The sequence below is a fragment of the Phyllostomus hastatus genome, unplaced genomic scaffold, assembly GCF_019186645.2.
Source record: "Phyllostomus hastatus isolate PE091 unplaced genomic scaffold, TTU_PhHast_1.1 phas_contig_90, whole genome shotgun sequence".
NCBI classification, from domain to species: Eukaryota; Metazoa; Chordata; class Mammalia; order Chiroptera; family Phyllostomidae; genus Phyllostomus; species Phyllostomus hastatus.
The window spans coordinates 3,423,316-3,495,404 of record NW_025333984.1 but is presented as its reverse complement, the minus strand read 5'-3'; the positions used below and the strand labels follow the sequence as shown (position 1 = coordinate 3,495,404).

General features: G+C 38.8%; 1 protein-coding gene across 1 annotated transcript; it reads right to left on the bottom strand.

Annotated features, from left to right (window-relative positions):
• Positions 1 to 41,422: 41,422 nt before the first annotated feature.
• IGSF1 (immunoglobulin superfamily member 1) lies at positions 41,423 to 56,999 on the bottom strand. The gene is given in 20 exon segments (XM_045852278.1): positions 41,423 to 41,555; positions 41,710 to 41,833; positions 42,218 to 42,496; positions 42,617 to 42,904; positions 43,095 to 43,382; positions 43,577 to 43,864; positions 44,648 to 44,935; positions 45,597 to 45,875; positions 46,153 to 46,443; positions 46,819 to 46,851; positions 46,948 to 47,018; positions 48,876 to 48,996; positions 49,327 to 49,596; positions 50,286 to 50,576; positions 50,791 to 51,075; positions 53,013 to 53,300; positions 53,646 to 53,927; positions 54,322 to 54,348; positions 54,498 to 54,634; positions 56,980 to 56,999. Coding segments are annotated over 19 exon segments (3,996 nt in total). The 5' UTR covers positions 54,568 to 54,634; positions 56,980 to 56,999.
• Between the last annotated feature and the right edge of the window lie 15,090 nt (positions 57,000 to 72,089).

Sequence of the window (72,089 nt, the reverse complement as noted above, 5' to 3'; positions counted from 1 at the left end):
AGGGTAGGAGTTCCATCTTTCTTTCTGCTGTGTAGTATTGCATTTTGTAAATGTACCAGTTTTTTGATCCACTTATTTTTATAAATGTATTCCTAAATTTCACAAGTAGTATGTGGGTCTTTTTTCATTGTAAAAATGTTAAATAGTAGCAAAGTCCCTCTTTAACCCTCTATTTACTTCATATATCTTCCAAGATAGAAATTATATTTGTAGTGCAATGTTTCCAGGGGTGTCCAACCCCCAGTCCTCGGGTGGTGTACAGCCCAGAATGGCTATGAATGTATCCCAACACAAAATTGTAAATTTACTTAACACATTATGAGGTTTCTTTTTGATTATGTGTCACAATATATTTAATGTGTGACCCAAGTCAACTCTTCTTCTTCCAGTGTGGCTCACACATGCCAAAAGTTTGGACACCCCTTAGACCACTGTGAGATTATATATATGTATAATAACAGAAGTTATCCAGCCATGTAATATGAAAAACAGGGACATTTACTGAAGAAGATATAAGATACAAGAAATATTGTGCATAGGGTGATAACAGCTCAGTCCCCTTTAAAGTAGGCACCTTTGGACCTCACACAGTTCTCCTGATCACCATCAGCTGCCCCATCATATTTTCCTGACTCTCATCAATGGTCTGAAATCTCTTCCTTTCCATAGGTGATTTTAGGTGTGGGAAAATCCAGAAGTCACAAGGTGCCAAATCTGGGCTGTAGGGGGTCTGAGTCACCTGGGTGATTTGATGTTTCACCAAAAAACTGCATGAGACATGATGATTGAGCAGGTGCATTGTCATGATAAAGCTGCCAATCACCATTTGCCCATAGCTGTGGCCTTCCAAATCATCTGAATAGTTTCTATGGAAGAATGTTGAACCTTAATGCAAAATTTGATGCATTCGTTGCTCTACATGCCCAGTCATTTTGAATGCAATGATCATGCTGTACACATGCTCATTCAATGGAGTCTATCATCCTCACTGATGAGTACAGTGAAGTCATTATTGTTCATGCATGGGTATTCCAGTCCACTCTCCTTGGCTGTCAGGTTATATCCATGTTGAGCAAATCATTCTCATATTAACAATGGTTCAACTTTTCTGGACAGACTTTGTAAATATATAATTTATAAATTCTATATACTATATATAGAATTTATTTATAATATATATTTATATAGTTTGTCATTTATAAATTCTATATAATATATATGTAGTTTAAAATAAACTTTAAGCTACATATATATTACTTTAAAATAAATGGTATTGAACTGTATGTCTTGTTCTGCAAGTTGACTTTTTTCATTCAACAATGTGTCTTGGTAATATTTTCATGTCATTACATATAAAACTATCTCATTTTTCAATAAATGATGGGTAGTGTGTATACAATCATCATTTATTTAGCTATTTTATACTGATAAATATATATATTATTTATGAATGATTACAGTTAAAATTCTGAGATGGACAACCTTAGACATCCTCTTGTATACATACTTCCTTAGCATATATTCTCTGATGTGGAATTGGTAGGTCTGAATCTTTTACTTTTATTAAAATAGTGACAAATTGGTCTCTAAACCAATTTACACACAAGCCTACCAGTTTTATTGCAATTTTTTCAATATGTTTTCATTTGCCAACCTTATGAGTGAAAATTGCATCTTCAGTTAGCAGTAAGTTTGAACAGTTTTTCCATGCTAATTATTCATTTGAATTTATTTATTTTTGGTAAGGTTCTCATTCATATCCCTTGCCCATTTATTCTAATTGTTCACATTTTGGGCATTGACATATAGGGTAATTTTTTTAAGGTTTTATTTATTTTTAGAGTGAAGGGAAAGGAGGGAGAAAGAGAGAGAAACATGAATGTGTGGTTGCTTCTTGTGTACCCCCTACTGGGGACCTGGCCAGGAACTCAGGCATGTGCCCTGACTGGGATTCGAAACAGTGACCGTTTGGTTCACAGTTCAGCACTCAATCTACTAAGCCACACCATCCAGGGCAAGGATAAATTTTCTTAAGTACATTATATTGATTATACAATTTCAGTTGCCTCAATTTTCCCTCCTTGCTCTCTTCTACCCTGTATCCCTCTCCCATCCAGCAATCCCCCCCCCCGCCCTTATTTCATGTCTATGGGTCATGCATGTAAGTTCTTTGACTTCTCCATTTCCTATACTGTTCTTAACCTCCTCCTGTCTGTTTTATGCCTACCAATTATACTTCTTATTCCCTGTATCTTCTCCCTATTCTCCCCCTTCCTCTCTCCACTGATAACCCTCCATGTGGTTTCCTTTTCTGCTATTCTGTACCTGTTCTAGTTGTCTGTTTAGGTTTTGTTTTTTAGGTTCAGTTGTTGGTAGTTGTGAGTTTGTTGTCATTTTAATGTTCACAGTTTTGATCTTCTTCTATTTCTTAGATAAGTCCCTTTAACATTTCATATAATAAGGGCTTGGTGATGATGAACTCCTTTAACTTTAACTTTTCTGGGAAGCATTTTGTCTGCCCTTCCATTCTAAATGATTGCTTTGCTGGATAGAGTAGTCTTGGCTATAGAACCTTGCTTTTCCTCACTTTGAATACTTCTTGTCAGTCCCTTCTTGCCTGCAAAGTGTCTTTTGAGAAATCATCTGATAGTCTTATGGAAACTCCTTTGTATGTAAGTCTCTGCTTTTCTCTTGCTGCTTTTAAGATTCTCTCTTTATCTTTAACCTTTGGCATTTTAATTGATGTGTCTTTCTTTCTGTGGTCTTCTTTGGGTCCAACTTGTTTGGGACTCTCTGTTTCCTGGACATGTATGTTTATTTTCTTCACCAAACTAGGGAAGTATTCCTTCATTATTTTTTCAAATAAGTTTTCAATATCTTGTTCTTCCTCTTCTCCTAACATCCCTATGATTTGGATGTTGGCACTTTTGGAGATGTCCCAGAGTCTTCTTATTCTCTCCCCATTTTTTTTGAATTCTTGTTCCTTTATTTTGTTCCAGTTGATTGTTTATTTCTTCCTTATGTTCCAAATTGTTTGATTCCTCACTTCCTTCCCTTCAGTGTTGGTTCCCTATGGATTTTTTTCATTTCACTTAGTGTAGCCTTCATTTTTTCCCCTTGTGTTTTTGTCATATTTGATGAGTTTTCTGAGCATCCTGATTGCCAGTGTTTTGAACTCTGCATCTGATAGGTTGGCTATTTCAATTTTACTTACTTTTTCTGGTGTTTTGTTCTGTTATTTCATTTGGGGAATATTTCTCTGTCTCCTTGATTTGGCAACCTCTCCTTTTTTTTTTGTATTAGGTAGAACTGCTTTGACTCCCTGTCTTAGCACACATGTTAGGTTGCATGGGGCAGAGCCTTAGAGTTCAACAGGGTGGGGCAACCTGCTTAACTGCTTTGTGGCTCTGCATGTGGGAAAGGGGTCAGAGAGGATCAATGCCACTGAGGCTTTCTCAGGACTTGCCCTATTTACAATCACTTCAGCCCCTTCCTGAATGTGACTGGTGTCCCTCTAACTGCTGCCCTAGCGGTGGTTACCAGAGTGGGTGGTTTTGTGTTTATTCTAGGATGGTGCAAGCCCTATAAATAGCTTCTCCCAAGAGACCAGCAGTTTCTTCTGATACTTCAACCCCCACTGGTGTTTACAGCCAGAAGTTATGAGGCTGTTTTAGCTGACACTGCAAGCCTGAGCTGAGTGGTCTGGCCAGGGGCTGGGATTCCTTGCTTCCAAGGTATCCTTCTTGATTTTATCCACCACACATGGATGTGGGACCACCCATTCCATCAACCACCTTGCCACTGCCTTCTTGCCATCACCACACCGTGTCCTCTATACCACGGCTCCCTGTCTCTGCCCCTCCTACCCATCTGGTTTTACATGGTTTCTTGAAAGCCTTGGTTATTGGATTTCCATACAGTTTGATTCTCTGGCATTTCTTGGTGTTTTTTGTTCTGAGGTTAGTTGTGATACTTCTTATGGTTTTGCAAAGAGGCAAAGAATGCCCACCTATGCCTCCATCTTGACTGGAAGCCCTGAGGATAACTTTTTATATTAATATAAATGAATATGTCTATAAATGTAAAATCATATCTGAATTCTTGTTAAGTAAAAATAGCCTGGTATCTCATTTTTAAACTTTGCTTATAATGAGTATTGTTCTATAGAAGTTAAATCTTCTTGATCATGCTAAATTCATTTATTTTTTAATTTATTATTTCTAGGGTTTAACTCTTGTTTTAAAATACTTTCTCCTCTAACACATACAAACAAAAAAACCATCAGAAATTAAGAGTACCTAGGGAGTAGATGGTGGCAAGGTAGATGTGAGCTAAACCCACTTGCTTGTGTACCCAGCTGGGACACCTAGCTGATCTTCTGAAGAACAGAGTGAACAGCTAACAGAATCCCAGCTTATATGGAGTTTAGAGGCCAAAGATTGCAAAGGAAGTTGAAAGGCAGATGGTAATGGGATTGTGTAGTTCTATGGGAAGATCCCTGTGACCTGTGCCAAAATCATGGCTGCTATGGTCCCCTGGCCAGGCACCAGGGACTGTGGCTTCCACAGGAGCTTTAGAGGTGAGCCATATTAGCGATAGTAACTTCACAGTTCCCTTTCCTCCCAGAGCAGGGAAGCCAGTCCTGCACCAGGAGAGACCTGGATGCTTGAGTCACTGTGGGGATAAAGATGTAGTGGGAGACCCACAGAGGTGGTGTTCTCTGGCTGGGACTATTGTTGTCAGCTGGGATAATACCAAAGAAATTGGGGATCCAGGTGACACCTGGGGATGGGAGAAGAGTTGGGCCATGACTGACCCTGACCCAGATAGTTTCAGGACTGGCCAGAGAGATGGGCAGTGTGAAAAGCTGTGTGCTTATTAAGAGTGGCTGGCCACAACCAAGGGGAATTGGCTAAAAAAAAAGGCCTCTCAGCTTCTGTACAAAGAACTCTTATGCACCACCACTGGACCAGCAAAGAGGGAGGTGGAGGGGAGCAGTTTGCTCTAAATCAGGGCACCTCATGGACTGATCAAATTGGGGCAGCATGGGTTCCGAGGGGTAGCAATCCCCAGAGAGACTTAATTTAATAGGGGAACTAAACTGCCCTGAGGGGACTTTGCGTGGGCAATCCCTAGGCCAGCAAAGAGGGAGGAGGGGTATGAGATCCTCTCATGGTATACCTCATGTACTGATCAAAGGGTGGCACAACAAGGTGGATTAAAGGAGCCAGCAGGCGCATGTGGACAGTGGGGACCCTGCAGTGCTCTTGGGGCTTGGGCTGGAGGCTGGACACCTCTAAATATTGTAGCCCAGACTGAGCTTCCAATTCAGAACCACAGGAAAGGTAAAAATGGGGCCTAGGCCTCCTCTGCCTGCAGCATCCAGGAAGACCAGCAGAACCCACATGGTGGATTTACAGTCTGCAGGAGGATTTTGTTCCCTTTCTTCCAAGTATAAGACAATAAGACCTGGAACTGTGAAAGGACCAAAGACAGACCCAGAGAGAGATCAGAAGGCTAATGTCAATAACTGAGACAAAATCCACTTTGCTATCTTACAGAACTTGCATTTTATTTTCCTTTTTATTTTTTGTTATTATTTTATTTTTTATTTCTCTTTCTTCCACTTAGTTTTCTTTGTTTTGCTTGTTTGATTTCAATGTTTGACTGGTTTTCTTTGTTCTCCCTTTCATATTGTATTTTAGTTTTTCTTCCTTCACTTCACTTGTATTCCAATAACACCACTCTTGGTCTTTTGATTTTTATTCTTTTTATTCAGATCATATCTTTCTTGTCATATTATTGTTGTTCCAGTTCCCACACACCACCTTTCCCTGGTCTTTATCCATTTCATTATCTTCCTGAGATTTATTACTGTTGTGGTTAACTTTATTCTCTTGAACACTACACCAAGTCTCTAACCCTACTTTCACTATTTCTTACCATTGAATTACTCATAAGTACACAGACTTCTGGAGTCAGTTCACATTCTTTTCCCCCTCTAATAAGAATCTTATCTCTTTTTCACCTTTTATAAAAAGTGGATATTTGGGTGAAATGTCATGGCTAGTGCTGTATTTCTCCAAAGGATCTCCTATCTGTTCCCTACTTGTTGGTACTTTAAATCCCATAAAAAGTGTCCCTCTGTATTGATCCATTTTACCCTTGCCCAGCCCCTGACTACATTTGAGATAAGGTGGGGTTTGTGAAAACCAGTAAGCTTGCTAGAGGAGAGAACCCACCAACAAAGGAGCCACCAGCAGCTAAAGCCCAAGTGCAACAACACAGCCCACACAAACAGAAGAAAGGGCAACCCTGGAGCATCCAGACAAGGAGATTGAAGGGACCACACCACTGAGACCCACAGAACACTTACCATGGAAGCTCACCCTACAAAAGCAGCTAGCAAAACAGAGCATTGAGAATCACAAAAACAAACAAAAAGACTCACCTAAAATGGGGAGACAAAGAAAGAACCTGAAATTGAAAGGAATGGAAGACTCCCCAATAAAAGAGCTAAATGAAATGGGGGCAAGTAAACTATCAGATATAGAATTCAAAAGAATGGTTATAGGGATGCTCAAGGAACTCAGACAACTACAAGGAACTGAGTGAGAACAACAACAGTATGAAAAAAGAAATAGAAACTATAAACAAAAACCAGGAAGAAATGAAGAATACAATTTCTGAAATTAAAAAAAAACACACTAGAAGAAATTACAAGAAGGCTGGATAAAGCAGAGGACCAAATTAGTGAGCTGGATGATAAAGTAGAAAGAAATGCCCAGGTAGAGCAACTGCACTGGGAAAAGACTAAAAAAATATGAAGCTAGAATAAGGGAACTGCAAGGCAACATTAAACACAAATGGTATATGGATCATAGGAACACCAGAAGGAGAAGAAAAGGAGCAAGGGATAGAAACCTTGTTTGAAAATATGATGGAAAACTTTCTGAATTCGGAAGGGGAAAAATCACCCAAGTGTAGGAAGTACAGAGGGCCCCAATCAAGATGAACCAAAAGAAGCCTACTCCAAGACAAATTGTAACTAAAATGCCAAGTTTTAAAGACAAATAGAAAACCTTAAAAACAGTAAAGGAGAAACAAGAAGTAACATAGAAGGGAGCTCCAATAAGGCTAGCAGCTGATTTTTCAATAGAAACTCTAGAAGCCAGAAGATATTGGCAAGAAATATTTTAAGCAAAGAAAAGTAAAGGTCTACAGCTAAGACTACGCTACCCAGCAAGGCTCTCAATGAAAATGGAAGGCAAAATAAGGAGTTCCCTAGACAAAAGTAGACTCAAAGAATACACCTCTACCAAACCCACACCGCAAGATATGCAAAAGGGACTGCTATAAGAAGAGATATAAAAAGAGTGAGAGAGAAGAACACAGGTGTGCAAGGGGAAAATGAGTAAGTAGCTATCAATAATAACCTTAAATGCTAATGGATTAAATGCTCCAATCAAAAGACATACTGTAGCTAAATGGAAAAGAAAACATGACCTGCACAAATACTACCTACACGATACCCACCTCAAAACAAAAGACCTACAGAGACTGAAAATGAAGGGTTGGGAAAAAATATTCCAAACAAATGGGCCAGAAAAAAGCTGGGGTAGCAATATCAAACAAAATAGACTCCAAAACAAAAGCCATAAAAAGAGACACTGAAAGACACTTTGTAATACTCAAGGAAAGAATCTATCAAGGAGATATAAACATTGTAAAAATATATGCACCCAACATAGGAGCACCGAAATATATAAGGAAAATCTTTGATGACTTCAAGAAAGTTATAGACAGCAACACTCTTGTACGAGAGAATTTTAACACCCTACTGTCAAAAATGGATACATCTTCCAAACCAAACATCAAGGGTATTGCAGCACTGAACAGTGTCTTAAATCAAATGGATTTAACTGATATATATATAAAAGCTTTTATCCCAAAAAAGCAAAATACACAATCTTTTCAAGTGAACATGGAACATTTTCAATGAAAGGCTACATCATAGAACACAAAACAAGCCTCAGAAAATTCAAGAAAATTGAAATCATGTCAATCATTTTCTCAGATCACAAGGGCCTGGAACTAGAAATCAATCTCAGAAAAACCAAAACAAAACAAAAACAAAAACAAAAATACAATAACAAAACCAATCTTGAAAACACTCAAATTCATGGAGATTAATAGCATGCTATTAAACAATGAATAAGTTTAGAATGAGGTCAAGGAAGAAATCAAAAAGTTTCTGGAAACAAATGAAAATGAACACATAACAGTCCAAAACTTATTGGACACAGCAAAGGCAATCCTGAGAGGGAAGTTCATAGTGATACAGGCCTACCTAAAAAAATATATAGAAGCATTTCAAATAAACAACCTAACCCTACAGCTACAAGAACTGGAGGAACAACAATAAACAAAGCCTAGAGCAAGGAGAAGGATGAAAACAACCAAGATCAGAGCAGAATTAAATGACATGGGGACTAAAAGAAGAATTCTAAGGATCAATGAATCCAGAAGCTCGTTCTTTGAAAAGATAAACAAAACTGACAAGCCTTTTAGCAGATTCCTCAAGAAAAAAAGAGAAAGAACTCAAATAAACAAAATAAAAATGAAAGAGGAGAGATTACAACTTATATTACAGAAATATAAAAGATTGTAAGAAATTACTATGAACTACTATATTCCAAGAAATTTGAAAATCTGGGTGAAATAGACAAATTTCTAGAAAAATATAATCTTCTGAAGCTTAATGAAGAAGCAGAAAGCCTGAGCAGACCAATAACAGCAGATGAAATCCAAGCAGTAATCAAGAAACTTATGAAGTGCAAATGCCTTGGACCAGGGGGTTTCACAGGAGAATTTTACAAAAACATTTAAGGAAGAGCTAACCCCTATCCTTCTCAGACTATTGCAAAAAAAATCCTAGAAGAAGGAAGAGTCTCAAACTCTTTTTATCAAGCCAGCATCACCTTAATCCAAAAACTAGATAAAGGCACAAGAAAGAAAGAAAACTATAGGCCAATATCACTGATTAACATAGAACAATATTGTTGATTCTAAAATCCTCAACAAAATATTGGCAAACTGCATCCAGCAATACATCAAAAAGATCATACACCACAATCAAGTGGGATTAATCTCAGGGATGCAAAGATGTTTAAATATCCACAAATCAATAATTGAGATACATCACATAAATAAATGGAAAGACAAAAATCACATGATCATATCAATAGATGCAGAAAAAGGATTTGATAATGTACAATACCCACTTATGATAAAAGCACTCAGCAAAGTGAGAGTAGAGGGAGGATACATCAACATAATAAAGGCTACATAGGAGAGACCTAAGCCAACATTATACTCAATGGGCAAAACCTAAAATCTTTCCCACTAAGATCAAGAACAAGTTAAGGATGTCCGCTTTCACCACTTCTATTCAACATAGTATTGGAAGTCCTGACCACAGTGATCAGACAAGAAAATGAAATAAAGGGCATCTGAATTGGAAAGGAGGAAATAAAACTCTCACTGCTTGCAGATGACATGACAGTTTATATAGAAAACTCTATAGACTCCATCATAAAACTACTCAACCTATTAAGTGAATTTGGCAAAACAGCAGGATTTAAAGTCAATACTCACAAATTGAAGGCATTTTTATATACCAACAATGAAATATCAGAATCAGAAATAAAAAAAAATCCTATTTGCTATAGCAACAAGAAAAATAAAGTACCTAGGAATAAACCTTACCAAGAAAGTAAACAACCCGTACTCAGATAACTATACAACACTGAAGAAAGAAATTAAGGAAGACACAAATAAAGGGAAACATATACCATCTCATGGATTGGAAGAACTAACATCATCAAAATGTACATATTACCCAATGTAATTTGTGGATTCAAGGCAATCCCTATTAAAATACCAATGACATTTTTCACAGATATAGAACAAACATTTCAAAATTTTACATGGAATCTTAAATGACCCTGAGTAGCTGCGGCAATTTTGAGAAAGAAGAACAAAGTAGGAGGGATCACAATACCTGATACTAAACTATATTGCAAGGCCACTGTCATCAAAACAGTCTGTTACTGGCATAAGAACAGGCATATAGACAAATGGAACAGAATAGAGAGCCTAGAAATAAACCCAAGTCTATGTAATCAATTAATATTTTAAAAAAGAGGCAGAAGCATAAAATGAAGTAAAAATAACCTCTTCAACAAATGGTTTAGGAGATCTGGACAGCTACATGCAAAAAATAAGTGAAACTCAATCACCAACTTAAACCATAACCAAAAATTAATTCAGAGTTGGATAGAAGACTTAAATACAAGTTGTGAAATCATAAAAGTCCTAGAGAACATAGGCAGGCAAATGTCAGATATTCCAATGTTTTCACTGATATATCCCATGGAGGAAGGGACATAAAAGGAAGAATAAACAACTGAGAGCTAATCAAAATTAAAAGCTTCTGTACAGCTAAAGAAAACAGCAGTAAAATGAAAAGGGAACCAACTGTATGGGAAAATATATTTGCAAATGTTTCCTTGGAGAAGGGTTTGATCTCCCAAACATATAAGAACTCAAATGACTCCAATCCTGGAAGACAAACAACCCAATTGAAAAGTGGGCAAAGGACCTGAACATACGCTTCTCCAAGGAGAACATACAGAAGGCCCATAGACATATGAAAAGATGCTCAGCATCACTAACCATCAGAGAGATGTGAATTAAAATCACAATGAGATACCACTTCACACTGGTGAGAATGACCATCATAACCCAATCAACAATCAGCAAGTGCTGGAGAGGTTGTGGAGGAAAGTGTACTCTAGTGTACTGTTGGTAGAAGTGCAGACTGGTGCAGCCACTGTGGAAAACAGTATGGAATTTCCTCAGAACACTAAGAATGGAACTGCCTTCTGACCCAGTAATTCCACTGCTGGGACTATACCCTAAGACTCCTGAATCACCAATTCAAAAGAACCTATGCATCCCAATGTTCATAGCAGAAGAATTCACAATAGCCACACACTGGAAACAACCTAAATGCTCACCAGTATGTGAATGAATAAAAACAATCTATGGTACATTTACACAATGGAATACTATGCAGCACAAAGAAAGGAGGATCTCCTACCATTTGCAGCAGCATGGATGGAACTAGAGAGCATTATACTAAGTGAAATAAGCCAGGCAGGGAAAGAGAAATACCATTTGATCTCACCTATATGTGGAACCTAAGCAACAAAAGAAAGGAGCAAGCACAATATAATCAGAGACATTGAAATAAAGAACAAACTAACAGTAATCAGAGGGGAGAGGGAAGAGGGATAATGAGGGAAATTACAGGAAAACCTGTGAAGAAACATGTATAAAGGGCATATGGACAAAGCTAAAGTTGGTAGATTCAATGTGGTAGGCAGTGTGGGTGGGGCAGGGGGACATGGGAGTTGAAAATGGAGTCACCTGTACTTGAACAGCAGTAAAAAATTTAAAAAATTAAAAAATATAAAATAAAGTTTAAACAAATAAGGAAATTAAGAGTACAATATCTAAAATGAAGAATACACTAGAAGGAATCAACAATAAGTTAAATGAAGCAGAGGACTGAATCAGTTATTTGAAAGACAAGATGTTAGAGAACACCCAATCAGAACAGAAAAAAAAATAAAAATGAGGTTAATCTAAGAGACCTCTGGATAACATGAAGTATAACAACATCCACATCATAAGAATCCTGAAGGAGAAGAAACAAAGAAAAGGATTTATAATCTATTTGAAGAAATAATGACTGAAAACTTCCTTAACTTGGTGAAAAGAAAGAAGCACAATTCCAGGAAGTGCAGAGTCCCAAACAAGATGAACCCAAAGAGGCCCACACCAAGACACATCATATTTAAATTGGCAAAATTTAAAGACAAAGAGAGACTCTTAAAAGCAGCAAGGGAAAAGCTGTTAGAGACCTACAAGGGAGCTCACATAAGATTATCAGCAGATTTCTCAACAGGAACACTTCTGGCCAGAAGGTACTGACATGATATATTCAAAGTGATGAAGACCAAGGACCTACAATCAAGACTAATTTACCCAGAAAGTCTATCATTTAAAACTGAAGGAGTCGAGACTTCTGGCAAGATGGAGGAATAGGTGGATGCACCATACCTCCTCGCACAACCAAGAATAGAACAACAATAATTTACAAATATAATATCACTCAGAACTGTCAGAGGATTTATCTGAATGGAAGTCGGACAGCCAAGAAGTTGAAGTAGACCCGTACATCCAGACAGGTAGGGGACGACAAGCCGGGAGGGCGCGGGGCTGGCGCGGGTCGGTGGCGCGCAGAGGTCGGGGGAAATTTGGCGCAAAATCAGCGCGACAGCCATCCAGGGCACAAGAACGCAGTGGTGATCCCTGAGTACGCAAGCTGCAGCTGGGGGAACCAGTGAGGCAGCGATTGTGGACCAGGGCAGAGCTCGCAGCCCTGGATCCCTGAGAAGGGTCTGAGCCCAGGAGAACCGAACTGCCGCCATTGTTCCCACCCGTCCCCGATCCCACCCCCGCCCCCACATATAACTTCACAATCTAGCGACTGGGGTGCCCAGCCCCGGTAAACAACTAAGGCTCCGCACCCCACCGTAACAAGAGCGACCAGACCGGAAAATAAATACATACATACATACATACATACATACATATATACATACATACATACATACATAAATAAATAGGAGAGACAGGGAAAGACAAGACATGTTTCCAGCAGAACAGATCAGTCCCCCAGGACTCATCCTTTTGAGCGACCAAGAAATAGCCAATCTATCAGATGTACAGTTCAAAACACTGATGATCAGAAAGCTCATGGAATTGGTTGACTTTGGGTGCAATTTAGATGAAAGGATGCAGGTTACCATAAAAGAGATGCAGGAAGATACGCGGAGGAGAGCCAACAGTGAAAGGAAGGAATCTGAGTCTCAAAACAATACAGTGGACCAGAAGGAAGATAGAATCAACCAAGCAGGAAAGCATGATGAAATAAGAATTCAAAAAATCGAGGAAAAACTTAAGAGCATCCAGAACACCTTTAAACGTTCCAACATCCGAATTATAGGGGTACCAGAAGGGAAGGATCAACAAGTGGAAAAGTTATTTGAACAAATAATAAAGGAGAACTTCCCCAATCTGGCAAAGGGAACAGTCTTCCAAGAAATCCAAGAAACTCAGAGAGCCCCAAAGAAGCTGGACCCAAGAAGAAACACACCAAGGCACATCATAATTACATTAGCAAAGGTAAAAATGAAGGAGAGAATCCTAGAAGCAGCAAGAGATAAGGGGACAGTAACCTACAAAGGAGTTCCCATCAGACTGTCAGCTGATTTCTCCAAAGAGATCTTACAGGCAAGAAGGGGCTGGAAAGAAATATTCCAAGTCATGAAAGACAAGGACCTACATCCCAGATTGCTCTATCCAGCAAAGCTTTCATTTAGAATGGAAGGGAAGATAAAGTGCTTTTCAGATAAGCTCAAATTAAAGGAGTTCATCATCACCAAGCCCTTATTTTATGAAATGCTAAAGGGACTTATCTAAGAAAAGAAGATAAAGAAAAGACATGTATAGTAAAAGGACAGCAAACTCACAATTATTAACAACCACACCTAAAGCAAAACCAAAAGAAACTAAGTAAACAACTAGAACAGGAACAGAGCCACAGAAATGGAGGGCACATGGAGGGCTAGCAGCAGGGGGGTGGGAGGAGGAGAGAGGGGGAAAAGGTATAGAGAATAAGTAGCAAAGAATGTAGGTTGAAAATAGGGGGAGGGCAAGAATAGTACGGGAAATGTAGAAGCTAAAGAACTCACAAGTATGACACATGGACATGAACTAAAGGGGGGGAACGTGGGTGGGAGAGGGGGTACAGGGTGGAGGGGAGTGAAGGGGGAAATGGGACAACTGTAATAGCATAATCAATAAAATATATTAAAAAATGAAAAAAAAAACTGAAGGAGTCATAGACATCTTCCCAGATAAAAAAAAGTGAAAGACATTTATCATCATTGGACCAATATTATAAGAAATGTTAAAAGTTCTTCTTTAAGAAGAAAGAAAAAAAGAACATAGTTATAAAGAATAAAATGGCAATAAATACATGCCTATCAATGATCACTTTAAATGTAAATGGCTTACATGCTCCAATAAAAATATATAGGGTATTTGAATGGACAAGAAAAACAAACAAACAAAAAACAAAAAACAAAACAAGATCATCATAATAATTCCTTACAATCCTTTGTATTTCTTTGGTATCAATTGTAATCTCTCCTCTTTCATTTCTGATTGTGTTTATTTGGGTCATCTCTCTTTTTTTCTTAATGAATCTGCTTAAAGACTTGTTGATTTTGTTTATCTTTTCAAAGAACCAGCTCCTGGATTTATTGATCCCTGTAATTGTGCTTTTAGTCTCTATGTCCTTTTAAAAAAGAAAAAAATATATATCCATATCTAAGATGCATCATGGTTAAATGTCAAAATTCTGAGAAAAGTAAGAACAAGATCTGGGAAAAGTTCCAAAGCAATAAATATCCTCTCTACATAAGAATGACAATCAAGCTAGCATCAGATTGCTGATCATCAATATTCAATGTTAGAAAGTAGTAGTGGCTTAGCTTCAGATTAATGAGAAAATAATTTGGAAATAAGGATGTAATGCTCAGGAAAAATTTTTATTTAAATTGGATGATTGCAGGCTGTGCAAAATGAAGGTATTTTTCATTGGGCATGCAAAAACACATATTTCACCAATAGCAATTTATCTTTGAATTACTGGAAGATGTACTCTAGCAAAATGAAAAATGAACTCAAGGGAATGATGTTCAGTAAAAGAAACAATGGTGATCAAAGAAGCCAATACAAATATAATGAAGTCTAAATACTTATTGATTGAAAAATAACAATATTGAACTAATTCTCAGGTGACCTGCACATGGAAAATGATGGTATTTAGAAGAAAAGAGAAAAGAAAGATAATTTATTGCTATGGTTGTCTTTTTAAGGATGAGAATATAGAGAATTATAATTGTAGAGATGTATGAAAAATAAATGTTTAAATAATTTTAAGTGGTTAAGGTTAACAAGTAGACTCTGATATAAAAGCTCAAAAAAAAACCCCACTAGAGAACAAAAATAAAAATTCAGAAAATAGTGTCTTCCAGCAAGTTGCTGGAAAGAAAAAGCCAAGAAATTATGATTATTTAAAAAAGTAAAACAAAATGGCAATGATAATCACAGATATCAGCAATCATATTAAATCTGAATGAGTTAAGTGATCTTATTAAAAGACATACTTTCAGGTTGGGCAAATAAATAAATCTAGAAATATCTTGTTTAAAACATACATTTTCAACAAAACGATATATGAAACAAAAATAAGTTGAAAAAGACACATACAGAAAATCCTAACATAAATAAGGCAGGTGTAATGTCAGGCAAAATAAAACAGACAAAAATTAAAAAGGTCAAGAGGAAAAACATCAATTTAGATTCTTTGCTCATTTTCAACTGGGGTGTTGTTGTGTGACTTCTTTATATGTTTTGGATATTAACCCCCTACAAGAAATATAATTTGCAAATCTCTTCTCCCATTCTAATTGCCTTTTTGTTTTGTTGATGATTTCCTTTACTGTGCAGAAGCTTTTTAATTTGATGAAGAGGACCTGTATAGAAAAATTTCCAGAGAAGATATAGAAATGGCCAGCATACATAGGAAAAATGTTCATCACTAATTATTAGTGAAATGCAAATAGAAACCACAGTGAGATATCACCTCATACCTGTTAGCATGGCTATTATAAATATATAATAAGTAAGTATTGGAGAGGATTTGAAGAAAAAGGGAACACTTGTACACTATTAGTGGTATTATAAATTGGTGTAGCCACTATGGAAAATAGTATGGAGGTTCCTCAAAAAATTTAGAATAGAGCAACCATATAATACAGCAATTACTCTTCTGAGTATCTAAAACAATATAAAAACACTAATTCAATAAGATAGATATATTTCTATGTTCATTGCTATATTATTTATCATAGCCAAGATATGGAAAAAACCTAAGTGTTTACCAACAAATGAAAGGATAAAAAAATTGTGGCATATACATAATGGAACACTACTCAGCCATTAAAAAGACAGAATATTGCCAATTGCAACAACATGGATGAATCTTGAGGATAATATGCCAAGTGAAACAGAAAAGGACATAAGTCAAACAGAAAAGGACAAAATCTGTATGGTTTCACTCATATGTGGAGTATGACACAAAAAATAAAAAGTCATCAAAGAAAAAAAAAACAAAAACAAACCCATAGACACAGACAGCAGATTGGTGGTTACCAGAGGGGAAGTGGGGCAGCGAAGGGTGAAATGGGTAACGGGGATGAAATATATGATGGTAGTTGGAAACCAGACTTTTGGTGGTAAACACACAATAGAGGATACAGATATCGAATTATAATGTTGTACAATAGAAACTTATATAGCATTATTAACTAATGTTATCTGAATACAAAAGGTACAAGAGGGATATTTAATATTGTTATAATTCACTAGGAGGACATACCAATTATTAGAATTCATAAATACTAACTTTGAAATGAATATGAATAAAAAACAAGAAACTGTGAGTCCACAAAATTAATGGGAAACTGATATTTGTGATATTTAGTGTCTTTTGCATACATCTTTCTCAGATATCCAGCAACAGATAAAGTAGAAACATGAGTGAAATAAAGTGAATTTGGAAAATACAAATATTAAATTTGCTGTAATAGATATGTACATGAATATATCCAACAGAGAATTGACATCCCTTAAACACATATGGAGCATATTTACAAAAATCTCAACAAATAAATACTATTGTAAATATTCTAATACCTGCAGTGTACTTTGTAGTTGTGAAGTGACATTAAATAAAAAATGTTATTTAATCTCTTGGTGTTCAACTTTTATACTGTTTGGAATTCCAAAACATAAAAATGCTGCCTTGAACATTTATGATTTGAATCTTCCTGTGCTTCTCTGATTATTTTCTTAACATGTAATGTGCACAAGTGATTCTGATATGTGTATTTCTTCTTTAAAAGTTAGATGTCATGGTAATGGAATTTTAAATAGGAGACTAAGTTTTTGACAAGCCTGGGGAAAAAAAGATACATTCCTATAAGTGGATTTATTTGATTTTTTTGTTTTGTTTTTAATTTTGATATATTTTATTGATTATGCTATTACAATTGTCCCATTTTTTTCTCCCTTTTATTCCCCTCTGCCCTGCACCCTCCCACTCACCATCATTTCTCCAAATTAGTTCAAGTCCATTGGTCATACATACAAGTTCTTTGGCTTTTCCATTTCCCATACTATTCTTAATCTTCCCCTGTCTATTTTGTACCTACCATTTATGCTTCTTATTCCCTGTATCTTTCCCACAATTCTTCCTCCTACTCCTCAATAATGAAAAGCCTCTATGTGATCTCTACTTCTTTGCTCTAGTTGTTTGCTTAGTTCATTTTTGTTTCTGTTTTTTGGGGGGTTTGGTTGTTGATAATTGTGAGTCTATCATTTTACTCTTGGTATTTTTGATTATCTTCTTTTTCTTAGATAAGTCCCTTAACATTTCACATAATAAGGGCTTGGTGATGATGAACTCTTTCAATCTGACCTTATCTGGGAAGCACTTGATCGGCCCTTCCATTCCAAATGATAGCTTTGCTGGATAGAGTCCTCTTAGATGTAGGTCCTTCCCTTTCATGACTTAGAATACTTCTTTCCAGACCCTCCTTGCTTGCAAGGTCTCTTTTGAAATAATCAGCTGACAGTATTAAGGGCACTCCTTTGTAGGTAACTGTCTCCTTTTCTCTTGCTGCCTTTAAGACTCCTTATTTTTAATCTTGGCTAATATAATTATGGTGTGCATTAGTGTGTGCTTTCTTGGGTCCAACTTCTTTGGGACTCTGAGCTTCCTGGACTTCCTGGAAGTCTTTTTCCTTTGCCAGATTAGGGAAGTTCCGCTCATTATGTTTTCAACTTCTTACTCTTCTGCTTCTGACACCCCATATGACTTGGATGTTGGAACATTTAAAGTTGTCCCAGAGGCTCCTAAGCCTCTCCTCATTTTTTTGAGTTCTTGTTTTTTCATTATGTTCTGGTTGAATGTTTATTTCTTCCTTCTCTAAACAACTGATCTGAATCCTGTTTTCCTTCCTTCACTGTTGGTTCCCTGTACATTTTCCTTTATTTCACATTGCATAGCCTTCACTTTTTTCTCTATTTTGTGACCATACTCAACCATTTCTGTGAGCATCCTGATTACCCATGTTTTGAACTCTGTATCTGATAAGTCAGCTATCTTTTTGTCATTTAGTTGTATTTTTTCCTGGAGCTTTGATCTGTTCTTTCATTTGGGCCATATTTTTTGTCTCAGTGTGCCTGTTACATAGTAAAGGTTGGAGCCTTAAGTATTCACCAGGAAGGGGCAACCCAAGTAGTTGCATTGTGGTGCTGTATGTGGGGGAGCAGTCCAAGGGGGTACAATGTGGCTTGCTCAGTTCTCAACTGGCTTTCAGTCACTTCCTCTGCTACTCACAAGCAAATTGGGCCCTTTTGGTGCTGATTCTCAGGCGGGTGGTTTTGTGTACGTTCTCAGACCACATGGGTCTCTCCAATGAAGTCTCCTGTGAGGCTGGAAGTTTCTCCTGCCACCTCAACCCCTACAGGTTTTCTCAGCCAAAGGCTTTAAAATGTTACTTCCCCAGGCTGGAACATTGGGCTGTGCGGTCTGTCTTGCTTCCCGGTAGTTCTTCCCAGTTTATCTGCACATGAATGTGGGACTGACAGCCTCTGCCTCACTTACTCTGGGCCTCCAGCCACCACCTTGCTGAGAGTCCTCTCTACCCTGGCTGCCCATTTCTGCCCCTCCTGCCCAACTGAATGAATGTTTCTTCTTTAACTCCTTGGTTGTTGGACTTCCATACAGTTAGATTTTCTGTCAGTGCTGGTTGTTTTTTGTTTTTAAATTTGTTGTTGCCCTTCTTTTGGTTGTATGAGGAGGCAAAGTCAATCTATTTATGCCTCCATCTTGGCCAGAAATCCTAGATGTGGATATATTTTTATTAAACCAGCTTTCCCAGTGTTTGTTGCATGGTTTTTATTTGTAGATTTTTGTCATTCCTCAACTCTGAGAAATCTTATACTTTTGTTCGTTAGGTAAATTTTCTCTTTTATTTTCTTTGTTTTTCTTAATTCTTATTTACACTGTTTCCTTAGGTATTAGTGATGGTTCTTAAATTTGGTGACTGTATTTTGTGGTCCTTGTTTTCCTCAAATATTTGTTTTTGGATTTTTGGTTATTGCTCACCCTGGGTTTTGAGAACCCATGTTTATCTCTAGATGGCATTTCTTTTTCTCACAGCCTGCATACTTATCAAGAGTTTGAGAAGGGATGGGGCATGCTGCTGAAAGGAATGTATAAACAGTTTATTTTCTGTGCACAGGGGCTTCCTGTTTCTCCTGGGTGTGGCCAACCACTTGATCCCTGCCTGCTTTCCAGCCCAAGCATGCACAACTGTTCCAGCCTGGGACAAACACCTATGCTATATACTACCTGATACAATTGGGCAGAGGAGACCTAAGGATCTAACCATTAAGCTGCTCAAAATGGAGTAGTTTAACAAATAATAATTTTCTCAAGGATTCCATATATTACTTGTATCTCTTATCTCTGGGCTTGGATATCATCCTGAGTTATACCCAGCCTCTGCTTCTTATGTTATTATGCCATCCTCTGCTTCTTATATTTTATGCTACACTTTTTTCCATTAATCTCATTCTCTCATCTTAAGACTGAAAGATTCCTCAAAATGTGATATGCAAATAAATTATGCTTCTTATTTTTAAATTCTGTTTTAGAGATACTTGTATCAAACATGTATTTTTTTCCATTTATGGGACCTGGGCTAGAGGATAAAACAGATATATGAACCTGGTATAACTTTAGTCACTTTATATAAGGATAGGCTAGCTATAAGCATATTTTCCTCTCTCTCAACTACATCCAATCTCCTATACAAAAACAACTTTTTAGGAAGTGCTTCATGCAAACTATGAAGTTTTGAGCAAAGCTGAGAAACCCATAAGATAATGGTTTCTGAGAAATGTCCTGAGCCCAAAGGGAGTGATTCAAATAGACTACAAAAAATGACCTGCAATCTCTTTTAAGATAGGCTGAAACCAGATACAATGCAGAATATGTGAAATTCTCAGACAACTTTGTAGGCTGATTGTCCTCACAAAACACTGACTTAAGAGGCCTGTGTTTACAGCTTCCATTTTTTAAAGAAAGGGGTAGTTTTAAAATTCAAACTTGTAAACATCCAAATTGTAAAAATTGAACTAATTTCACAGATATGGGGTTTTCAATTCAAGCTCACATGTGAATTCATGTGTTAAGTGTGTTAAGGCAAGAACTTTTAATGGAATTAGATCATATATGGAGTGGCTTCATTAAAGACAAGAAGAAAGATAATTTGCAGCTGAAAATTTAAGATTCACTATAAACTTAATATACATACCTTACTTGTATTATCTAATAAAACTGAGTGCATGCTTGGTATCCTAAAGGCAAAACAGCTTAATAAAATTAATCTATCGTGCTCCAAGTGCTTAAGCACTGCAAAGCTTCAGTGATGGATTTTTCATTAAGTGACTGGTAAATATAATTATCTATCCTAGAATGTCTGAGTTATTCTTCTAATTTCTTAAATCAGATATAAAGAACTTATTTAATGACTCATCAATGTTGAGGAGACAGAGCAGGGAGCATCATTTTATTGTGGTTCCCATGACTGCGTGAAGAAGGATGATTTGAATCCTGAATGGGCTTGGACCAAGACCCTTCCAAGATCCATTCATTCTTCCCAGATACCTTAGCCCCAGTTTAGAAAAGAAGGCAAACCCCTCACTATCTTCACCTAACTTTTCCAATGTATACTCAATTGTCTGCCTTTATGTAAAGGCCAGACTGAGCCAGGAAAAGAAGAGCTAGGCTAGAGCCTGAACTCTATATTTCTGTCATGGTTTGCAGAGTAATCTTAGCAAGGGAAAGGACTGCCCAGGAGCAGGGTCAGTGTAGCAAATTATGTGTGAACGTGTGGTGGTGGGGTGGGAAAAGACTAAGGAGCAAGCACATGCTTGAGTTGGTGTGAAAAGAACACTAGGACAGAAGTCTCTTATCCAAAAATATGTGCTTCATCTGTCTGTCCCTTTTACATGAGATTTTAACATTACTTAGTCACTCAGTTCTTCATGAAGTCTTCTTTTAACATGCAAATACTCCTGAAAGGTATAAATTATTCATATCCCACCAGTCCTTTCAAACTATGGAATTACACAAATCCATATCCAAATTGTCACTTGTCTTAGGTATTTTCTTAGGTATTAACTTATCTTAATTACAGTTTACCCATCTGTTAAATAGGGATAATAATCTCTACCTCAAAGTTTGATATATTAAATAAGAAGAACAAATATGAAAATACCTAGGAAAATGCATGATATGCAAGAGTTGTCCTCATTTAATTTGTATGAGTCAACTTGGGGGGTGTGCCAAGGTGGGGTACAGTAACAGACTTCAAACTATCTACAGGAATGAGAGTCAGCCAGGGAGAGCAAAATACAGGAAGTCCAACTATGGTTAAAAATTACAGTATGTCCAGTTTAAGGATCTCTGTGGACCTGGGACCTGGAGATAATAAGTAGTAACAACAGTTGTATAAGCCTGCTCTTCAGTAGCACAATTGTTCAAAAGAGGGTTTCTTGGCTCAGCCTTGGATGTCGGCCAGTGGAGAGTTTTGCTTATTAGTTGTATGATATTGGGCAAGTCACTAATCTCATTGATCCTCAATTTTCTCCTCTGTAAAACAGATTATAATAGTACCCTCTAAAGAATTATAATTAGGTTTAAATAAGCTATAATGCATCCAGTGGGTGGCACAAAGTAAGTGCTCAGTATATATAACTTCTCATTAATATCATCAGTATCTCCATTATTTATGACTATTATTTTTAATGTTTATGTGCATATATTTATTCTATAGGATCTGTAAAAATATTTCTATTTTTCTTCTTAAATTCTATTTAAATTGTGATAGCTGGGGTGGGGAGGAGTGAGGGGAAAGGAGGCAACTGTACTTGAATAACAATAAAAAAGAAAACATTCTATTTAAATTGAATTTAATTACTAGAGTATTCTGATTCATCACTGTGAACATCATTTAATATTGTTTGTTATTATTATTATTATATACCAGGGCTACTAAATTACTTGGAAGCTCCAAAGCACTCAGTCCTGGGACCAGATTTCAGATGAATTTGGAGAAAACAATATTTTTTCCCAGTGTTATCCTAATTTTTAGGTTTCTTAAGGTCTGGTAGTATTCTTGACGTGAGAGTTGAGAGCCCTTTTTTCCCTTTCTAATCTTTGCCTATCATGAACAATGTACTCAGAGTTTCTGTAGGGAAGATTCCAACACTAATTCATGCTAAGATATGAATGGATATTAACTCAAATGCTGTAACTTCCTTTGAATTTACACTTTTAATAAGAGCTTAATTTCAGAGACCATTAGGTATTTAATTCTCTTCAAACTCCAGGGATGGATTAGCAATAAGTGGCTCATCTGAAGACTTTTATGGTCAATTTTTTATACAAACTAGGAAATGAAAAACAGCTTATGATGAAAGAAGCTTAGACCAACGTGACCAGGGCATGTGAGGAATGACCTGGGCCCAAAGAGAGAGATTCTAATAAACCAGGAAAATGACTTTCTTAACCCCCATTGCTCACTGATGTCCAACCCCAAAGGACAGGCCCAGGTGATGAGATAGCTTGCAGGTCACACCAATTTAAGATCCTTAAAATTTGGGAGTTTTTTTCAGCCAAATAAAGTGGGGAAGATGGAGTTTGATAATATGCATTTAGAAACTCCGAATCAGAATAATACAGAAGTTCATCTTGACTTTTGTCTTTTCCCATTTACTTTCTCAAAGCCTTTTAAATTAAGTAGATGTTAAATTTGGGGTCAAGAGCCCTGGCTGGTGTAGCTCAGTGGATTGAGCGTGAGTCCACGAACCAAAAAAGGGTCGCTAGTTTGATTCCAAGACAGGGCACATGACTGAGTTACGAGCCAGCTTCCCAGTAAGGGCCATATGAGAGGCAACCACATTTGTTGTTTCTCTCCCTCTTGTTCTCCTTCCCTTCCCCTCTCTCTAAAAATAAATAGGTACAGTGACCAGAGGGGAGAGGGGAGGAAATTTCAGGGGAAAAGGGGAAGGGTTTACAGGAAAAAGTATAAAGGACATATGGACAAAAACTGTGGGGGGGGGAATGGGATGGAGGTGGGGAGGGCTGAGGGGGTGGGCTGGGATGGGAGTAAAAGACAGGAAACTGTACTTGAACAACAATTAAAATAAAAAAATAAAAATAAAGAAGTAAACTCTTAAAAATACAACTGGGGTCCACAGAGGATGAGAAGGTACTTTGGGCACCAGAATGAACTACTGGATTCTTTAAAGGAAAATATAATATCCATGTACTCTTTCAAGATAAAATTCTCAAAATCATTCCAAAGAAATTAGCCTTTAACTGACTGATGTGGTCTTCTGTAATCCTATAGACCCCTACAAATGTCAAAGTGTCTAGAGCAGCAATTTTCAATCAGTGTGCTGCGAGAGTTTTGAAAACATGCAATACCTGAGTATTTAGTCAGGAGCACTGACCTCTTTTTCCTTAGAGTGTCAAATAAAAAATGACAACAGCCAACACAACAATAGCCATCCAGTGTGAATGAATGAAAATTATTCATATTTTTTGTCACATGGACAAAAAATATATTGTTTGGGTGTGTTGCAAAATTTGTGATTAGTTTATGTGTGCCATGAGATGAAAAATGTTGATTACCACAGTTCTAGAGAGTTTAAATTGCTAAAGTTCAAGAGGAGGTGGGTGGAATGACGTGTTTTGTAATTAAGCAGCTTGGTACATTAAAGTGCCACTTTTAGAACACAAGTTTTAAGTGCTCCCCTCCATACACAATCCCTTGCCCCTCTATTCCTCAATGATTCTTTTCTTTCTCTCTGATGACCCTTACTTATTTCTAGCCTCCCTCACAAATAAACTGTAACTGAAAATAATTTTTTTAAAACCTCATTTTCATAATTTTTTGTTTTGCTTTGAATCAGGCAACAAGATTTCACACTGTTTAAATGAATAAAGAACCTCAGTTCAGCAAGATATTTGCATTTTAATAGGGACATAAAGCCCTAAAGATAGAATTTCAGGCACTATAATTACGGAGTAGGGGGCTTCTTGGCCAGATGGAGCTTTATTATGTTTTCTTTTACCATACAAATGCAATATTTAATTAGTCAGTAGCCACATCTATCTGGCCCTTTCAATCATCTAGCTTAAAGTGGTTATAGGTACCAGGCAGTAGCTGATGATAAGAGGCTCCTACTGGTTTAGTGGTAGCGTTAGCAGAATGTGGCACAAGTAGGCTACTAATTGTCTTCAAGCAGGCTTTGTTCACCTGAGGAAATTGAAATAGTATCTGGCATTTATCCAACATGTATTCCACAAATGCTATTATGAGCCAGACACAGTGTTAGATGCTTGGTTACAACAATTAATAAAGTAGGATTCTTTTTGTGGAAGAACTCAGATTTTCAGGAGATAGATAAGTAAGCATTAAAAAAAAAACACAGAAAGTGAATGATAAACAACCCCAAATAGCTGCTGCAATTTTGAGAAAGAAAAGCAAAGTAGGAGGGATCACAATACCTGATACCAAACTCTATTACAAGGCCACTGTAAGCAAAACAGCCTCGTATTGGCATAAAAACAGGCACATGGACCACTGGAATTGTACAGATAGCCCAGAAATAAACCCAAGTCTCTATGGTCAATTAATGTTTGACAAAGGGGGCAGCAACATAAAATGGGGTAGCAATAGCCTCTTCAACAAATGGTGTTGGGAAAACTGGACAGCTACGGGTAAAAAAATGAAACTCAAGCACCAACTTACATCATACACAAAAATAAATTCAAGGTGGATAAAAGACTTAAATATAAGTCGTGACACTATTAAAGTCGTAGAGGAGAACATAGGCAGGAAAATCTCAGATATTTCATGCAGCAGCATTTTTACTGATATGTCCCCCAGAGCAAGGGACATAAAAGAAAGAATAAACAAATGGGATCTCATCAAATTAAAAAGCTTCTGCACAGCTAAAGAAAACAGTATTACAATAAAAAGAGAACCAACCACATGGGAAAACATATTTGCCAATGATACTTCAGACAAGGGTTTAATCTCCAAAATATATAAAGAACTCTCACGACTCTACTGTAAAAAGACAAGCAACCCAATTAAAAAATGGGCAAAGGACTTGAACAGACACTTCTCCAATAAGGACATACAGAGGATCCAGAGACACATGAAAAGATGCTCATTATTGCTAGCTATCAGAGAGATACAAATTAAAATCACAGTGAGATACCGCTTCACACCAGTCAGAATGGCCATCATAAACAGAGGAACAAACAACAAGTGTTGGAGAGGTTGTGGAGAAAAAGGGACCTTAGTGCACTGTTGGTGGGATTGCAGACTGGTACAACCACTGTGGAAAGCAGTGTGGAATTTTCTCAGTAAACTAAAAATGGATCTGCCTTTTGACCCAGCAATTCTGCTGCTAGGGTTATATCCTAAGAACCCTGAAACAGCAATTCAAAAGAAACTATGCACCCCAATGTTCATAGCAGCACAATTTACAATAGCCAAGTGTTGGAAGTAACCTAGGTGCCCATCAGTAAATGAATGAATCAAAAAACTATGGTACATTTACACAATGGAATTCTATGCAGCAAAAAGAAAGAAGGAGCTCCTACCCTTCACAACAGCATGGATGGAACTGGAGAGCATTATGCTAAGTGAAATAAGCCAGGCAGTGAAAGACAAATACCATGTGATCTCACCTTTTACAGGAACCTAAACAACAAAATAAAGAAACAAGCAAAATATAACCAAAGACACTGAAATAGAGCATAGGCTGACAGTGACCAGAGGGGAGAGGAGAGGGAATGTCAGGGGAAAAGTGGAAGGGTTACAGGAGCAAGTATAAAGGACACATGGACAAAAACTAGGGGCAGGTAGAAATGGGAGGCAGGTGGGGATGGCTGGGTGGGTGGGCTGGAATGGGAGTAAAAGGTAGAAAATTGTACTTGAATAACAATTAAAATAAAACTTTTAAAAAATCAAAAGGTGGGCAACTGGCTAGCTATTTGAATAAGTCATTGGGATCTGCACGTGACCCTTTACACCAAAATACATTCTAGATTGCTCAACAAGTTAAATATTTAAGAAAGAAAAATTCTGAAGTATTAGATGAAATAGTTGTTCATTGCATTTATAATCTTGCAGTGAGTGATACCTTTCTAACTAAGCATGCTACAAAATAACCTATGGAAAAGGAAAATATTGATACATTTAACTATATTAATATCATTTCTACATGGCAATAGCAAATAAATAAGCAAGTCAAAAGGGACGTGACAAATTAAGAAAAACTACTACACATTTAATAGGATTTTAAAAATCCTTTTTATTTAAAAAAATTTATTGAATTTATTGGCATGACATTGGTTAATAAAATTATATAGCTTTCAGGTGTACAATTCTATAATGCATTGTTTGTATATTGTGTTGTATGTTCACCACTGCAAGTCAAATCTCTTTCCATCACCATTTATCTCCCCTTTACCCTCTTCTACCTCTCCCAACCCTCTTTCCTCTGGTAATCACCACACTGTTGTCTGTGTCTATGAGGTTCTTCTTTCTTCATTTAATCATCTTCACCTTTTTTATCCAGCCCCAACCCCTCTCCCCTGCGACTGCTAATCAATCTGTTCTCTGTATCTATGAGTCTATTTCTATTTTGCCTGTTAGTTTATTTTAAAATAAATATACCAAAAGCTTTTAGAATTCATGAAGGGAAAATACACCATAGAAAAAATAGATGATTTTTAACAATAAAATAAATATAAATGTCCAATGAATATAAATATTCTACTAAAACTTGCTTATGATTATTTAAACACAAATCAAAACAATGAGGTATAATTTACCCCACTGCACTTAAGACATGGTAGAGTTTTGTAAAACCTAACACTTTTGAGAGTATAGGGACTCAGTGACTCTCATTTACAATCAGTTGGAGTACAACTTGGAGGTACACTTTTGGAGGGTGATTTGACATATTTGTTAAGATTGTAAAAGGCCATATCCTTTAATACAACAATTCTACTCCCAATAGTTTATCCTAAGCGTGCATGCATATAAATAAACAAATATACATTTTCAACATCAAGAAAACCAAAACAACAGAAAAAAAAAAGAGAGGCAGTCTCATCAATAGGTAAGGGAATCATCATTCATTTATCCTTTGAATATTATATAACATATTAGAACAAATATATGTTGATATATATTTCCAAAGTATATACAGCAAGAAAAGCAAGGTTCAGAATAGTATGATCCTGTCTGTGTGAAAACAAAGCATATGAATATATTGCTGTATATGCATCAAATATTTCTTGAAAAATACATAGGAAACTATTGTCAAAGATTACCTCTGCAGAGTAAAACTGTGGTGGGAGGAATATGAAAATATACTTTTTACTTCATAATCTTCTGTACTGTTTGTGCATTTTATCATGTGCATTTATTATATGCTACTATTATTCTTATTTAATAAATACTATTCTGCATGCCAACAATAATTATAACATATATAATATGTACACACTATATGTAAAATTATATAGATAGAAACCAAAATAAAAATACAAGCTGTTCTAATAGCACAAGGGACAGTCACATGAAGCTGACTATAGAAATATGTGTGTGGTGATAGCTGGGTGGAGGGAGATGCTTATTAGGAGGAGGTGGCATCTGTACTGATTTTTTTGACAATTAAGAATTAGGTGAAAGAGACAGGGATATTCCAGGAATAGGAAACAATAACATATTAGAAGTTGTTGGTTTGGGGTAGAGTGTGGTGGGAGGTGTTAGGATGGAGAATAAGGGCAATTGAAGTTGGAGACAAAGAGAGAGACTAGATATTATGGAGAGCTTTGCATGTCACATTAACTACATTAAAGTTTGAGAGACTTGTTGTGTTGGAAATGATGAACTGAAAGATTCACACTGTGGTGTAAATGAATCAGAAAAGGTATTTGTGTTTTAATAAAGAACAAAATGTTCCAAAGATCCAATTTCAAGCATTAATAATTAGGGAGGAGGAATCTTCCCCATGCTCCTCAATTCACACATTTATGAGAAGATGACACACCTGGTTGTCTGGGTACCAGACTGTTCTACTCAGTGGGAAACCTGCCACCCAACTAGAAGTGGGGATGTATTCTACAATATTTTCCAGAAGCCCACTTGTCCAGGACTGGTAATAAAAGGCTAGAGGAGAGAGGGTGGCTCCCATGGTAACCATTCAGCTGTACTCAGAACCCTGTGGACATTAGTTGCTGAGAGGAACTGAAAGGCAAATAGATGTTGTAACCAGCTAGGTCAGCTGGTTGCTCTCCATTTTACAATGTACAGGGGGAAATGCACAGGTTTTAGAGTAAGATCTGGATTTACCTGCTGGCTTTGTCACTTGCTAGCTTCATGACTATGGGCAAGTAACTTAATCTTTCTAAGATGCAAGTCCCTCGAAGGGTTGTGTAAAATACTACATAAAAAGCACTTAACACTGATGTTTGGGGAACACTGATAAGCACTAGCTTTTATAATCACAATTATTATCTGTTGTACAAAAGCCCATTAGGATTACTATGATCTTTGTCATATTAATTATAATTATAATTATCCATTTTTACCCATGAATTTTCCCAGAACCTCTGTCTTCTTCACAAATCCACCAAATGTTACTATTCTTGTTGTTTTTATTTTTATCATTCCTTCTTTTTTATGAGCCTACTGCTGATTGTTATTCCTATTGTCATCATTATTACGGCTGTCACTGATATTTTATTATTTGCTCTTCTTCATCAGTACTCCTAAGATTACACTTCTCACCATCTCTACCTTAAGACTTCTCTAGGCCCTACCACTGGAGGGAGCAGCAGAGCTGACTCATTACTCTGTACATCTTTCCAGACCTGCCCAGCTTGCTTTTAGCAGTAGAGAAAGGGATAAGAATGCAGGAGTGAAAGAATTTCCTCTGTCTGCTTCCCATCCTACCCATCCTTTCCCTGCTTGCTAGGGTCATAGGGTCTCCTATAGGTTTTGGGTCTGCTCCTCTTCTCCTTTGGTAGAGTGATTTGAATAAGTAAGCTCAACCAGTAAGTGAAAATAAGTCAGCTAAAATTTTTCCAGAAAGCAAAAGTTGATCTCAGAGAAGGTGGAAGAGCTTGGATGTGGATAGAATCTATGAACATAGCTCAAGAAATTCATAGACCCAGAGAGGTAAGAACACAAGCAAATGAGAGCAACTGCTTTTTACTGATCTCTTACATCATGTCAAGTACATTACATCCTTACTGCACTCATATGAGTTGGGTACTCTTAATTATTATCCTTCTGCAGATGAGTAAACTGAGGTTGGGAGAAATTAAGCAAGTTGTCCAAAGTTAGAGAGCTGATAAGGGGGCAGTGCTTGCATGTGATCTCAGGCTTGTATGATTCCTGATCCAGGAACTTTCATCTTTATGTCTGACTTCAGTTTAAAGAAAAAAGTAAAAGAAAAACTTAAAGTTGAAAAAGTCTGGAGCAGAGACACTCAAAGTTACTTCTATTCATATTTAAGTGATTACCTCAGGTTTTGATTTGTTATCATTTTCTGTAGGATTTTCCTTTTAAAGTGTGATTTTGTAGCCTTCAACTTTGTTCGCACTTAGTACCTTTTAAACCTTGTTAGTTTTTCTCTACAGTTTCCAAGAGAAAAGTTTGTAGAAGATACTTAAAGCTATTATTTATTGACCATTTACCTAATGCATGCTAGGCACATGCCTCATAACAGCCTTCAGAATTGGATATTATTATTAATTTCCATTTGACATAAAGACTGAGGCTCAGGGAGTCTTAATGAACATGCAATGACATAAAGCTGGCAGAGGCAAAATACAGGATTCAAACCCTGGGTTTGCTCAATACAACATCATAAAATGAATGCTTTGGGCACTGTACTGACTTGCCTCCACCTAGAAAGGTTTTGTAGTTTGCTTTTGGCCAAACAAGGAGAAATAAAATTATCATTGTGTTAGCCTTGGGAGGATGAGTGAGCTCAGTCTAACAGAGAGCACAGAAAAATGCCAAGAGCCCATGGAATGAAGCAAGTAAGTGGTGAACTGTTGGCAGATGAAGAAATCTCCCCAGGAGTTTACATCAATAACTACTCAGTCTGTAGTTATCTCCTTCAGAAAGGTGACCCCTAAACCACTGATGGCACACTGAGTAGAATCTGGAACTAAGATGAGCTACAAGGAGTGATTTTTTCCTTCTCTACAGAAGGTTTAGAATAAAATGCTGGAAGAAGTATATTAGGTTTGAAGGAGTTGAGGAGTAGGGACAAGCACAATTCTGAAGAAGAGGAAGGTAAATAAAGTCTCATCTCTTCTTTGTTTTGGGGAGGTTCTCCAGGAGGAGATGAGTCACTGAAAAGTATTCTGACACCACCCTTCCTGAAAAGCACTCAAGGACCACAGATCTTCTTAGCTGCTCTTCCTTTTTCAGATTCTCCAATATATGCCCAGTAGTGTAAAGAGAAGGAATTTGTTTAAAGTCTACTCTTTTAATGTTATAAAAATGGTCAGTGATATAATAATGGTGTTACTATTAGCAGGCCACAAAGTGGCCCTTTTCCAAGTTGTCCCCAAAATTGTCAGGTCTGGCACCAGCAAGAATTGCTGCCGAGGGAGAATTCTTGCCTAGAACTTTTTTGCGACCTGCCACCATCTAGTTTGCTCTTCGTTCCTCTTTGAGCCTGGCCTCATTTGGCTGTTCTCCCTCTGGTATGCCACTAGCTATAGTGCCAGCCAAGCCCTTTACCTTCACCCCCCCCACACACACACAGACTGATATGTGTTTCCCCTTTGCTTGGCTTCCAGGGAGAAGATTAATATCAGGATTGCTCAACTAAGAAATGCCCAGCTACATAAAATTCGAATCCTTTCTTTCTGTCCATTTTTGTTTTTTGTTAGTGTTGATCCTTAACCTTTATGTTGGAAAGTCTTCATGGAAGAGTCTACCTTTGAATGACTGGTCTTTAAGTTTTAGGTTTAATATTCTGCATCTCAAATTATTTTAGTTGCCTAAACTAGCCCACCTCCACTGTCATTGACTCACTATCAATAAAGACAGGGTTTGCTTAACAATAAAGCATATTCTTTTTATGTGTATACTCTAATCAAAAGACAGATGTTTACTGTAAGAGGAGTTCTTTATGGAGGTCTGAGCCAAACCACAACCTGGTCATTTCTATAGTACTTTTAAAATTATTATACAAGTGATAGAGTTATATAAAATAACCCACTAGGGAAAAGTGAGTATTAATTGCTGCAAAACTATTTCCAACCTAATCTTCCTCCCACGCATACAACCATTTTGGTCCCTCAGTTATGGCAGTAGGTAGCAGTAGGAAAGCAAAAATAACCCTAAAATCACCAACATTTTACTAAAAAAGAGTGTCTTTATGCATGGGTCTATAGTAAGCAGGTGGGAACCTGCACTTCAGCAGTTGAATAAATCAGGGAATAAATTTTGAGTCCTCCTGAAGACTATTAGCCAAATGATTAAAGATAACTAGTATTAGAAGAGTGTTCACAATCTTGGCTATGCATTAGAATCACATGAGGAGCTTTAGAAATACTCATTTCTAGGCCCCAACCACAAAGTTTCTGATTTATTTAATGTGGGGACCAACCTGGTTATGGGGATTTTTAAAAGTTCTTCAGGTGATTCTAGTGTGTGACCAGGGTCTAGAATGATTAATCTACAGTCTTGTTATACAAAGTGTAAGCTGTGTACCCACATTGTCTTGGAATTTGTAAGAAATGCCTAAATGAAGTCTCTTTCTTAGGTCTACTCAATCAGAATCTGCACTTTAGCAGGATCCATTGGTGGTACATATCCACATTAAAAGTTGGAAAGCACTGCTCTTAAAGAAATGTGAGCTCTTGTAAAACATCTTCTGAAAAGAACACTTTTGTATTACCAAACAATCTTCTCATTGATATTCTGGGTTTTCTAAAACATGACATATAAACCCAATAACCTCAATTGTAGAAAGTATTTCTATATCAGTCTAATAAAGATGAATTCTTTCACTCCAGAAAAATGAGAAAAAGTGATAGACAGGTTAGGATTGAATATTGTTTCTGGTCTGTCTTACAAGCTTTGTTACCTCTTTTGGTAGACTTCAAAGACTTTTGACTAAGGAGAGAGATGCTAATAAACTAAAAAAAAAACAATGATTTTTTTCCCCTGAAAGCAAAAATAATCTACAAATGCTAGCCTGTTGAGTTTGACGTTGATCCCCAGCAAACATCTAGAATGGATTATTAGGAAGATGATTTATTAGCCCTTGGAAAGGGACTTACTAATCACTAGGAACCAGCATGGGTTCATTAACAGCCAGTCATGCTAGACTAAACTCATTTCCTTTTCAATGGGCTTACAAGAGGAAGTTGCAAAAGTCATTTACTATGACTTCAGCAAGGATCTTTACAAACACCTCTGTGATATACTTTCAGACAGGGTAAAGAAACAAGATAGGCTGATAGTATGGATAGTTGAATGTTTAACTCATTAAATAATCAAACACAAAATATATGCATTTAATCAATTATTGTAAACCCAGCAAAACATATGCTCCAACAATTTGGTAAGGATTTAAAAAATGGAGACAAGTGTAAATAAACAATAATAAAAATAAATAAATAAATAAATTTTAAATGATATATAATGACAAAAAGTGAGGCACTGATCAAATTCTGGATTAAGACAAAGATTGGAGGTATATCTGTATACATTGTACAACAGAAAATTAAAATCTTGTTGGTTGTCATCCTCACACCTTATGTCAGCATGCTATTTTTCTAATTACATAACACATTCATTTATATCATTTCATTTGATTCTCACCACAGCCTTGCAAAATTAGAACAGTGATTATCTCCATTTTGTAGATATGAAAACTGACATTGGAAGATTCAGTAATTCACCAAGGGGACAGATAATTGTGAAGCTGGACATCTTTAAAAAATAAAACCCTGCTGATGGCCACTTGCGCTGTTTCCAGTACTTGGCTCTTGTAAATACTGCTGCTATGAACATAGGGGTGCATAGGTTCTTTTGAATTGGTGCTTCAGGATTCTTAAGGTATAATCCCAGCAATGGGATCACTGGGTCATAAGACAGCTCAATTTTTTTTTTTTTAGGAAATTCCATACTGTTTTCCGCAGTGGCTGTACCAATCTGCATTTCCACCAACAGTGCAGAAGGGTTCCCTTTTTCTCCACATCTTTCTCAGCACTTGTTTGTTGATTTATTGATGATAGCCATTCTGAAAGGTATAAGATGTTATCTCATTGTGGTTTTAATTTGCATCTCTCTGATGGCTAATGATGCTGAGCATTTTTCCATATGACTATGAGCTATCTGTATGTCCTCCTTGGAGAAGTGTCTGTTCAGGTACTTTGCCCATTTTTTCACTGGGTTGTTTGTCTTCCTGGTGTGGAGTCATGTGAGTTCTTTAGATATTTTGGAGATTAAACCTTTATCTGATGTACCATTGGCAAGTGTGCCCTCCCATACAGTTGGTTTCCTTTTCATTTTGATGATGGTTCTTTAGCCATGCAGAGATTTTTAATTGGATTTAGTCCCATTTGTTTATTTTTCCCTTTATTTCCCTTGCCCTAGGAGATATATCAACAAAAATGTTGCTACATGGGATATCTGAAATTCTACTGCCTATGTTTGAGTGGATTAAAAACTATGGTACCTTTACACAATAGAATACTATGCAGGAGAAAGAAAGAATTCCTATCTTTTATGACATCATGGATGAAACTGAAGACTATTATGTCTAGTGAGATAAGCCAGTCAGCTAAAGACGAATACCATATGACCTCACTTATAACTGGAATCTAATGAAACAAAATAAACTAATGAGAAAACACAACCAGAGACATGGAAACATGGAACAGACTGATACCTATAGGAGGGGAGGTGGGAGGGGGGAATGGAGGAAGGAAGGGGAAGGGATTACTCAAAGAACATGTATGAATGACTCATGGACATGGACAATGGAGAGGGGATGATTGACTGTGGGAGAGAGGGGTGGGTTGGATGGAGGGGGACAAAAGGGAAAATTGGGACAACTGTAATAGAATAAACAATAAAAATCTAAAACCCTCTCACTCTAATGTAGTTGGGATGAATATGAAGTTGTATACTTCAGCTTTAAAGTTATATACACACACACACACACACACACACACACACATATGTATATTCTCAGTGTGTGTGTGTGTGTATATATATATATATATATATATATATATATATATATATATATATATACTGAGAATGAAAGCAAGTCTTAGGAGTACTCCTATAAAAGGGAGGGAGTTTTCAGTTATCCTCCAAGTTAGTATGAGACCATAGTGTTATGTGGTTGCTAAAAGTGCTATTGAGATCTCAGGGGTATTTTTAAAAAGATTTTATTTATTTATTTTTAGTGGGGAAGGGAGGGAGAAAGAGAGGAAGAGAAACATTGATGTGTGGTTGCCTCTTGCATGCCCCCAACTGGGGACCTGGCCTGTCCACATCCCAGACATGTGCCCTTGACTGAGAATTGAACCAGTAACCATTTGGTTCACAGGCTGGCACTCAATCCATGGAGTCACACCAGCCAGGGGGAGATCTCAGGGGTATTTTAATGCATGTATAATGTCTATCACATTGGAGGTGTTAGTTTCTTTGTATCTAAAGTTAGAGCATTTCTAAGGTATTTTTTTTTACTCTAGTTGATGCATTTGAAGAAAATAAGGGCATTTTACTTAAAAAGGCATGAAGACTTAAGTAAAAGCCTTGTGTTATACATTTTCTGTGGGCCAAAGCTGGAAGAACATAAAAGAATTTCTTCAGTATTACAACTCCCTGATAATTGAAGGGACAACCACTCCTTACAGGTAGTAAGTCTCCCCTACCACCCCCACACTCCTTGCACCTGTTCTATAAAACAATTGAAGCAGAGGTTGGTCAGCTACTTGTTTTGTATGTTGTAAAATGTTTGTGTACTTTATCATATCTGATGACCCTTACAAGTCTAAAAGTTTTCAAGTCTAGGATTCCTTCACTGTGTTAAGATGCATATGATCAAGTCTAACTTTGAGACATCAGTTGATGAATTGCCCAGGACTGGCTACTGGAGTTAATTGGAACAGTTGCTTGAGTAATGATCCTGCAGAATAAGGTAACTTTGGCTAGTTTTAAAAAGTTTGTTATGACATGATATCTTTTGCAAGATTTGTCTTAAGTTAAAAACTAATTCTAGCCCCTGATGTACATTCTGCTATCCTATGATATCATGTAGATTTTTCTTGGGCCTTTAGCATATGGTGCCAAAGATGGCCTTCTGAAACAACAAGAAATTTCCTCACAAAATTCACTCTTTATAGGCCAATAACTCATGTGAATGGTTTGAGTTTCTCTACACACACTATACCCAGTTTAAAACAGGACTCTGGTCAGAATTCTATAGAGTTAATTTCCCACAATCTGATATAATGGTCTGGCATAGAGACCATTGTTGGGGGTGGGAAGATGACTGAAGGATCATCTTTCTTCTGCAGGCCTCAGTTGATCTGCTACCACCAGCCATATGGTTTCCTTTTCAGAGAATTCTCCAGGATGGGTGTCATTTCATCATATTAGCTACCTTTTGGGAAGGGGGTGTTGAAAAATTTGGTCTATACCAGAATTGAATGGCATGGAGTCTGGGAGAGAAGGGGAGAGATCAAAACTAAGTTTGGAGACATAAACAAGTCTTACTTCTTAATAAGTGTAGAGGTCAATTTCTGGAAAGCATTATGCTAAGTGAAATAAACCAAATGGTGAGGGACAAATACCATATAATCACCTCTAAGTGGAACCTAATCAATAAAACAAACAAGCAAGCAAAATATAACCAGAGGCATTGAAATTAAGAACAATCTGACAGTAACCAAAAGGAAGATGGGAGGGAGTAATGGGGGGAAAGGGATGAAGGGTTTTCAGGAACAACTATAAAGGACACATGGACAAAACCAAGGTGGAGGTGGAAGCAGGGGAGGGAGGTGGGGATGGTTGGGGTAGGGGGAAGTGGTGGGGGCTAAATGCAGACAATTGTACTTGAACAACAATAAAATGATTTTTTTTTAAAAGAAGGAAAATGTAAAAGAAGGGAGAGGCTGAACTGGATTTCAATAGGAGGACCACAATGTTTAGCATTGGGCAGTGGACAGAGAGTTAGAACTTTGAGGCATCTCTTTCCTTGGAGGTCAAGGTCAGGATCTCAGCATAGCCTGAGACAGCATAGCTTAATGGTAATAAACACAAATTCTGGAGCCAGAGTACCTGGGTCCAAATCTTGTCTCTACTGGTTGTTTCACCTATGCAGGTTGCTTAATCTCTATGTGGCTGTTTCCTTCTTTATAAGAAATGTGAATGATGATAGTACCTACCTCATAGATTTATTGTAAAAATTAAAATGCTTAAAATGTAAAGCTCTAGAATAGAGCCTGAAAATTACTAATTGAATACTAGTGTCAGTACCATCAAATAAATTAAAAAGTAAGGTGCAAGTGTGGTCAATTTAGTAAATATTTATTGTACATCTCCTATTTGTAGATACTATGTTATTTACCATTTAATATGGGAGAATTTAGCTTTTAAATCAAGTGAAATTTGATTCTAACTCCAGCTCTGCCTTTGTCTGTGAGCTGAGTGGCCTTGGGCATGTTACTAACCTCTCCGAACCTCTGTTTCCTCATGTGTAAAATGGGAATAATAACATGGAGCCAGACAGGATTGTTGTCAGGAGTAAATGTAGTAGTGTCTATATGTGTAGCATATAGAATGGGGCTCACTAAGTGCTAATATATTACTTGTGTAACCTGAGGCTTATATGATGAAATAAATGTCACATCAAGTCTTAAGTCATCTGCAAAAAACATATCATATGCACAAGTGAAGGGCAAGAATGGATTGAATTGGCAAGAGCTTGTGCGAAAAAGAGCTATGGGTTTTGGTTTACCATGAGTTTCCTATGAGTCAAGAGTGTGATTTGGCTACCCAAGGAAAATGTAATTTTAGATAACATTAATAGAACTAGTGAGTCAAAATCTCAGAAAATGATCATTTCACTGTCCTCTGTACTCTGTGTTGGTCAAATCACTTCCAACATACAGGACTGCATTTCACTTACATGTTTCTGGATGGACAATAAGAAACTCATTGACAAACTGTCCAGAAATGGTGACTCAGGTTGGGAGGCATTGGAAAACCTTCCTTGAGGATGAGATTAAAATAACCCCAGGAGGGAAATACTAAGGCAGCATTTGAAACAGTTCTTTCTCCTAATGTAAATGTTTACAGAACACATCCCAATCTAATCTGTCAGCAAATCCTGTTGCCTCTTTCCTCAGATTATGTCAATTATCTAACAATTTCTTATCACCTCTCTGCTACTGCTATGACCTAACTCACCCTCTTTTGCCTGATTATTGCAATAGCCTCCTAACAGATCTCTCTGCCTCCATTCCACTCTTGCCACTTAGTCTATTCTCCACACAGAAGACTAGATAGCCCTATTTAAATGTAAGTTTAATCATGTCACTCCAGTGGTTTCCTACTTCATTCAGAGTATAAGTCAAAGTCCTTGCAAAAACTTTTGAAGGTCTTGGTTGGCTTGGCTCCCATTACCTCTCTGACAGTATTCCTTTCTACTCTCCTTGCTTACTGTGCTCCAGCCACTGTAGTTTAGTCACAGTTCCTCAAAGCAGGGAGGCATTCCCCTTTTCCAGGGCTGTTTGCATTTATGTTTCTCTCTTACTAGAACCCACGTGCATGGCTTTCTCCTTCACATCCTTCATCACCGTAAGTCAAACACTACATTCTCAGGGAGGTATTCTCAGTCACCCTTTTTAACTTGCAATGATCTTTCCACAAAACTTACACTGCTGTATCTCCTTTTCCTGTTTTATTTTTCCCACATCATTTATCATTGTTTAATATTCTATATAATTGTTCTATATAATAACAGGTATATAAAAATGAAAAAATGTACTGCTTGAATCTGACAGGATTTGGGTAAGAATGAACTCTCTCTCTCTGAAGCCTGGATAATTGACAGTTAACTACATAAAGGTACATTTGCAAGTGAATTTTGGCTCAACCCTGAAAGATCCATTAAGTGAGATATTCTGGACTCAAGGAGGACAATTCATATTTTCCAAACATTGTAAGGCTATTCTGTGTAAGAAGTAGATTTCATCTGGGGTGCAACTTGAATCACAACTAGAGTCTTTGAGTGTGAAGGAATGCAAACGGATGAATAGGAGATCAATCAAACAATTTGAAAGTCTCAGGTTGTCTCATGAAGTGGTGAGCTCCCCAATCCTGGAGGTGTACAGAAAGAGGCTGTGTGCTTCTGTGTCCACTCCACTGTAAACAAGATTCTGTAATGGATTGTGGACTGGGCCACACTACCTAGACAATCTGTAGCTCTGAGAAGCTGGGGCCAAAAGTGTGTAGGCTTAAGGACCAGAAGGAATTTACAGTTGTTTGTTTAGAACTGGGAAGAAGATCTTTGGCTTTTGTTCCTGAGGTCCCAGAAAAAAAATTCTCTTCTCATAGGTTCATTCCACCCTAATTGAGATTCCATTTCCCAGAAATTACCTAATGCTGAGCTGATGATTAGAGGCCAGCCAGGGGTAAAGAGACTGATTCCCATGGCAACCAGGTTGAAAAAAACATACCATGTGGAGCATTGTCAGCAACAAGCTATGTTTGTATTATAAATAGATATTTAATTCATTTAGAGTTTCTGATGACTTTTGCATAATAAATAGATATTTAATTCATCAAGATAGCTCTGACAATGAGTATGGAAGTCAAATCCCAAAGCTGCTCTTTGTTTTTGAGTATTTCACAGTTGACAACTAGTTTTTTCCCTTTTAAAACATGTAGAACTTGGTTTTCTACGTGAAAGAATGGTATATGTAAGTGTTTTTAGAAAACAACTAACAGTCTAGTCTCACAATATTTCTGTTTGTTTCTCTCTGAAAGATTTATCAAAATTTTCTGATTGTGTGTGTATCTCTGTTTGAATATTTTTGACAAAGGAGACCCCAGAGTCAATGTCTGAATTTGATGAGAGTCTTTTTCTGTAATTTTTGTCTCATATTCTCCTTGCTTTTCTAATTCAGAGGCTTCTCTAAATTTCAGTCCTTGGCCATCTACTCTTTTCTTCCCTTTTCTCTTTTCTTTGATGAATTGATGAAGAGTTAAAGCAATCAAGTGATCACTTGCTAACTTGTACAGCCCTGCCACTAGCCTTAACAATATACTTTAGAATACCCAATGATTGGAAAGCAAAATCAAGTCTGACCAAAGGACTTTTGTACTAAAACCAAGGCTCAAGTATATGCCTCCCTCCAGTGTTTTAAGTGTATAATTTGATTGAGGGTTAGGGATGGAAAGTTTCAAGGCAGAGAGTGATTTCAACAGAAAGCAGCAGTCAGGTTTCGCTAAGTTCAAATACAAATGCACTTTTGAAATTCAGATTTTAGAAACACTATAAGAAATTAGTATAAAAATCTAATAGAATCATATCAAGTGGAAATCAGAGTGAGACTTTGTACTTCTATATATAGAACTTAATATAAATTAGTCTGCAGTACTCAGAGTATTACATTCTGTAAGGACTAAGGAAAATAAAATGCATTTCTCCCCATTAAGTTGCTGGGTAAATAAGCTTTGTGATGCAAGAATATAGGAGTTGCTTTCTAAAATTTATTGTAACCAGGGATAAATAACTCACTGTATACATTGCTCTATTGAACAGTGTTAGCTTACCATTCATTAAACAGTATTGGGGGTTAAGGAATTTTAGGATCAAATTTGAAGAGGTCATGACCTCTTCTAGGACTCAGTTTAATTCGTCTGAGGTTTTGATCAGGTTCAAAGAACTAGGTAAGTTCTCTTTCCCATTCTAACCCCTTAGTGTATACTGAATTCTCAACCATGGGGCAAATGACGTACTGATCCAGGGAGGAAGATCAGAGGCTTAGAATGTGAACTGGCCTCCATTTGAAGTCCTGGGAGGGGACACTGGTTGATCCCTTGCTCCAAACCAACCAACTCAGCTGCTTATTTACCCACTGAAATCTCACCACCAGAGGCCCATTCCTTTGGGAAAACAAGGCTCTTTTTAGAGAGGGACAAGAACTGAGATTTATCAATTGTGCATGCTTAAGAGTGAATTAATGTACACCTTGTGATTATGAGGTAAGGGTAACAAAGTACACTTTGCCAATTTCAAAGTTCTGCAGAGGGCTAATCCTGATATTTGTGTACTGTAGACCTAGAAGTAACACAGTGAAAAGGATTTAACTTCAGTGTTTCTCCTCCTCTGGCTCAACTTGGAAAGAACATTTACAATTCATTCATTCATGCATTACTGAATTAATTCATTCAATAATAATATGGAAGAAAAATAACACATTCTCTTCAGGGATCATATCTAAAATGAAATTGGTAAGTACTATTTTGGAGATTTCCCTTCTCCCCTGACTCCATCCTTGAACTCCTTTCTCTGTACTAGCAGTCCCATGCTCTCTTATTCTTCCATGGAGGTCAGTTCCAATACACCATTTATGTTTACTTGTAAGTGAAAAACAGACCAATGAAAAATCACCGCCATGGTTTCTGCAGTTAAATAGTGAATACTCTCTTTATTCAGAAGAATACTTTTTAATAGAATTACATGCATCAGTAAATCAGTACAGTGAGGAGTTACAGGGATGGGAAATCTCATTTCAGGAAATATCTCACTCTATATCTACATTTCATAGTAGGGCTCTCAACTCCCAGAATCCCCTTGACCCAGCTCAAGTGATTAGTGACTAAGGAATAGATGATGGGCTGACTCCCAGGGTAATCAGTCAGATCTCCAGGTGTCTGAGGATAAAAGAGAGAGGAGGAGAAAGCTCTTGTAAAGGAAGAGATTATTATATGGGGACTGGCAGGTCCACTAAGGTTCCCTGAGAGATTGAAGAGGGAGAGTTGGAGTTGGTGCCCAGTTCTTCTTGGTTACATTCTTCAAGGGCTATGGTTTGGTCCCGTCCATCTGTCTCTGAGTCTCTGTGTAGAGAAAAAGAAATGACTAAGGGAATACCTAAAACTATCAACCTGAAGACAGGTTGCATTATGGAGCTCAGATGCTAGAGACACATTCAAAGCATTGTGTTTCCAGTAGCCTTGGGATCACAGAAGGAGGCTGACATGAAGCATTTACCTGGTTCGAAGTCGAGGCCACTTCCTCCACTCTATGGCTAGCACCACCCCCAAAGCTACAACCACCACTACAATCAGGCTACTTCGGACAATGTTCCCCACAGTGCACTCCTGAGCAGCAAGCCCTGTGATGATAAAAAAGGAGAAACCAAGGCCATGGAGGTTAGCACATCTTCCACTTGATCTTTTGTTGCTTCCTCATGTGGCCTCCTCTAAGCTTTTCTGGAGAGCCATATATTGAGACTGAAGAAGGGGTGATCAGAAGCAGTGCTTATGCTTAGGCAGAAGCAGCCCTCGTTTGGGGGGGGATTGAAGAGGCTTTGAAAATATGTGGCTTACTATCTTTGAGCAAATCTGAAGTCCACCTCCTCACCATCCTTGGAAAAATATAACCACACTTGTCTCTGACTCTAAACCCTCCTCCCTCCATATTTTGGCTGTTTCCATGGGGACTGTCTCTGGGATCCCAAGTGTGCTATGCCAGAACTATGGAGGGATTATCCACTTACCTGCTGCACCCACCAGCTCCAGAGGGTCACTAGGCTCTGACCAGATATCAGGGTGGGCCTGGAGGCGGTAGCTGCAACTGTAGTTTCCAATGCCTTTTCCTTCTATGTTGTTAATGACAAAGTCTCCATCCTCTGAGAATTGCTGAGGTGCTTCCTCTCTGTCATGTTCCAGGACAAATTCAACACCTGGCATTGGTCCTCGGCACTGAAGGGTGATTTCTTTCCCGAGCTTGAACACTGTGCTGGGCCAGGCTGACAGGGAGGGTTTAGGAGGTTTATCTGCAATCAATCAGAGCACAGAATTAGAAGTAGCCCTTAACCCAGCCCTTTACCCACTTAGGCCTAACTATTAAAAACACTATAAAATCTAGACTGTTACTGAAGTCTACAGGACCTTACCAGTCACCCAGATGTCCAGGGAGTCACTGTGATTGGAAGCTGCAAGGGGAGTAGAGTCCAAATAATAAACACAACTATAGATCCCAGAATCTTCACCTCTCACTGCTGGCATCCAGAAGTCAGCCCTGTAGCCACTTGGTCTCTGTTGCTCTAAAGGCTCTTGAGAACCCTCTTTCAACAGGACAAATGTTGAGTCTGGCAATTCCCCTTGACATTGAAGAGTCATATTTTCCCCAGGGGCCACCATGAGACCAGGCTGGGCTAGTAGGCTGGGTTTGGGGAGCAAACCTAGAAAAATATAACCCCTGGTCAGAAAGAAGTTAGTTGCCAGTCCATTACCCTTGGGGACTTGCTTCATTAAAGAGGAAAGAGTATTCCTTGACTCTTCTTGAACTCTTTGAAAACCATCTGAACCATCTACCAGTTTATTCCCTCCTTTTAGTACCCCCATGCCCATTGCAGAGTATCTTCCCCTTACCTGTGACTATGAGTTCCAGGGTGTTGCTAGGCTGTATCTTGATAGGGCTGGCCCAGTCAGGGTGGTAGCAGCAGGTGTAACGCCCTATGCTAGCACCAGATATATTGGTGATGGGGAATGCCCCATCAATACTGGTGGATCCCCAGAGCTGCACTGAAGTGGCTTCTTTTTCTTTGTGCAGAATGTACCCTACTCCATGGACTGGCCCTTGGCACCAGAGAGTAACATTCTGCCCCATGTGAACAACAGAACTGGGCTTGGCAAACAACCGTGGCTTAGGAAATGTGTCTAGGGAGAGACCAAAGACACCAAGTGGTGAGTATGGAAACTTACCACTTGCTGAATTAACACTTTATCTTTTTCCTTCTGGCCACAATTTCCCCCCCACTCCATGGCCTAGTCTAGCCTTGCAAGAAAGATTACCCTCTCAATCTCCTACGGACATTTTCTCTGTCTCATTTACATGCTTTGTTTGTCCTTACCAGTCACCCAGATCATAATGGGTTTGCTGAGATGTGATCCCCTGTTTGACATGGTCGTCTCATAATAGACACAGCTGTAGTTCCCAGAGTCTTCTTCTCTAACAGTGTGGAGGAGGAAGTCAGTTGAATTCCCTGAGGTACTCTGGAACTGTATAGGAACCTGGGTTCCCTCATGCAAGAGGGCAAACCTCATGCCCTGGAAAGCCCCTTTGCAGTGTAGGATCACATTTTTCCCAGGAAGCACCACAGGACCTGGCTGTGCCAGGAGAGTGGGTTCAGGGTAGAATTCTGAAATTAAAGAGACCACAACATGAGAGAAATCTGTCACCTACATTCTGTAAGTTGCTTTTTTACTGTTATTATAAGAAATGATGTATTTATTGTAGAAATTTAGAAAATACAGAAAAAAAACAATGAAGAAAATATCATTCTGCCATTCAATGACAAACATTCTTTATACATGTTTCTATATTTCCATTCCATTAATATTTTTCTATACATACCTATGTCATTGTAGCTATGACTATTTGCATAATTTGGATCTTACTGTCCTCCCTCTTCTTTGTGCAGTTTAATATCTTTCACTTAACTTTATATTGTAAACATGATGTTACACAGCCTTTGAAAACTATCATTTCTAATGGCTGCATCATATGCAACTGATATTCCAAGGTCTTTGCCCTTTCTCTGAAGGCCATCTAGCCCACCAATCTCTGACAGAGCAGCTAAAGAAAAAGTGGACATTGAGGCTAAAGCTCAAGGCTGAGCAACAAAATGATTTCAGAAATAAGGCAACATGAACTTGGCTCTAGGGATTGGACACCTTTATTTGCAACATTTCTCTCCCCCCAAATTAATTACTTGCCTCCTCCCTCTCCTTTGTCTCTTATTCATATGTTAATAATAATATCAGCGACTGCCTTACACAGACTGTTTACCACGTGCGAGTCACTGTCCTAAGCACTTTCTTGGTAATTTTTAGAAGGCGCACTTCTTTCTCTCTTGCTGACAGGCCATCCACCCACTGTCCCAGGTTCAGTACCCCTCCATCTTCATTTCCCCACTCCTGACCTGTCACCACGAGCTCCACAGATTCACTGGGCTCAGACCAGATAGCAAAATCATAATAGCGGCAGCTGTAATTCCCTCCATCACCAATGCCCACCGAAATGATTAGAAACTGAGCTGCACTGGCTCCTGGGCTTGACCAAGACCTGTCACTGGATGCTATTTCACTTCCGTCTTTGTAAAGAATAAAGCTCATGTGCTGGTGGGGGGTAGAGCAATTGAAAGTCACTCGGGCACCAGGAGTGACCACTGGGCTCGCCCATGTGTTGAAGAAGGGTTTCGGGTACATGTCTAGAAGCAAAAAACACAACACAACACAACAAAACCAACTTAAGGAAAGAAAGAAAGAAAGAAAGAAAGAAAGAAAGATAGCTAATATAGGTAACATTGGTTCTAGGAAGCCACTTTGTTCTTTATAGTATTTCATTCAAAAGTAGGTGCATTTAAATAATGCAGGCAAATCCATTTTGCGGATGGCTTTGTAACAGGGATCCCTCACCCCCACCCCTCAACTCCTACACCTGAATCACTGTTATCAGAGAAGACAATGGAGGCTAGCTAAAAAAGTGAATTGTCATTGGGGCTCTGCTGTTTCCCTGAGCCTCAGTTCGCCCATTTGGACAAGAAGGGGAAATAGTACATGCTCTACAATGTATTATTTCCCTTTCTTGTCCAAATATCCTTTGAATATTTACTTTATAGCAAAATAAAATAATTAATATAAAAATAATTAGAAAAATTAAAGCACCCTCCAACCCCAGCTATTAATAACGATTACTGCTATTAATATCGTGCAGCCAGAGGCCCTGGCACTCCCAGCGCCACGCCTGCTTGGCTCTAAGATTGGACACAGGCTCCTAGGACCAGCAACAAAGTGTGCTGTGGGGAAAGGAGTGTCTGACCTAGAATTTTGCCTCCCCGCTCCTCCCTCACACACCCTTTTCAGATCTACCTTTTATAATAAGCTCCAGGGGCTCACTGGACTCAGACCACTTGAAGGGGTGCATTTCAGTGTGAGTGCGGCAACTATAATTGCCTTCGTCTTTATCCTCCATTCTTTGGATTGTAAAGAAGGCTTCTCTCCCAAAGGCACCAAGTTGCTGGACAGGTTCCTGCAATCCCTCCTTATATAGAGCAAACCCCATGCCTGCCAGCCATCCTTTGCACCGAATTTGCAGTTGCTGGCCCCGGATTGGTGGGGAAGCAGAAATGACAGGTTTGGGGAGGATGTCTAGAAAACAAAATGGGTTTGAAGGTGCCCAAATGGGACGCTTGGAGTCACTTTGTCAGCCAAAAAGAAATCCATCTTGGACTGGTCTTCAGCTCCTCCTGAGTTTCCTCTCACTCTTTTACCCACCCCCCACTCCCATTTCAGTGTCCCTTCTCTCCTACACACAGTACAAACCTCTTGGGTATGATTCTTTATTCATTCCCCCACATCCAGTAACAGTGCTGGAGTCTCAGGGGCTCTGGGGATTACTCCGGAAAACCCCTGTGACATTTCTTACCTGTCCCCACCAGCTCAAGTGCCTCGCTGGGCTCCGACACAGCCAGCTCCTCCCATGAATGGCAGTGGTAACTCCCGGTGTGGCTCTGGGTCAGGGCGCCAAGGGGGAAAGCAGCCCGGACCTGCTCTGAGGCTGGGCGAGTTGCAATCCACCCAGTCCCGTCCTTCAGCAGCACAAACTCCTTAGTTGATCCGGAAGGGCTTCTGCACCATAGGGTTAAGTTCTTCCACGGGGCCAGAGGGAAATTGGTCTCTGCCCATAGCTCAGGCTTAGGGGTTGGCATGATTATTTCTAGAAACAGCAAAGTTAGTGAAGCCATCTTCCCTTCTCCCCCCAGTTCCTTATCCTTGAACCCCTACCCAGATCACACTGCCCACCTTCCTTTTCAACCCAAATCCAAACTCTTTCCTTCCTTCCACAGGTGCAAGGGAAAGGGAAAGCTGATGTTTCAGGTGAGACTTAGAAAAGTTCAGAAGCTTGAGGGAAATTTTGCAGGCACAAAAGCAGAGTTGGAGGCTGAATTTTGCCAGCAACTTTAGCCAGAGCTCCTTTCTGGCTGTCCCTCTCTTCCAATCAGTCACTCCCTGGTTGCTGACACTGACACTATGTAGTTATTTCGGATCTCTAGGGAGGAATGTCCCAGTCTGGAGCAGAAAAAAAACTCACCAGTCTCTTCTGTCAATACCCCTTTGCACAGTCCTGCAAAAGAAATTGCTGCCAGAACTCTGCCTCCTCCCCAATGGGACTTCACCCCAGCCTCTGCCCAGGCCCCTTACCCCAACCCCTTGTACTCACCACAGCAGAGGAGAGCCATGGTTATGAACAGCATGGTGACCCCTTGAGCTGTTCCCAGCAACCAGGCTTCTCTAGTGAGACCAGAAAAGAGATGAGAGGAGTTGCTGAGATTAGGGGGAGGGCGGAGAGAAGGGGGCGGCAATTTATGTCATTGGCTTACTCACCACCCAATAGGCACTCGATATGGCCAGGCTAATAGGAAATAATCTTTTCTGACATCGATGGCTTTTCTTTTTGAGGGCCTCACCACCTACAAACCTCTTGCTCTTTCATGACCCACATGGCCCCCCTCCCCCTCCCCATCCTATATCAGATGTCAGCTCCCCATAGCCCCTGATTAGGCTGTTGCTGGAATTGAGATGTCAGATGTGAAAATGCTTTTGTAACTTTAACTCTCAGAACCTCTGGAGCTCAGTGTGATCGGCAGCTCTGGGTAGTGGGTGTGAGGGTGGAGGGAGAAATAGTGAGTGTTTCACCATTATCAAGTTTAAGTTTGGAAGCAATTTTTATTATGGCAGTATTGGTCCTCAGACCAACCTGCTTCACCTGCCTTTGTTATGGAAGGGTTGCCTAGGCAGCCACAATGAATTATCAGAAGATTGTCAGTGTTTAGCTAAGCCTGTCAGAGAGCAGGACCTCTCTACCCACCCCCACCCCCCAGAGTATGACTAGAAATATGCAGCAGGTTTGGGTTCTGGGTCCTGTAAAATTAGATATTAAGGCAAAATCCATTTGAAAATTTTTATTTAGAAAACACTAACCCTTCTTCCTAGTAAAATAAACCTGCTTATCAAGCTGCTTTTTCTGAAATCTGTTTTTTAAACTCATTCTTTGATACAGTGGTCATGGGTTGAAGTGGGACACTTGAAGATACATCTTTCCTAACCCCTGGCTTGGAGATTACCCCAATGTATATGGAACACAAGATAGATTTTGAGGAGAACTAGAACTCATCCTCCACCAAAACTTTGAAAACTCAACAGTGGTGGTTTTTGCAGAAGGTGTAGGTGGCTCCCTTCTTGTTACTGAAGCACTTTGTCCATCAGATCCCAGTGGAAAACACAGACACACACATAATTATAATCCACTGTGTATTGAATACTCCCAAACACACAAAGGTTTATGATCATGGTGGGGGGTACAGCCAGGAATAGAGGATAGGAGGAAGTAAGCAAGGTATTCAGGAGCTGAGGTTCCCATCAGTCTAGGAGCTGTCATTTCTTTTTTTATTTTTAAACAGAACAGACTGAGAACAGGTTATGGGGATGGGGTAGAGAGAAATGACATCAAAGATCAAACAAAATGGCAGGAGAATCATTTGGCTTGCCATTTTCTGGGTCACAGGAAGCAGTCTCATTTCTTGCTTCCAATCCATTCCCTCATCAGATGCTTATCAAAGTTAAGATTATATTCCCAGAATGCTCTGCACAGGTAGTTGGAGGCTAGAGTGGCAGAGAGACTGGTTTATATGGTAACTGGGATAAACCAGAAGACTATCCCTTGAGAGCTAGAAGTTAAGGATGGAAAGTTGGGATAGGAGTTTGATAACTTCCTAGGGGACAGGAAAGCATGGCTTCTTGCAAAAGGAAAAAATTTGACCAAATTAATATGGGGGACATAAATAATCTCTGAGAGGCAGGATTGTATGGGAACTTTTCTGGGGAGATCAGTGAATGAGGTTCTGATAACTTCTCCAGCCTCTGAAAATTATGCATTTCTCCACCCTTTGGACTGGGTGCTGACCCCTCTGTGAGGTGAAAGAGAAACAGTTAGGAAGATAAATTCTTGTGTCTTAAGCCAAGAGGGCAGGGGATACAAAGGGTGTGCCCCTGTGGCTTATCTTTATTTGAGCATGACTTATTCCCAAGTCTCTGGAGAGCCTGGATTCAGCTAGATTGAAGAACAGAGGACTGGGACAAGATAGTTACCTGTTTCTTAGTCTCCAATATTTCCACCTTATCCACAGCACTACCAACAGCAAGGCAAGAAGATGCATGATCAGGGAAAACCTGATAATTTCATTCAGAATATAATTCCAGGTAAGCAAACCTATGACCAGAGAACAGAAGCAGGGCCCTTGTTGGGGATAGGGGCAGGTGAGCACATTCATGTGGGAAGAGAGAGCTGGTTACTGATGGTGAAGGGAAGATGAGACAGAAGTGGTCTTTTTTTTCATGAAGCATGGGGCCTTGAAAATATCCAGCTCACTACTTTTGAGTGCTTATGAGACCACCCTAGGGGAAGGATATTCAAACCCAAGGGTTCTGACCTACAAGCCCCTGACTCCCCTTTCCATACTTTTAGCTCACTGCTCCGGGATCCCAGGGTATCATGGCCAAAGCTGTGAAGGGGCATCCCTATACAAAGTTGTCCTCTCACCTGCTGGCCCCAACAGCTTCAGGGGCTCACTGCAATGTGACTGGATATTAGGGTGTGCTTCTATGTGATACATGCAACTGTAGGTCCCTGCGACTTTCCCTTCAACAATACTGATGATGAAGTCTCCATCCACTGAGAATTTTTGGAATGTTGCTCTTTCTTCCCATTCTAGAGAAAATTCAAGTACCAGATGAGGTACTCAGCACTGAAGGGTGAAGGCATGGTCCAGCCTGCTGGGCCAGACTGATGGGGAGGGTTTGGGGGTCTTATCTATAATTAGTTCAGTGATCAGAGTTAGAAGTGACCTCAAACTCAGTACCTCTTTCCTCACAAATGTTTTGTTATCTCTCTATTTAGTCTTATCTTCCTTTCTACTTTCACCAGATCAGTAGCTTCAAAATTTGACTTTGTATCAGAACCCTTTGACCAACTCCTTGGTGCCCACTACTACCTTCAATTGGGACCTCATACCTATAAGTTTCCCCTGACATGAAAGAAAATAACTCTTCCAGTGGTTAAAATGGGATTAGGTCTTGTCCTGGCTGGTATGGCTCAGTGGACTGAGTGATGGCCTGCAAACTGAAAGGTCTCTGGTTTGATTCCCAGGCAGGGCACATGCCTGCATAGTGAGCTGGGTCCCCAGTTGAGGGCATGCAAGAGGCAACCAATCAATGTATCTCTCACACATCAGTTTCTTTCCCTTTCTTTCTCCATCTCTTTCCCTCTCTCTAACCTTAAATAAATAAAATTTTTAAAAATATAGGGCTAGCTCTTGCTAAGAGGTAGGGCTTGAGTAACAATCCTGGAAGAAAGGGTACCTAAAGTTTTTGAAGAAAATTTTATATCAACCTCTTAGTGTGCTTTTTCTTATCTCATAACTTCAAGAGGATACAGGGTCACTAACACTTTTTAGAATACTGTAATGATGATAAAAACAAACAATAGTTGTTAGCACTTGCCTACAACCATAAGCTCCATGGTATTGTGTGATGTCATCCTGATGGAGGTCTTCCAGGAGAGGAGATAGTGGCAGGTATAGATGCCAATATCACTGGAGGTCACATTGTTGAAGAAGAATGACTCATCATCATCAGTGTTGGTGACATCCATGAGTTGAAGCGATTTGTCTTCTTTCTTATAGAGTGCAAGTCCCATTCCATCCACTGGCCCTTGACAACACAGGCTCATGTTCTGACCCATTTGGACCACAGGATTGGGCTGAACAAGTAGCCAGATCTTGGAGATAGTGTCTAGGATGAGACCCAAAATATAAAGGACTAATAGTCTGACTTCCTCCTACTACTACTTGAGGTTCTTTTCCTCCTCTTCCTCTACTTCACCCTTGGAAAATCCCACCTCCTCCCATAATGTTAGTCCTGGCTGCATGATTAGGTTCTTCAGGGGGCCTAGAAGGAGTTGTTTCCTTAGCTCTTAATATAGGTCCCATGGCACCCCCTCTCTTACCGGTTACCCAGATTTTCAGGGTATCACTGAGGACTGAACCTCTGTATGACCCATCATAGTAAAAACAGAGGTAATGTCCAGCATCATGGATTTTCAAAGCCTGGAAGAAGAAATGTGCCTCATTTTTTAGTGGCCTCTTGTGGTAAAAGGACTTCTCCAAGTCTTCAAGCTTTATTAGAGCAAAAGTCATTCCATAGATTGGCCCTTGACACCTGAGATTCAGGCTCTCTCCAGGTGTCATGATGGGCCCAGGATAAGCTGTCAGAGTTGGTTTGGGATATAGTCCTAGAAAGGGAAGAAACCCTGAGTTAGAGGTAGGATGATTCTTCCCTGTTATTTTCTGTTGCTTTTCTAGTTTCTTTGAACAGGAATTTAAAGGGGTGCATGCCCTCACCTTCCTTGAATCTTTGCCTCTTCTAAGATGCAATCAAGGATGTTAACTTATGCCCTTGGCCTCTCACCAGACTCTATCAGCTCAATTGAACACTATGTTTCATGGTGTGTCTCAGTAGAATATCTACATCTGTAATTCCCTGTATTTTTAGGTCCCTAGAATGACAAATGTAATTTTTCCAACCACTGGGAAACCAGACTTCTGAAAAATGACTTTTATTCCATCTTTGCAGAGCATAAATGCAAGTGAAGTATTAAGGATAGATTTTGAACACAGGTAAGATCCTACTTCCCAACAGCAGATTGAAAGAAGCCAATAAGGAGGAGTTAGGCTGTAAGCCTGCAAACCAAAGAAATCTCTGTTAATTGGGACACATTTTCATTTTCAGGTATTGTTCCTCCAAAGAGATTATACTACAAAATAGAGGGCAAACTTTCTTCACATACCACTCCTTCTTACCCACCCAAATCTCAGGTAAACCAACCCATCCATTACTGGAAATATGAGCTCCATCATAAGCTCACTGAGCATTTAGGATGTATCAGGAATCATGTTGGTCTAGGGATATGCCAGTAAAGAACACAGTTCCTGTCAGCAAAAAGCTCATGGCCTAAAGGGGATACTAGTGACCAGGTAACTGCAGAAGTGTGTGATAGTGGAACCTATGCTGAAAGGAAATGCATGCAACAAACATATATATATATATATATATATATATATATATATATATATATATATACACACACACACACACACACACACACACAGGTCAAACTGACATTTGTTTTTTTATCTTCAATAAAAGCTATACTAATAAAATTAATATCTACCGTTTATTGAGAACTTAGATGCCAGGCACTGTACATGTATTATATTTAGGCAAATCCTCACAACAACCCTGTGAGGTAGGCATTATTGTTATACCAATTTTGCAGATCAGGAGAGTGAGGCACAAAGAAGCATCATAGAGTAGATTGGATAAATGTTGTTATCCCATGTTGAGTAGGGGAAACCAAAGCACAGAGAGGTGAAGTCACTTGCTCAAAATTGATCCACAAAGAGACAGTGTCAGAGGTGAAACTAAAAACTAGGATTACTGCTTCTAAGTCCAGGTATTTTCTATAGTACCACAGCTTCCCCCAACCTTAGTAGCTTGATGGATAAACTAAAGAAAATGTGGCCAATTCTCTCTAATAAGCATCCAGGCCATGGTGTGGGGGTTTGGGACTAGGGTGTACAACTGGCATTTGGACATTTTGGGGAGCATTCTTCTGTGTTTAAAGCTTGTTACTGCTGTACTGGATCTGTATATACATGACTAAAGCAATTTATACAGTAATTTCTAAAATGTACACAATTACTTTTTGGTCATGTTTGCTCATTTTTATCACCAGCACTAGCAATTTATTATGTTTTCCACACTAAAAGTTAATAATCACAAATAGAATAAAATACATTTACATTTTTAAATATCAGTTTAAAAGGTTGCAGTGGCAGTGCCTGTGCCTGGCACATATTAAGTGCTCAATAAATACAGTCTAATGAATGCATGATATTCAACAAGTAGAAAACAACAGATGTGATGAACTGAAGCTGCTGGACATCTAGCTGGGCTCATTCACTAGCCAAGTGATTGGCTCCCACACACCTGCCTGGTAGTATGGGTGATTCTGATTTGCATCTCAGTAAAATGTCAAATGACTCTGGCTAATGGTCCTTGCAGGGACTAGGAGCTGATGGAGAAAAGTAAAATCAGAAACTCTATCTCATCCAGCCATGATCCCGGGGACAACAATCATCAGACCCCAGCAACCATAGCTATACCCACCTGCCACAATCAGCTTGAGGGGGTTGCTGGGCTCTGACCACAAGGTGGGGAGTATCTGGATGTGAGTGCGGCAAATGTAAACCATTTCTCTTTCAGGTGCCATGCTGGCAATGGAGAAGATGGCCACTGTTCCGGTTGAGATTTGGTAATCCACAGGCTCTGCATATCCTTCTTTGAAAAGCATGAATACCAAATCCTGTAGCCAGCTATGACAAAATATGTTAATATTATGCCCAGGAAGAGGAGAGGTCTCAGACTGGATCCAGAACATGGGCTTGGGCAGCTGACCTGGAAGGAGAGAACAATTGGAATTCAAGTAAAACAGGGAGCTCAGGAGAGAGCTCTATTTAAATGAGCCTTCCTGTATGATCCTTATGTGCCACTCCTTTCTCCATCTTGGGTCTCCCCTAAGTTAAGAGCCTGCCCTCTAAATCGGTTCCAGAGTTTGCATCCTAACTCTACACTGCCTACGAAGAGAAAGTACTTATTTACTGACTATAGAATGCTTGAACATATGTATGTATGTGTTTGAGGTAAATGAATAAATGAATTAAACAAACCCTGCATTAGAGAGGCAAGTTTGAATCTTAGAAGCTGTAGTTTCTTCTTGATTACCCATTTCTGTTTTCTTACCTGGTGCCTCCAACTCTAAAACTTTACTGGGCTCTGACCAGCCTGTCTCCTTCCAGTAGCAGCATCTGTAAAAACCTGTATTGGACTTAGTAAGGGCACCTATAGGGAATGAAACTTGAAAGGTCTTGTAGGAAGGGCGGATCCAGGTCATCTGTGTCTTATCCTTCAGCAGCAGGAACTTGCTCGAAATCCGAGAAGGGCTTTTGCACCAAAGTGTGATGTTCTCCCATGGGGTCTGGGGGTAGTTGGTCTCTATCCACAGCTCCGGTTGAGATTTTATCACTGTCATTCCCAAAGATCACAAAGATGTGAGCAGTACAACCCTCCCATAATGTGCCCCCTATGTCCCTTAAAACTAGTCCTGACCCAGATTCTTCCATTTGTCTTCCCTTGGGAACATGTGGAAGGTGGGAGAGGGACCCCAGAATATTTGTTTAAGAAATCCAAATAAGTTGGGGAATAAAGTGCAAGGCCTGACCTCCTTTCCATCTAAGATAAAGATCTTTACTATTCTGTGGGAAACCAAGTCATCAAGTGAGGGACTTTTATTCCTAACTGGCTCAATCTGTGAGTTTTCTTTGGGATCTCAAGGTAGTTTGGTCCAGGGCCATGGAGGCAGGCCGATGTCTTAGAACCTTCAGGAAGGAAGTTACCTGAGGTAATTGGACTTACTTACCTATTGCTGTCATACCCAGACTCAGTCCTAAAAAGAGAGATTATGGTAAGGGAAAACCTCCTCATTGCCCCCACCCACTCACAAACATCAATACTCTTCTCTCCCTCCCTAATGTGCCCACTCATAGAGGTATTTATGACAGGGTCACTTACCCCTCACCCATTCCTTATACTCACGAATGCAAAAGAGCAAGAGGGTGAATGTCCACAGCATGGTGACCTCCTCCCCTGGTCTGTGCATGGTCATGGGGCTTCTGTTGCTCAATATGCACTTCAAGACTTAAAGGGCTTTGCCCTTCAGCAGGGGGTGAGATCTAAAAGCAGAAGTGTTTTTACTCAAAAAACTTGTTATGCTCCTTAAAGTTTATTTTGGATCACCAAACTGCAGTTGACAACTCCACTACTTTCTACTCCCAAACAAGTATGCAAGGTATTACAAGGTATTACAAGGTCACCTGTTATTTCCTCTCCTTGTCTCACTTCCCCACTTCCCCCTCCACTCACCCAAGCTCTTTGCTGGTATCTACGATGTCAGATTTGTTGAAGTGTCTGCTTTTCCTTGGGATCTCAAAGGGGTATGCAGGAGCCTCATAGAATGAAGGAAATGGGAGATGTAGAGAGTCCTCCAACAGTATAGCAAAGGAGGCATTCCTACCATCTGCACTTTGCTGACAAGGAAACTGTTTAGAGATGATTCATATTTTACCCAAAGTCAAAAATATTGAATGTCAGAGCTTAAATTCAAATCCAAGTTTAACTCCAATGTCTATGCTGTAAAACCAGCATTTAAACTCCCAGAGGCAGTCCTTTCCCCTATTCTTACCTTCCCATACCCCTCCTATCACATCCCATCCAGGTCTTCCCTTATGTGGAGTACTTCAGATCCAATGTTACTCTCATTCTTATCTCTTACTCCAAAAGCTCAAAACCCCTATCTCTAGTATGTGTTGGAGAATCAGGCTACTTGAGCTAATTAACATAAGGTGTCAATGATTTATTGGCTGCCTGCAATCTGTGAGTATTTTTGTTCATTGCCTCTAAGAAAAAAAGAATTATTTGAATTCCAGAGAATATGGCAAAGATGTGAGTTCAGGGAGTTCTCATTTTCTGAAAACCACTATTGCCCACAATGCCCTGAAAGTACATAAGGTAGACCTTTTATGCTTTCCTGCCTCACCCACCCCACACAGAGTATCCTTTTGCCAAGCAGAAGTGTATTCCCACCACACTAACTCAGGCTAATATCTTCCACTAATCCTCTATTCAGAATCTGAGGTCCTGGCTGACCCCAGCTGTTTAATCCTATCTCAGTAAAGCAGGGTAAAGGCAGTTCCCAGAACAGAAAGGGGCTTATTTTCCTTCCCAAACTTATCCTAGTACCACAGCCTCTAACTTGCTCTAGTGCTAACACTGGGCAGATGGAATAACAGGAAAACAGGGTTTCATTTTTAAGCATCTGGGCTGTAGGAAGCAGGTGGACAGTCAGAGATCCAGAGAGGTACAGTTTCCTTTTGCGGTTCTTCCTTTGCATTGAAGAATGCTCAAATCACCATCTCTGAACTTTTCTTATCTGTAAAGTGGGGGAATAATATCTACCTAAACATTGTTGTCGTGTTGGATGAGAGATAATATATGTATAGTGCCAAGCATATAGTAAACATTTCAGAAAAGGAGGCTATTTTTCTTCTTTCCAAATGGCACATCAACCTGTTGTAGGATTCTAAAGATGCTCTTTCCATCTCAGCTCCTGCAGGCCCTTATCTCTACTCCTTTCAGGGTCAGGGTCAGGGTCAGGGTTAGGTTCAGGGCCAGGCCCAGGGCCAGGCCACGCCCAGGCCCGGGCTTGGGTGCTGCCCTGTTGCTTTGTTTCCCTGGGAGCTTTGGGCCAGGATTTATTTGGTAAGCCAGGTTCTACTGCCAAGGGAAAGGTTCAACTTGGTATTCTGCTCCTGAATGCCATATGAGATTTCATCCTTGTCACTTGGCCTCCAAAAGCAAGGATTTGCCTCCTGGGGACTTGAATGGAATCAGGGAACCTGGAATGCTCAGCATGGCTGACTCCTCCCCAGTCACTAAGGAGACTATATCACTGATATTCAGCCAAATTGATGAATCTTATACCCAGGACACAGCAGCTATAAGATTCAGGTTAAGTTGCCATGCCCATTTTGGCCTTTCACACCTATACACCCCTCAACTTCAGCAGTCTAGCCTTTTTATCTTCCTCTTCTACTCCACCCCAAGCACTTTCCCCACTCTTAGGCACCTCCGCAGTGTTTTTGAGCATGACATACCACATACTAGAAATGTCTTATGGCTTCTGCCCGCTCCTCCCCGTGCATAGCTTTGAGAGCTCCAGGAATCAAAAGGGTTGGGCTCGGCAGGGTGCAGGGTACATGCTCCATTGAGGGTTTGGAGGGAAGACTGAGAAGGTAAAAGAAATATATCTACAGTGCCCAGAGATTCTCAACAAGGCAAGGCTGGGATAGGGAGGGAAGGAGAAAGGAAAGGAAGAAGAGAGTAGGGGGACAGACTGGGAAACTGTTTGATTAATGGCAACTAATTACAGCGGGAGACTATTTTGGGACTTTGTTTAGGATTTGGTAGCTAGTATTTAATCTTCAGCCACTGGACTATGCGTTCATTTGCAGGTACTTACAGTAGTTGAAGGTCCGTTCCGGTGTTGGAGATTCTCCAGTGAGCTCCTCCAGATGCAGCAAACTGCCCGGCGTGAGAAGAGCTAAGGACAGCCTCTGAGGCTCCATGCCCCGCCTCCCTCTTTACCCCGCCTGCTCGCTGGGCAGCTCCAGCCTCCTCCCCTCCCTCCACCAGGCTCGAGGAGCCCACCTACACTAACAACTCTGCCTGCCACCTGCAGTGCTCTGACACTGAGGTTTCTCTGCATGCCCCTCCCAGCTCTCAGCCTCTCTCCTGACTCCACGCAGAGGAACCAAATTCAGGCCCCTGTCACTTCGCCAGTGGCTCAGAGTTTCATTGGGTCACTATTCTAGAGGGAAGAGGGCCAGCTCACAAGACTGACAAAGCTGTGAATCCTTCCTCTCCAGCTTCCCAATGCCTTTAAGGGGATCTCATATCTTCCTCCGCCCATTTAATGATCCACAATGCATAAACATTGCCTTCACCATTTAAAGGTTTAAATGTGTACTGTGCGCCTGTGGGCCCTGAGCACCTACTATTTCTAATCCTTACAGCAACCCTACAAGATCTGTTACTTTCCTCACTTTTACAGATGAGGAAACCGAAGCCCAGAGAGGGTTAAGTAACTTGGGTAGCCTTCAGATTCTAGCTTGGGATAAAAGCACAGGCTTTAGGGACACACACATTTGGATTTCAGTCCAGGTTCCATTATTTGATAGCTGAGAGACCTCAAGTGAGTTAAACTCTCTGAGTCCTCATTACCCCATCCGTAAAATAGCTTTTTATTTTATTTTAATAAGAAAACAACAAAAGCTATTAAAAAAGTCTTTGATGGGATAGCACAAGTAAAACTTATAGCACAGTAAGCTTGGTACATGGTAGGTGTTCAATAACTAGTAGTTACTGCTACTACCACCAGTGATGTAGACAACTTTTCAAAAATTTAGTTGACCATGAAAGACTTTTCAAAATTATAATGTATGAATAAGATACTAAGCAAAGCTCCTGACATATGATGGGGTCAAAGAATAGCATCCAATTGACTCAGAGATCAATCGATTGTTGTGAGAAATAGTATAATTTTTCATTAAATGCATTTTTAGTTTCATACATATTAAACATTATCTAGAGAAAAGTACTGTAATTTAAGTACAAACTATGTAAAAATAAAGTAACAGCTCTTTTAAAGGCAAATTAAATGTCATATCTTCATGCATCAGGTGATATGAATTATGGCTTCCTGGTACCCTTTGTTTCTACATTCCATTACAAACTACAGATTATTGTATAAGAAATAGAATAGCCATATTAATATAAAACAGTGTTTTGGAGGGGATTATTTTGACTCTCTAAGCCCCAGTTTTCTAAATTGTAAAATGGGGAGAATGAATATTTTTGCTACCCCACAGAGTTTTGGATAAGATTGTATGAAAATTCCCCTTTACACTACTATATAGTGTCTAGGACACAGCAAGCATCCATTAATTCCATAAATGTGGAGTATTTTCTTTGTTACAGACATTTTTCTATTTGCTGACAATGCAGAGAGAATGGCAGTTTCTGCTCCTAAGTCATTTGTAGTCTAAGGACAAAAAGTAATAGAGAATGAGGTGTAGGAGATAGACAGAGAAGTGGGTACCATAAGAATCAGAGGATTGCAATAGGAAAAACCAACAAATAAAGTATGGAGAATTGCAGGCGGTTTGTTGTTGCTATGGGCCTAAACTAGGGCAGTAGAATCAGACAAGGTGGGAGCAAGGGTTCCCAAAACATTTAAGAGGTAAAATTGGCCAAACATAATAACATGGTAGTTGAACACAGTAGTGATAGGATGGAAATATGCATGCTAATTTTCAAAACATTTATAGAGTAATCACTAGGATAGTACCAGGCACTGAAAATACTAACTCAGTGTGTCCCCATAACAATGCTATAGAATAGCTATCATTATCAGCTCCATTTTACAGATGAAGAAACTGAAACATAAAGCCATTTGTCAAATTGCCCAATGCCTACACAGCCAGCAAGTGGCAGAGCTAGGATTCACAGAGCTAGGATTCACATTCATGCAGTCTGTATACACAGTCCCATGTTTGTATGTTTTATTTAAACCACTTTATTGATTTAGTCTATTTCTAAAAAGGGTCTTATATAGAAAAGAGTTCTGATACTTTTTATGCTAACTAAACAACTTCTTAACTGAACAACTTCTTAGTCCTTTTAGTCCTTTTTAAAACTGAGGCATAATTGACATACGTTATATTTTACATAATTTTTCAGGTGTACAACATAATGATTCAATACTTGTCTATATTGCAAAATGTAGTCCCATGTTCTTAACCACTACCTGATGCTGGCTCTTCATTGGATGTTTGTAATGATGAATGAATGAATGAATGAATGAATACATAAAATTTAAAAAAACAGATGAGAAAGTAGAAAAATAAAAAAGCACTAATCAAATGCATTGTTGATACTGTAGAAATAAGGCAATGATAGTGTTTTGTTGCTCTCTGTAAGTCCTTGGGCTGAGGCTTTTGTTCTTGGAAGAGCAGCCTGAATCTACATCCCAGAATCCCTGCTAAGTGGCCATGGAAGCCTTGAAAAGATCTTTTGACTATGTAGGTGAGAATACTACTCTCACTCTCAGCTTTTATTGGGTCACTACAGAATCTTGAAGGGATTTATTATTCAATTTTCATAGAAACCCCTCATTCAAACCATGAATGGCAATTGAAATATTAGAAGCTCTGTCTCTAGGCTGCCTCTGTGGGTCTTAAAACTTGTAGTCTGCCCTGCAGCTGGAGAAACAACTTTTGGCCAATTTCCTCAGAAAAATTGAGTGGCCCAATATTACACAGCTAGTGGTAGAGGCCAACAGGTTCTGGGGCTGTGACATAACTGAGATGGAGTTCTTTATGTTGGCTCTGCTGGACTCCCCCCACCAGGAATCCAGCAGGCTTGTGATTCTGTAACTCTAAATCTTATACACACATAGAGGAGGTCTGTCCAGAAGGTATCCAGCCATGTAATATGAAGAATAGAGGCATTTATTGAAGAAGATACAAGGTACAAGAAACATTGTACACAGGACAGACATCAAAGTACGCACCTTGGAACCTCACACAGCTCTCCCAATCAGTATCAGTTGCCCCATTGTATTTTCCTGAATCTCATCAGTTGTCTGAGATCTGTTCCCTTTCAAAGGTGATTTTAGTTTTGGGAAAAGCCAGAAGTCACAGGGAGCCAAATGTGGTCTGTAAGGGGTGACTTGATGTTTCTCCAAAAAACTCTGTGCAAGGTGTGATGCATAAGCGGGTGCATTGTCATGATGAAGCTGCCAATCACCAGTTGCCCATAGCTGCGGCCTTCTGAATCATCTGAATAGTTTCTGTGGAGAAATGTTCAAGTTTAATGCAAAATTTGACTCAGATTCATTGCTCTACTCCTTCAGTCATTTTCAATGTGACAGCCACACAGTACACATGCTTACTCAATGGTGTCTATCACCCCTACTGACTAGTACAATGAAATTGTCATTGTTCATGCATGTGCATTCCAGTCCACTGTCCTTGGCTGGTGAGTTACATCGATATCATGCAAACTGTTCTCATTATATTAAGCATGGTTGGATTTTTTTTCAGACAGACTTCATACTTTAAGAAGTCTGGGTTTCTGTCTTTGTTTATTACTCTAAAGTTGGCTGATATTAAACAACTTCTCTCTCATGGAATGTTTTAAGAATGACCAGTCTTATACCTTGGGTCCAGGCCCCCTCCTATGACTCACCAGTCCATTAAACTGATTGGATGGATAGGTGAGGGCTGGTATAGGAGTTCTCACTGTCAGTGTCCTAGAAAGTGATGATACCAGCAAATCTTCCTGAGTCATAGCCCTTCTCACTTTCACGCCATGAGCATGAGGGCTAGAAGAGGGTTCCTCTTGTGGACACCTCAGAATCAACTCTTGTGAATTATAAGATAAATGTTAGACATAAGCATTTATTAAGTACATGTTATACACATTAAAGTAGGTAATGTGGTGGAGCATAGAGACAGAATTAATTTGTAAGACAGAATTTTTAAGCTCCAAAGACTTTCAGCCTAAACAGAAGAAAGGAGCAACTATTTTACAAAAGCTGTAGTGGGGGCCACAGGAGTACTATAAAATCTTCAAGAAGGTGGAACTCAAAGGAGGTGAAGCACCAAAGACCATGTCCATACACAGGATGGTCTGGGGACCCTTTCTCTATAACTGAGTCCAGAGTAGGATGATTAAATTTTTTAAACCTAAATATGTCTTACAGTGGAAATAGGACATGCACAGGGCAAATCTAGCCTTTTTCCAGTGATGTGCTGGAGCTGGTTAACACTGGCTCAAGAGAGATGAATGTGTCATCTTATCTTAACTCAGCATTCAGTAGTATCATGTTGGTAGCTTAAAACTGGCCATGATCAAAGAATTTACAGCACTGAATAAGTAAATGCCATAGACAGGGTTCCTCCCACCCATCCACCCAGAGAGCTGTTAGTTAAACATTAACTACCATTTTTCCCAGTTTTATGCTTTAGGATACTGATTCCCACTGATAAACAGGAATTACCAAAAATTCTAATACTTTTCTTACATTCTCAAGAGAGTGATAAGCATTGTGGCCCACTCCCCCTTCCCCAAACTTCAATGCTGTGGTAAGTCACCTGAGGACTGTCACATCTCTGGTGTATTTGATGCATTCAAAGGTTGCTAATAAGTCTCAGCCATCAACCTCTTCTTCAGTAGAGAGGGAATGTGGAGCAGACAGATAAGGAACTAAGGTAGCACTAGATAAGTAGTGTTCTGGGATAGTGAGGAAGCCCAACCAGACAGATTAGGTTTCAACAGAAAGACCTAGAGGAGGTTGGAGCTTTGGAGGTGAGAAGTATCTTCTTTTAACAGTGGAAAGGAAAACTGGGACCCACTCACAGAGCTTGGGTTTCAAATTAGTCTTTGTCTAACATTTCAATAATTAAGGGCTCAGTTTGAGACACTAACTCACTTCCAGAAGCTATAAATGAGTATATTTTCAGGACTATGAAAGGAAGCTACCAGAATAAATCAAATGCAAGTGATGAACCAAACTGAAACTTAATCAAAACAGTCATTATTAGCTATAAGGAATTATTAGCCATAGTCATGAAGTCCTGCATGATGAGGCTTCTGGATGCCTGGTACAAAGCAAACCCAAAATGGGATTACCTAAGTGAATTTAACTTAAGGTTAATGGGCAGATAGAGAAAGTGAGGTTTTGTTGTGTTCCAGTCTAGTAGGGCCACAAAGTTCTGTTTGGACCATGTACTATTTACCCAAAAGATATAATAGCTCATAATTCCCAAATAATAATTTTCCTAACATCACAAGATGCCTTTAATTGTATGAGGAACAGCAAGAAGATACTTGCTTACATATTGTGTGTGTCTGAGTACATGGGAACAGAGGTTCAGCAATAGGCATAAAATAAAGGAGGGTTCTGAGGGTGGGCTGAAAAGTATTTCACTGTCCCCCTTTCTTGTGTTGGATAGAGTTGATAACCCCAATACAAAAGGGGTGGATTCAGCCCCACTGCCTGAGGTGTGCAGGGAGAGTGGCACTTATGAGCAATTTAGAATGGCTCCTATGACGCAGGCAGGATGCTTTAAAGTGCCTGTGCCAAGAAAACTTTTTTTCTGCTTCACAGTCTGCCTTGCCTTCATATATCCAAATTGTAGGCATTTTCATGGGCATGAGGAAGGGGAAGTTGGGAGAGGGAGGAAATATCTTTTGGGAACTTTTAATCACTTGTCCAAAGTAAAGTATAGAAGTCAACGACTATGTTCTTTTATTCCAATTTATTGTATGATTAACTAATTATATAATTAAAGTTAAATGAAGATGTCTAAACTGCAAGAGCAACACAAATTAACAATTGAAAAATACATCACTGAAACATTACCCATTATTTACAACATTTCTAATAATATTAGTTTATAGGAAATCATTTCAATGTATATGCATCTCTTCTACCAGCTTTGTGCTAAAGAATAAGGTAAAATTTTCTAAAAGATCCAAGTACACTTGACAGAGGGTATGGGAAATTTTATCTAATCTAGTCTGATAATTTCATATAATTTATTGCTTTCATATTAAAAATAAAAATTACTTATTTTCTTATTTTGTCTATCATATTCCAATGTCTGCCTATTCCAACCACGCTTAATTATCATCTTGCTGTGTTCACACTCTCTCTCCCATTTATCCCTCCCTCATCACTTCATTTTGTTTTTCACTTTTCCTTCTTTAGCCAGGAACTTCAGCTGGTAGTAGCTCTTCCTCCAACTTTGTGTCACTTCCACTCTAAGTAAGGCATAATTGGGTATCAGTCCTATCTTTACCTTGTTGAAAATCATTTCTCCTTTTTTTCTGAACAGCTTGCAAGATGACTTCTTTACCTTCATTTTCCTATTTCATCTATTATATTCCAATGTCTGCTTATCCCACCCATGCTTAATTATATGTTTTTGCTGTTAAAATCTTTTAAAGTATATTTTGTTGATTATGCTATTACAGTTTTCCTAATATTCCCCTTTATCCCTCCATATTCCCTGCACCCTTCAATCCTCTAGCCTTCCCCCCACTTAGTTCACATCCATAGGTTGTACATATAAGTTCGTTGACTTTTGTTTCCTACACCATTCTTAATCTCTCCCCATCTATTTTATGCCTACCAGTTACACTTCTTATTCCCTGTACATTTCCTCCCCATTCTTCCCCACCCCTTTCCCACTGAAAACCCTCCATGCGATATCCATTTATCTGATTCTGTTCTTGTTCTCGGTGTTTGCTTAGTTTTTGTTTTCATTTTTTTTAGGTTCAGTTGTTGATAGTTGTGAGTTTGTTGTCATTTGACTATTCATTTTGATCTTCTTATATTTCTAAGGTAAGTCCCTTTAACATTTCATATAAGGGCTTAGTAATGATGAATTCCTTTAACTTGACCTTCTCTGGGAAGCACTTAATCTGTCCTTCCATTCTAGATGATAGCTTTGCTGGATAGAGTAATCTTGGATGTAGGTCCTTGCCTTTCATGACTTGGAATACTTCTTTCCAGCCCTTTCTTGCCTGTAAGGTTTCTTTTGAGAAATCAGCAGTCTTATGGGAACTCCTTTGTAGGTAACTGTCACCTTTTTTCTTGTTGCTTTTAAGAGTCTCTCCTTATCTTTAATCTTGGGTAGTGTAATTATGATGTGCCTTGGTGTGTTCCTCTTTGTGTTTAATTTCTTAGGGACTCTCTGGGTTTCTAGGACTTCCTGGAAGTCTATTTCCTTCACCAGATTGGGGAAGTTTTCCTTCATTATTTGTTCAAATAAGTTTTGAACTTCTTGCTCTTGTTGTTCTCCTTCTGGCATCCCTATGATTCGGATATTGGAATGTTTATAGCTGTCCCTGAGGTTCCTAAGCCTCTCCTCATTTTTTTCCAATTCTTGTTTCTTCATTCTGTTCTGGTTGGATATTTTTTTTTCCTTTTGTTCCAGATCATTGATTTAAGTCCTGGTTTCCTTTCCTTCATTGTTGGTTCCCTGTACTTTTCGATTTATTTCACTTTGGGTAGCCTTCATTTGTTCCTTCATTTTGCAACCAAATTCAATCAGTTTTGTGTGCATCCTGATTACCAGTGTTGGCTATCTCCTCATCACTTAGCTCTTTTTCTGGAGTTTTGATCTGTTCTTTCATTTGGGACATATTTCTTTATTTCAGCACACCTGTTATGTTGTAGGGAGGCTTGGCCTTAGGTATTCACCCAGGTGAGGTAACCCACTTTCCTGTGTTGTGGCGCTGTTGGTCTGGTGAATGTTTCTTTAACTCCTTGGTTGTATGAGTTCCATGAAGTTTAATTTTGTGGCACTTCTGGTTGTTTGTTGTTTTTAGATTGGTTGTTATCTTCCTCCTGGTTGTACAAGGAAGTGAAGGGTTTCTACTTACACCCGCATCTTGGCTGGAACTCCTACCCACTTTTAAATATATCTAAACATTAATAAGTATACAATTATGTTGCTGGGACTTTCATTTTGAGAGTTATATTTGAGTTGGGACCTGAAAATTCTCTCTGTATGTAAACTGAGATCTATGTTTAGCACTAGAAAAAATTTTCAATAATTTCATTAATAATGGTTTCAAGATTGCCCTCATTTCCTACACCTTTGGCAATGCCTGATACACAAATTTTTGATTTCTTTGATTTGTTTTCAAGATCCACAACCTTTTCTTGTACTATGCAGAGCTGTTTACTTAATTTGTTTTATTTGAGACTGAAACTCAGTTTGATCCTCATTTATACTGATTCTTTCATCCATGATATTTATTTGGTAATTGTACTTTCTCAGGGTTTCTTTCAATCCTGTGATACCTTTCACCAGTTTCCCATAGTCCTTGATGAGCTTTTTCCTGCGTGTAACAGGGTGCAGCCAAGGGGGGACAAATGGGGATTTGTAATGGGGTCCAGAACTCAGGGTATCCAGGAAATACTATAAAAAATACATATAGGATGTCCTCACCCCCACACGTCTGAGGTGGGGGATGGAGCAGGGCCACTGAGAGTTGTTTTGAAGTGCAGCAGTTTGGCAAATAACCTTTAGAATGGTCATTTAACATATCTATAATCTTTCACTGGTTTCATAGATATGTTAAATAGCTATAGCCATGCTTTGAGTCAGGGGGATGGGAGTGATTTCAACCCAGAATGTAACTGGGAAGCACCTCTCTCTGGGTACAGCACCTGTGCGAGGGCTTGGAGATGATTGGCTCTACGCCATGGGGACATGACTGCCCGGACTTGCTATGGCAGCCCAGTAAAGCTGGAAGAATATGGGAATGCTGGCAGGTGTAACTGATTGTGGGAGGAGTCAGAAATTGTGTTGCAGAGGAAGATTGGTGATGGGATTTAAACCAAAGCACAGCAGCTGTGCTGGCTTTTGGGGACCACGTAGCTTTGGCAAAAGTTGGGGCCATGCAGCTTTACGGTACTCCCTTTTTGCCACATGGCTTAGGAAGCACAAGAGACTTCTCCTAGAAGAAAAGGGGTAAAAGGATTCTTGCTGGTGAGCCATAAGAAGGTGCTACATGGTTTTGGATTAACTAGAGAACATGATGGTGACGCAGCTGATGGTGCCAGAACCGAGGGGCTGCCTGAACCATGTACTTCTACTTCTTTTCCTGAGATATGGGACCCTGGACTGGGCAAAGAGGAGAAAGAAGGACTGTGAGCTTGTGGGTATTCTAAAGGATTTTAGTATTTTTAATGAAGACATTAAGTCATTACTCCAAGTCTGTATAACTTTTTAAATAAATAATCCCTTTCCTTTTCACCAGTCTCTGGCATTGGGAGACATCTTTCTCTGGTGGCGGGCAAGGCAAACCTAGTATGGGGGGGGGGGGCGGGCCATGGAGCACAAGGGTGTGTCCATTCAGTAATAGTATATCTTTCATCCCCCCAAGGTCTATTCTGTAACATGTGTACTTTTCAAAATGTCCACATAGTACTGTATCACTTTCAGGGTGGAAAACATCAGCTCCCTCATGTTGGCTCTTTCTCTGGATTCTGTCTGCTGCTCCTCTAGGTCAGCTAAATCTCTTGAAATTTCTGAGATCACTGGTTTTTCTGCAGTATTACAGTACTTATTGCTTGCTCCTAAGCTTGTTTTCATCATTTTGTTATTCTCTTTTAAGCTTAGGTAGTTTACATTTTCCTTTTACCCACTCTGGTAGCTGAGGCTTCTGTTGGCTCAAGGCGTTTCCAAAGCCCTGCAATTTAGTTCTTCACACAGCTGCTCTCTGTCCTCTCCTCTAGAAACTCAAGAGCTGGGGTCTTTTAATAAACATTCAATATATATTTTAAGATGATGTCCTCAGAAACACTATAGGAAATTAACATATAATTAACTGATGTACTTTTCTCTCATAGCATTGATCATAAAAATTCCATAGCCCTCCATGTAAAATAAAGAAATCTATAAATGCTTACATAAAAAGTAAACACATGTACTACACTAAATACCTGAACACATAAATACATACATAAATAGTCAAACACAAAAATAATATAAGTCAAGGCACAAATACATAAATGTGTAAATAAGTATGTACATAAAATGAACCACATGTGTTCAGAATGTTTAGCTGCTTCCTGGCTGATGATACACAGAATACATTTCTGATTAAGAAAATTTGTGCATGAGAATTATAAAGTAGAAACTGAGAAGAGTTCATCTAAATGTTTTGGTGTTTGTGAAAAGGTATTTGATTTTGTGTCGGGGGTCTTAAATTTCATCCTGGCAGAACCACTTACTAGCTGTGTAATCGTGTGACATTTGGCAAGCTACTGAAAGCTATTCAAGTCTCCATCTTCTCATCAGTCAAATGAGTATTCAATAACTGTGATTTAAATCTGAATATAGACCTCTCTGTTAGCCTCAGCCTAATCATGTTTTAAAAATATCTCTTTACAGTGATATCTGAGATTAAGATTGATGATGATGGTGGAGCTGGAGACAGGACAGTGATAGGTAGGGGGAAATTTGAATATAACACAAACAGAGACTCTCTTGGGTCCTATAACATCATCTATTTGAACAACTTAAAAATATGTATTCAGCTTTATTATATCCAAAATATTGTTGAAAGTGGCAAGGGAGATGAGAAAGTAAACCCTGCCTTCAAGATTATGATCTAGTGACAGGTTTACCCATATTCACAATTAAGTATAACTGGAGAAAAAATGGTAAGCTTTGAAAGTGAGAATATCAAACCGAGTATTATAGGAGCATAGAATAAAAAAAGTTAATTATGATTGGTAGTACTTAGGAGGTTCTTTATCCAAGTTCCCTACCTGCAAGCATCCCTATAATTAAGTATGGTAAGGGCACCTATAAGGCTTCTTATTCCAAAAAGTTAGCTTCATCTACCTGGTGCCTCCCTGACATTCCAGCACCTAATTCACATTTGTTTGGAATACACGGCAAAGAAGTGCAAAATATTGCAGCACAAGGTGTGTGGAGAGTGATTGCAAATGAGGCTAGAGACATGGGCAGGAATGAGATCACTAATGCCCATGTCTGCCTCATAGCATTTTTTTAGTAAAATCTCTTATTTGTGTAAAATTGAAAGACCAGGTCATAATCTAAGTCTATATGGAAGGCTTCAAACAGAAAATGACCTTCTCTAGCTCCTAATGCTCCCTGACATTATACTATGCTGGGCACAGATCCTTAGGGACAGGGCTCAGAGGCCACTTTTTGAGTTGACAGTCCACCTGTCCCACTAATTCAGGTTCCCAGTAGTTCAGATTTCTGTTTCAAAAGAAAGCAAAAGCCAGAGATAGTTTGCAATTAGAGTTATGCATATTAAATGCCCATATAGGAAAATGTTGGCTCCTTTCAGAGGTATAGTACTTTAAAATCAGAATTTGGCGTAGACTCCAATCTGTGCAAGCAGATAACTTTTAATGGGGTTTGGAGAAGAGCAGTTTAGATTGGGAGATGGTGTGTAGGAAACAGAAAACCAAAATTAGGTGCAGTACATTGAAATGCAAAAGTTGATTTTATCTGATTCTCATCTGAATTCTCAGAAATACTTAAAACTGCTATAGTAAATTAGCATAGCACTTGATGGATTCACTTAATAAAAATTAGAATAGCTGTTTATTACTTTTACATTTAAAACAACTAAAAATGGTCTTAGTGCTCAGAGTGCTTACTATGAGATCTTAGGTGATCGAGATTTATTCATTTGTGCATTTATTAAAATATTTATTGCACATCTACTTTATATGGGTATATAGGTAAGTAAATTTTCTAATACTTGAATATAAGAAGATATTTTCTTATAATTTTACTGTTACTAAAAAGACAGCACTGAATTTTGCTGCAAACTTTGGCAACTGAATTTTTGGATGTCATTTAGTAGTGTCTGGGGTTGGTTGGGATGTGAATGACTCTGAAGGGACTTTTGGATGGTCCTATAAAATCTCATTTCCCTGAATCACCTTATTCAGAATCCAGTGAGCAGGTGGGGGAAGAAAGGTAAGAGTGTAGGAGAAAGATTGTGTGGCAAGACCTTTACATATTTAGAAAGGAGTACAGGAAAAAGTTTGGCCACTTAGCATTAAAGATCTTTTTTATTAACTATGTGACTTTTACCTGCAGAAGATTTTAATATTTTTAACGAGATCTCCAGAAATTTAGGATGGCATAATCCAGTGGGAAAATTACAATGCCAAGGAAATCTGGACTACAATTGTCATTAGGCACAATGCTGTTAAAGTATATATTGACTAATGGAAATAGTGTTGGACACTAATTAAAGTATCCAAATGACTTGTCATTATTAATAACTCTATTTCAATAAGGAACACTTGCTGTGGAAGTTTTGTGACTATCCTGGGCATAGCATGGCAATGTTAAAAATATGTAAAGACAAATGAATGCAAACCCCTCTGCACATATGTTGGTAGGTAAAAGATTAATAAAACACATTCATTGCCCTCCTAGTAAGTAAAAGTCTAGGAGTGAAGCAAAGACATGTAAACAAAAATAAAAGTACAATGTGCTCAAGTTTGATAAGAAAGTACAGAAAAAATGATCATGGAAGTTTAGTAAAAGGCAATGGTCTTAATATTCTTTCCAGCTGAGCAGATCAGTGAAGGATAAAGTCACATTTGAACAGAACTCTGAAATACGGTTGGATTAATCTGTCAGCTATAAATAATAGGTGGTTAGTGCTCCAAGAGTAGAGGGTGACTTACTCATCTGTGTATCTCCTATACCTAATACAGAAATAACACTAATAACCACTACTATTTATCACTTGCTTCCTATTCACCAGGGACCATGTTAAGCATTTACTGTACTTTGTCACATTTACCTTCACAACACTCTTGTGTGGTGCTTATAACAACAATAGCAGAAGCCACTGTACCAGCAGCAACAAAAGCAGCAGTATTTTTAGAATGCTGACTGTGAGGTTCAGAAAGGTTAAAGCTTGCCCAAGATCATACAAGTTAGTCGAGGTATAGATGCAATTAAAATCCAAGTTCTCTGATTCCAAAACCTGTGTTATCGTAGTTCAGTACCTGTTACTTGGAAAGGATTTAGGAGTTTTGTTGGTAAATGATGATTGAGGAAAGAAGAGAGATATTGTGAAGACAGAAACCACTGAATCTGTAAACTTGGGGGGAAGTAAGGGAGACAAAATTGCCATTATTTTTTTAAAGTATAAGCTAAGAAATGTAATGTTTTCCCCTGTAGAAGATAAGTCACCATGTACTGAATTTTTAAAAATTATTTTATGAACCATTTGCAAAATGTTATGATGTGTTTTACATATACAGAATGATATCCCATAAAGGTTACATAGAAAACATACAATCCTTGATCAGTGTGGCTCAGTTGGTTGAGCATTGTCCTGCAAAGCAAAAGGTAACTAGTTCAATTCTTAGTCATGGCACATGCCTGGGTTGTGGGTTTGGTCCCTGGTGGGGAAGCATTTGGGAGTCAACTAATTGATGTTTCTCTCTCATTTTGAAGTTTTCCCCCCTGTCTTTTGTTCTCCCTTCCCCTCTCTCTAAAAATAAATAGATAAAATCTTTAAAAAACTCTAAGTTGGTCTAAAAAATGTGTTCGTGCTGGTCATTTTTCATGTGGTGTACAAGTATTGGTGATGCTGTTCTTTTTTCTTCATCCCTGTATTTTCTACTGTGACAACAAAAAATTTATGATCAAAAAACCTTTTAAATGGTTGTATAACATTTTAGGGAAGATTTAAAACATAATCAGGATTTCTTTTTGTTAGGAAATATGCACTTAAACATTTAGGGGTGATGTGGATATTATATTTTCAACTTACTCCTAAATGGTTCAAAAATATATGTATAATTATATATATATATGTATGCATATATGGATAGTATTATTATATTATATACTCATTTATACAGTAATATATAGAGAAAATATATTAAAAAAACAAATATATTAAAAAGTCAAAATTTAAAGAATCTGAGAGAACAGTATTATCTGGGGATTTTTAATACTAATTTTGCAACATTTCTTTAAGTCTAAATTTATGTTCAAAGTAGGAAAACACTAATTTGATTAAGTAATGCAAAACATCCAAGAGAAAATGTGTGTGTAGTTTGTAGTTCATATATATGCACATTACAATTTAGATTTAATAAAGAAAAAATCATCAGAATCATAAAATTTCTATTCTTTCTGTAATAGTTGTTTTTATTGATTTTTCTTCTTTTGGCACTTGCAACCCATCTTTTCTAAAATTGCTATTTGCATCAGAAGAAACCCATTCCTAGTTTGTGTAATTGGCCATGTTACATACAGTATTATTTTATTTTTCCCTATTTTTTTATTGCTGACACTATTATAGATGACCCCATCACCCCACTTTGCACACCTCCACCTAGCTCCCGCACCCCTTCCCTCTGGTCATCACCACATTGTTGTCTGTGTCCATGGGTCATGCATATATGTTCTGTGGCTCATCTCTTCATCTTCTTTCTTCTAGTCCCCCTCCCTCCAATGGTACAATGTTTTTTTTAAAGGTTATTTTCTGTTTAACTTCTTCAAAATCACCTTGAGATAATCAATGCATTTTTACCAAGTTGAATTTACTTGGATACTTGTTTAAACAGACAGTCAGTAGTGGGTTATTGGGAAGTGAGGTAGAGAGAAAAGCTGGACAAATGGGGCAATTAGTCCAAATTATGAGCCTTTTACACAAATATAAATTGCCATGGAAACAAAAACACAGAACAAAAAAAAACAAAGAAGGTAATTCTGAAAGCTTTGTGAAATTGCTTTTAGCTCTGCTAATTCCTATTAGGTTGATCTGATGACTATTATTATCTTTATTGTATTCTTCATCTATGTATAACATCATTGTTTCTTTTCCCAAAAGTGCTCATAAATCCATTTTGTTAACTTCACAACAATGCTGTTAAATAGGACCCATGTACATGGAGCCAATAATTATTTTCTTAGCTAGCCTAGTATATAGCAACTAATTGCAGAAAAACCAATCTGTTCAGTG